This window comes from Anabrus simplex, chromosome 5 (assembly GCF_040414725.1).
Source record: "Anabrus simplex isolate iqAnaSimp1 chromosome 5, ASM4041472v1, whole genome shotgun sequence".
Taxonomy (NCBI): domain Eukaryota; kingdom Metazoa; phylum Arthropoda; class Insecta; order Orthoptera; family Tettigoniidae; genus Anabrus; species Anabrus simplex.
Window position 1 is genome coordinate 72,959,955 of NC_090269.1, and position 72,089 is coordinate 73,032,043.

General features: G+C 40.4%; 1 protein-coding gene across 1 annotated transcript; it reads left to right on the plus strand.

Moving 5' to 3' along the window:
- The first annotated feature begins 21,381 nt into the window (after positions 1–21,381).
- Positions 21,382–59,718, plus strand: LOC136874359 (serine protease 27). Its single transcript, XM_067147997.2, has 6 exons — positions 21,382–21,463; positions 26,968–27,267; positions 29,567–29,732; positions 32,701–32,993; positions 44,633–44,787; positions 59,477–59,718. The coding sequence occupies exons 1-6, from the start codon at positions 21,382–21,384 to the stop codon at positions 59,636–59,638; spliced, it is 1,158 nt and encodes a 385-aa protein (XP_067004098.1). The 3' UTR covers positions 59,639–59,718.
- The last annotated feature ends 12,371 nt before the right edge of the window (positions 59,719–72,089 follow it).

Here is a 72,089-nt window from a genome sequence, read left to right on the forward strand (position 1 = left end):
CAGGTATTTATGACTAAGAAAAACATTTTAACCAGCACTCACGTGAATATAGATGTCAGAAAATCTTGTGCAAAATCATTTGTATGGAGTACACTTCAGTATGGAAGTAAGAGTTGTACTCTGAGTTAACTTGAAGCTGCTGAAATGTGGCTATGGGGGCAAATGACCAGAACTAGCTGGATAGAAAGAAAAGGCAACCTGGAAGTCTTAAGGGAAGTTAAAGAAGAGATAAGATTATTAAAAGAAATGGAAAACAGGAAATTAAAATTTATTGGACATGTCATCGGACACAACACTTTGATCGCTAACATTCTTGAAGGGAAATTGCTGGGAAAGAAAGTAAGAGGAACACCTTGGATGAAGTATTTGGATGACATCAAGAAGAGGTGAAGAGGTTAGGTTGTGACGATTATATGGAACTGAAACGAACAGCCAATGAAAGAAGAGTGGTTGCATTTACAAGGCATTAGCCTTTAGAATATTGATTGATTGATTAATTTATTATTATTATTATTATTATTATTATTATTATTATTATTATTATTATTATTATTATTATTATTGTACCGGGCGGTACACCTCTACACCGTTTATTTAAAAGTTGCGCCAGTTGAAACTCCTCTTCTGGAGGAAGGTTGAACTTTATCTATTCTATTAATTCTCTACTTTCTCAGAAGATGTCACCACGTGGAAAATTTTGAGTTTTTGAACTGTGTCACTTTTGATGTGTTTTTGTTTCGCTTGAAGTAAGAAGTGTGAACTTTCTCTTCTAGAGGACACTACTGAAGAATTACAATAGTGCAACCTAGTGCGAAATCAAAGAACTATTTTGTTGGAGAAATTTTTATTTCAAGAGTTTGTTCTTTGTTAAATTTCTTTCTGTCATGGTTTAAGTTGGCTGTATACCCCTCTTTTTCCCCTTATTTTGGATCTAGCCAATCCCGAATTTCTTTAATTAATTTCCCACCAATAATGTGTTTCTTCTTCCTCTATGTAGGGGTTTCTTTTCCCTAGCCAATAAAGAGTTTGTGGGAGGGTGTTTTCTTTCCCCTAACGCCTAGAAACTTCCGCGAGAGTATTTAAACTGCTGATTTTTGGGTCTCTAGGCCACTTCTGTTCCATCTTTCAGTGTATTAAGTACATAGCAGGAGGCGGGAAGCGCCTCTTTCTTCTTCAGCCGTTCAACACCAGGTAATGGCCTATTAATAACTTCTTTTCTTGCTAGGTCGGCAGTTTAACACTCGCGGCGGGTTCGAAGCATTTCCATCATGTAACCTTTTCCTAAAATGTAATTACTCTTTTCATCTTTTTCTTGTAAAGCTACATATTGGGATAGAGAGTGCTAACCCTCTCGAGCTCCCACTCACATTTGTTTTGAGGTGAACTTATTTTCTCAAACTATTCTTCGTTTATGTAATGTAAAGTGTTCTTCTCTAAGTCACCTCTGTAGTATGGGATTAGCCCTTGCGTTAGCGGCCCAGAGCCAGATTAGGTTTTAAAAAAAACAAAGTGTATTAGGAGTGCAAGATCGCCTCCTCTCAAATTGTTAGTTTAGAGGTCATGTAATCAACCTTCTTTTCATGTAATAGACCTCTGTAGGTTGGGTATTTTACCCCTGTGAATACGTCCTTAGAGGACAGCTTGAAGGTAGAGTTTGGTGTGGCCTTTGAGAGACTTAAATTTTAAGAGCGGATCGCTCTTTTGGAAAATGGAGTGTCATATGCCTCGTGGAGGCTTTTCTGTGTAATTCGGAGCCAGGGGCTCCTAGGGATGAATGGGGTTTTCTGCCCCTCTGTTAAAACTTGTGTTTGTGGTAAAACTGAGCTGATCGCAGAAGTCAGGGCGTGAAGCCCAAAACCTGTAAATATTGTATCTCCCCTTGTTTTGCTACATTGTACCTGCCATGTCTGTTATTGCTTTGTTTTTGAAAAGAAAATATAACCTAGTTAAATTTTTAATTACTTTTACATTAACTTTGATTCCGTAGTTTGAAACCCATTCACGCCCGCACCTTCTTACGCCTCTACCTACCGCTAAAACACGGTAACAAGTGGTAGCAGAGCGTGGTTGAATGGGTCTCAATTTAGCCCCTTTTGACGGCTAAACATTGCTTTGATTCGAACTCTAACAATTGTCTCAGTTGCTGGAATTTTTGAGTTTTTCAAAATTGTTCTGTCATCATGCCCGGCCCTCGCGATGTTCTCCTCCTTAACTAATTGCGCAAAGAGGAGTTGATATACGAGTTAACTATCAGAAATGTGCAATCTGGAGGCACGGTTGCAATCGACACCAACAAGCTTAGAGAGTCCCTTGATTTGCCCATTTCCATCCCCAATTTGGGAGAGAAAGAAATTGATGACTCTCTTTCCACGATCGTCGAGAATATTACTGGGCTAGCATCTGTAGTCAGCTTTTTTGATGAAAACGATCCGTCTCCTAATCAAATTAAGCGTGTGCAAGGCAGGCTGTATCACTTTGCAAATAGAGTTAATGATCTGTTGTCTCTAAAGGTGAATGACGTTCAGAGGAAGGACGCTAATACGCTCCTTGAAACTATTTCTGAATTGTCTAATAAGGTCACTCAATTGCTAACCGGCGAAGTTCCTCCCAAAACTGATCAACCCGCCACAGTGAACGTAGGTAGTGATGAAGAGCCTCCTCAGGGAGAAGTCAATAGGATAACCGTTGCTGCTCAAACTATTTCTGCCCCATCGAACAACGAATCTGAACGCCGTGCGTCATTGGGTAACATCCGCTCTGAATTAACTTCTTTGCCATTGAAACCTTTAACGACTATGTCACCTGGGTTCAGTAGCTTGCCTCATCCATTGGCAATGTTGCTTAGAGGTATCTCTAAGTTTTCCGTCAACACCACCAGTGATGTAATTTCATTTTTAAGATTTCTAGTGGAATTTCAGGATCATGCTCTTGTTTTTTCTCTTTCGCCATGTCAAATTTTGCAAATTATCTATCCGTATGCTATTGGTATTCTCTCTGATAAAATCGTAAGAGCCATTGCCGAGCAATCATCTATTGAGGATTTCCATGCCCATTTGCTAGCTAACTTCATCCCGGCTAGGGCCAGGTCCTCCCTGATTCAGAAGTACTATTACCGTGTACAGCGCTTGGATGAAAACTTGGCTGATTTCATTCAAGATATCAAATTCTACACTAGGGTGTTTGCTCTGCACTTTCCTGAAGATCAGATTGTGCAGGCTATTGTAGAAGGTATTTCGCCATCCTACAGGTCATATTTGTGTTTCGCGGCGTGTCCGCAAACCTTCTCTGAACTTGAAGCATTGGCCGTCTCAGCGGAAGGAGTTAGATACGCCGATTCTTTGCGTGTCGCGAAAGAACCCCCGCCTTCCTTTAGTAACACTCGGCCTCCACCTCGCCGACCAGTCAATCCCCGTAAATGTTATGCTTGCGGGTCGCCTGAACATCTGCGGAATAAGTGTCCTCTGATCAAGTCAAGTGGGACAAGGAATGGAGTAGGGTCATCACAAGGCTGTTTTAAGTGTGGGGCCTTCTCACATATCGCCAAGAATTGCCCAAACTCAAATAGCACCCCCTCCTGCTCAACTTCTGGTGCAAATTCCAGCTATTCCAATAATAAAAAGTGACTAGTGGCGTCGGCTGAGCCGACTAATCCATCTTCCCGACACTTAGCCCCTAGTAAACAGGTTGTAAATGCAGAGAACGACCAGCCTTCAAATTCATCTTTTGAATGCCCTAAAGAGTGTCTTAGGATTGCGGCGGATACCCCCGCACCTGTTCCTTTTCTTAAGATTGAGTTAAATAACGAGCCTATAACAGCTCTCTTAGATTCAGGCAGTGTTTGTTCCATTATTTCGGCTGATTGGTATTCTAAATTGAAATCTGTTTGTAAACTCCCTGACTATGACTCATCTCCTGTTAAATATGTTTCGGCTAATTCATCTCCATTAGAAATTCTAGGTTCCTTACATGTCAAAATTCGGGTTTTTAAATTTACATGGAAGATCAAATTGTTTGTGGCCAAGCGTTTGTCTTGCCCCATCATATTGGGAGCGGACTTCATTTCTCACACTGGTCTTGTGCTCGATCTCCAGAGTAGGTCGTGCACATTCAAATTTGCGTCCAATTGTAGAATTCCCTTGTTAAAGTGTAATTCTGTATCATGTTCATCTATTTCGCCTACCCAGGATGAGATGTTGTTAGACCTTAGACATCTACCTGAGGAGCAGGCTGATAGTATTCGGAAACTGTGTCAGTCGTTTCCCGAGGTGTTCTCTGATACTCTTGGTGTTACTGACCTTATTGAATACAAAATTGAGGTCACGGATTCAATTCCTGTCCGTTTTCCACCGTATAGGCTATCTCCACCTAAAATGAAGGCTCTGAAAGAAATCATCGATCAGATGTTGAAGGATGGTATTATTAGGCCCTCTAAGTCAGCGTATTCTTCGCCTATTTTTCTAGTCCCGAAACCCCAAGGAGGCTTCAGGCCTGTCATTGATTACAGGGCTCTCAATCGGAAGGTGGTGTTGCAATCTGTGCCCCTTCCCGACCTTCATTCTTGCTTTTCATGGTTTCGTAAGGCCAAGTTCTTCACCATCTTGGACTTGAATCAGGCCTATAATCAAATTCCCCTTGCCGAAGAGTCTAAACATCTTACAGCGTTTGCCACGGACTGGAATTTATATGAATACAACCGCGTGCCTTTCGGGCTCCCCACGGGGGCAGCTGTGCTCACTAGGCTACTAGATAGGGTCTTTTCCGACATCAAATTTGAGTACTTATATCACTACTTGGATGATGTCGTCGTATTTTCCGAAACCTTTGAAGAACATCTAGATCATTTGCGAGAAGTTCTCAATCGCCTTCGTAAGGCTGGGTTAACTGTTAAGTTGTCCAAGGTTGCCTTTGCTAAGCCCTCTATGTCATTCCTAGGGCATATTGTGTCACCTGATGGTGTAGCAGTCGATCATTCTAGAACACAGGCCATCCGTGATTTTAAACCTCCCAAGGACATTAAAGGTATCGCCAGGTTCATTGGCATGGTGAATTTCTTCAGGAAGTTCATTCCTAATTTTGCTAATAGAGCGGCGCCCTTAAACCTTCTTCGTAGGAAAGGCATCAAATTCGAGTGGGGACCTTCTCAACAAGCCGCTTTTGAAGATCTGAAATTAGCTCTCTGTAATGCCCCTGTACTTGCTATGCCTGATTTCTCGAAGAAATTCATCGTCCAAACCGACGCATCGTCGTCAGCAGTAGCCGCAGTTCTTCTTCAAGAGACTGAACTAGGGAGGCGACCCATCGCCTATGCGTCTAGGACATTGTCAGCTCAAGAAGCAAAGTACTCCATATATGAGCTTGAAGGTTTGGCAGTCTTATTCGCCTTAGAAAAGTTCCGTCTCTATCTGGAACACGTCAAATTCGATCTGGAGACAGATAATCAAGCCTTAAGCTGGGTCTTAGGTAGGCCGCGTCGTACAGGTCGTATAGCCCGTTGGGCCATCCGTATTTCTGCCTTCCAATTCGATGTACGGCATATCAGAGGTACTGAAAATGTTGTTGCCGATGGACTCAGCCGTATGTTTCATAACGACGTAGAGACCCACGAACCGGTCGACAGTTCATCACCTTCCGAGTCCATACTATCTGGTGTTAATGCCATCTTAACAGATGCTCCCATGCTTTTTAGGGATATTGAGAAATACCAACGTGAAGATCCGACGCTGGCTCCGATAATGGAAACCCTTTCTTCTGGGGAACATGCTGTCCCTTATGTTCTGAGGAATGGTGTTTTATGTTGCCCATCGAGGCATGATAAGATGATGAAGGTTGTCGTGCCAGCGGTTCTTGTGCCTATGATCTTCAAGTATTATCATGAGACCCCATTAGGAGGGCATCTTGGAATCTTTAAAACCCGTGAAAAAATTCGTGAAATGTTCATTTGGAAAGGTATGGACGGTGAAATTCGGGAACTTGTAAAAGCTTGTAAATCTTGTTTGATCAGTAAACCCACCATGTCCACTAAAGTAGGCCTTTTGTCTTCTCATCAAGCGTCGCGCCCCATGGAACGCCTGTATATCGATTATGTGGGACCCTTCCCCCAGTCAAAGGGTAATGCCAACAAGTTCATCTTTGTGTGTGTAGATGGTTTTACAAGATTTTCCTGGTTATTTCCGACTAAGCTGGCTACCGCTCAGTCCACCATTACTTGCCTAAATTCTATTTTTGCTTCTTTTGGTCCGTGCCAATACATTGTATCTGATAATGCTAAAGCTTTTACATCAAATCTGTTTCGTAAATTCTGTTTTGACTTGTCCATCTCTCATGTAACTACATCTGCTTATTACCCTCAACCATCTCTGGCTGAACGGGTTAACCGTAATCTCAGGTCCGCACTTATTGCCTATCATCATGAAGATCATTCTAGGTGGGACACGTCCCTGCATTGGTTAGCTTTTGCTTTGAATTCGGCGGTTCATGAATCTCACAAATTTACTCCAGCTTCTTTGATGTTTAAGTTCGTTCCCAACACGCCGCTCTCTAACCTCTGGTCTCTGAATGACATTCTGCCCGAGACAATAGATCCGGACAACATTAAAGATCTTTGGAAGAAGGCTAAAGCTAATCTTAAAGTATCTCATGAAAAGGTTAGGGAAAGGTATGATCGTGGACGGAGACCCACCACCTTGAAGGTAGGTGACCAGGTTATGGTCAAAAATTTTGTTCCCGCGGGCAAGCTTGCCCCCAGATTTCATGGGCCTTGTATCATTCTCGATTTTCTTACGCCGGTTACCTTATTGCTAAGTAATCCAGCCACCGAGAGGATATTTAGAGTTCACCTGTCCCAGGTGAAACCGGTGTAATTTCTGTGTTAACTTGCTTCATATTATTTTGAAAGGATATGAAGGTTATATTTTTTTTTTGAGTTTCACTTTAAGGCATTCTGCCCCTTCTGTAATATTTTGGTTTTAGATGTAAGCCTTGTGTAAAACCTGCCCCGACCCGTTAAACTGCCATCCTGTTCTTGCCACGGCCATTACCACGCTCCCGTCTCCTGCTCCACCTTACACTGTGGCTTCATAATAGTAAATGCCATGGATATCTACACGCCGCTGGCCCCTCAACCTCTCCACAAGCCTGTACCCTCAAAGAAAATGATTGTCCAACACAATTCTGCCGCCTAGCTTTAATGTTTCAGCGCCCCCGCAGCCGCGCAGCGCCGTGCAGCGACTGGGGAGGGGGATGGGCCCCCTCCTCTCCAGCGAGGACGACATGTGCACGGCGAGCCGGAGCTCACCTCCCGGCCAAGGCTGATGTGCGGCGCACGACCTGCTACATGCCCGCAGCCTGTATCTGTTCACCGCGGGCGCGGCGTACTTCAACACCTCTGCTCCCCTCATAGTGCGGGCGAGCGGTATCTCAGGGTACTTGAGGGGTCCGAGCGGCCTCCGTTGGACGCAAGCTGCAACGGCCGGTCCGGCCATTCGACTCAATCTACATCAACTACATGGACAGTCACCATAAGCAATAACTACATTTGGGAATTCAACAGCAATATTTGGTGGACCGTGCAAAAAATCTTTCTTCACTTCTAAGTATTAAAAGTTTATCTTCAGAAATTCAAATTCTACAAACATAAAGACTTTCATTCACCTGCAACAACAACATTTTGAAACTGAATTAAGAAATCTTGTAAATGCTTCTGCTATCTATCTTCGTATCAACATCATTACTTGGACTTTGGTTCAAACTGATTTCATGTGTCACCCCTGGAGGAACTTTTGGGGGGGGAGGTCTGTACCGGGCGGTACACCTCTACACCGTTTATTTAAAAGTTGCGCCAGTTGAAACTCCTCTTCTGGAGGAAGGTTGAACTTTATCTATTCTATTAATTCTCTACTTTCTCAGAAGATGTCACCACGTGGAAAATTTTGAGTTTTTGAACTGTGTCACTTTTGATGTGTTTTTGTTTCGCTTGAAGTAAGAAGTGTGAACTTTCTCTTCTAGAGGACACTACTGAAGAATTACAATAGTGCAACCTAGTGCGAAATCAAAGAACTATTTTGTTGGAGAAATTTTTATTTCAAGAGTTTGTTCTTTGTTAAATTTCTTTCTGTCATGGTTTAAGTTGGCTGTATACCCCTCTTTTTCCCCTTATTTTGGATCTAGCCAATCCCGAATTTCTTTAATTAATTTCCCACCAATAATGTGTTTCTTCTTCCTCTATGTAGGGGTTTCTTTTCCCTAGCCAATAAAGAGTTTGTGGGAGGGTGTTTTCTTTCCCCTAACGCCTAGAAACTTCCGCGAGAGTATTTAAACTGCTGATTTTTGGGTCTCTAGGCCACTTCTGTTCCATCTTTCAGTGTATTAAGTACATAGCAGGAGGCGGGAAGCGCCTCTTTCTTCTTCAGCCGTTCAACACCAGGTAATGGCCTATTAATAACTTCTTTTCTTGCTAGGTCGGCAGTTTAACACTCGCGGCGGGTTCGAAGCATTTCCATCATGTAACCTTTTCCTAAAATGTAATTACTCTTTTCATCTTTTTCTTGTAAAGCTACATATTGGGATAGAGAGTGCTAACCCTCTCGAGCTCCCACTCACATTTGTTTTGAGGTGAACTTATTTTCTCAAACTATTCTTCGTTTATGTAATGTAAAGTGTTCTTCTCTAAGTCACCTCTGTAGTATGGGATTAGCCCTTGCGTTAGCGGCCCAGAGCCAGATTAGGTTTTAAAAAAAACAAAGTGTATTAGGAGTGCAAGATCGCCTCCTCTCAAATTGTTAGTTTAGAGGTCATGTAATCAACCTTCTTTTCATGTAATAGACCTCTGTAGGTTGGGTATTTTACCCCTGTGAATACGTCCTTAGAGGACAGCTTGAAGGTAGAGTTTGGTGTGGCCTTTGAGAGGCTTAAATTTTAAGAGCGGATCGCTCTTTTGGAAAATGGAGTGTCATATGCCTCGTGGAGGCTTTTCTGTGTAATTCGGAGCCAGGGGCTCCTAGGGATGAATGGGGTTTTCTGCCCCTCTGTTAAAACTTGTGTTTGTGGTAAAACTGAGCTGATCGCAGAAGTCAGGGCGTGAAGCCCAAAACCTGTAAATATTGTATCTCCCCTTGTTTTGCTACATTGTACCTGCCATGTCTGTTATTGCTTTGTTTTTGAAAAGAAAATATAACCTAGTTAAATTTTTAATTACTTTTACATTAACTTTGATTCCGTAGTTTGAAACCCATTCACGCCCGCACCTTCTTACGCCTCTACCTACCGCTAAAACACGGTAACAATTATTATTATTATTATTATTATTATTATTATTATTATTATTATTATTATTATTATTAACGATGGCACTTGTTAATTGTAATCACTGCATAACGAGTAAAATGTAACGTGGACGATGTATATATTTACAATTTTGGAAAATGTATATTTCGGGCCAGTTTCTCGCACGTTATAAGTCAGTTATTTTAGGATTTTTAGATCCTTTCATTTGCCATTTTTCGCCATTTATTAGATCAGCACAGTCCTGGTCCTGTTCTATCGTCGCTAACATAGCAATATATTGAAACTCTTTCTTTCTTAAACTGTTTACCTTCCAGGGTTGGTTTTTCCCTCCGACTCAGTGAGGGATCCAACCTCTACCGCCTCAAGGGCAGTGTCCTTGAGAATGAGACTTTGGGTCAGGGGATACAACTGGGGAGGATGACAAGTACTCGCCCAGGACACCTCACCTGCTATGCTGAACAGGGGCCTTGTGGGGGGATGGGGGGATTGGAAGGGATAGACAAGGAAGAGGGAAGGAAGCGGCCGTGGCCTTAAGTTAGGGACCATCCCGGTATTTGCCTGGAGGAGAAGTGGGAAATCACGGACAACTACTTCCAGGATGGCCGAGATAGGAATCGGACCCACCCCTACTTAGTTGACCTTCTGAGGCTATGTGGACCCCGTTCCAGCCCTTGCACCATGTTTAAAAGTTCGTGGCAGAGCCGGGAATCGAACCCGGGCTAATCACGCTAACCACTACACCACAGAGGCGGACAGGTAGAAACTCGTTCCATGAAATATGTGAGTTTCGAAATAATAACAACAATTTCGTGTGGCTATTTTAGCCGTGTACAGCCCTATAAGGCAGACCCTCCGATGAGGGTGGGTGTCATCTGCCACGTGTAAGTAACTGCGTGTTATTGTGGTGGAGGATATTGTTGTGTGTGGTGCGCGAGTTGCAGGGATGTTGGGGACAGCACAAATACCCAGTCCTCGAGCCATTGGAATTAACCAATGAAGGTTAAAATCCCCGACCCGGCGGAGAATCGAACGTGGGACACTCTGAACCGAAGGCTAGTAAGCAGACCGTTCGGTAGTCGCGTAAGACAATTTGGAAATGAAAGGGTATGGCAAAGTGGCAGTGGGTCCACGTAATGCAGTCGGTCGTGTGACGTTTTATTACTGTGTCAACAGTATCGTTTATTTTCTTTGTCTTAGAACCACGATACGGAAATGTTCCCGGCCCAGTGACTGTGACACTACATCATAGTTGGGCGCCGCAGAACTCTTAACGACCTCCTTTCTGTATTTCCTTATAACAGGCCCTGCAGAAGAAAGTAAGTGTATTATTGGTCGGAACAGTATTGACCAGAATAGTAGGCTACTCCACTGAGACACATACCGTTAATGAGGGTGCATAGGTCACTCCCACACTTAACGTATTGTGTCCCAGTCGACCCACATGTTCTGACTTACGAGTGTCGGCCTGCCTGTTTGCACCTATGACGTCGATGGTACTGTCGCTTCCGAAAAGAACGGAACGATGTCTTCTTTTAATTGGAAAGCATGTCAGTATTATGATGTATTCATGATTGATATCAGTTACCATGGATGTGAAACATAATATGGACCTGCCACATTGAGAATTATCTTCAGGGTGGCCTGTTCAGTAGGCCTGTGGCCTGTTAGGCGGTCGCATCCTGTGATAGAAATGTTATATGTTACAGGTCTAACGCCTGTTATAACTAGAGACCGGAATATTATGCACTAATAGGTTAGAATGCAAGCGAGAAGCAAGTATAGTCTACCTTCACAACGATTATGCTATGGGGTTTGCATAAATTGGGGGTACAGCCCATCAGAACCCCTATAATTTATGTTACTCCTTCTACACTATGGAAGAGCGGGTGGCCGGCATTTCCTACTAACCAAATTAGTTTGCAGTGTAACCTATTACCGCATGAAAATCCGGGCTTCAGTTATAACAGACGATTGAAAGTCGGCATAATGTCCTGTCGGAAGTTAGCCACATGGAGTAGTCGTATTCAATTAATCCGAAATGCTATCGACCTCATCCAGTTATCTTGGGAACAGAACGTGAACGACTAACAATCTGCCAAAGATTTTGAGATCGAATTCCGGCACGAATATTTGGAATTTAAGGCGTCCTAAATTAAAGTGTCCTGTGGCACATTTTTATGGAAGGTAGGAAAGTAGTTTTCAAGTCAAAATGTCTGTGTTCATGTGACTTAATAGTGATAGTGTTTAAGAACACAATATTACACTGAGTTACAGGATTTGACTTTCCTGAAAAAATAGGCATTCCTGAAAGCATTTTTCCTGTGAATTCGAAAATGAAATTTATTTTTTTCCTTCAGCCTCCAATTTTAAGAAAAACCAGGAAATTTCGGTTAAAGTGGTACACAAGGCACTGTTGTTTCTTATGCGAATGGGATAATAGGGTGAAGTAATAGCATTACATTGAACTCTCAATTTGATGGAGTGTTAGTGGCTAAGGGTCGTTCGTAAAACAGCAAGTCCGTTAAATCGCGAATATTTGGAACTGTGTTGACAATAAAAAACGTTCAGCGGTATTCTCCTTCTTCCTGACCTTTCCCCAGTTAACTGCGGTAGGCACTTTGAATGGATTCAGCCTAGTTTTTCAGCTTAATATATTTCCTAACACCAACCATATGTGGAGGGATGCATTCACTATTGTGTATCTGTGGGAGTTTATCATTCGATGTGTTCTATGCTTTTGAAGATGTGTATTAAGACGAGTCTTGGGGACTAAATTCAGAGGTACTAAGAATTATTTATGATATTGTGTTTGTACGTCTGTTATTGTATTGTGTTTCCTCTTTTCGAATGACACTTGAGAAGAAATGGGCTCAGCATAAATTGATGCAAATTCAAAGAGAATTTGTACTTCGTATTTCCCGTGCTTACCGCACCGCCTCTACTGACGCAGCTCTTCTTATTGCAGGCATTGAGCCACTATTTCTGACGGCGATAGCAAAAGCTGAACTCACATTTTTGAAGAAAAACAAAGTATGTATCACCAATGCCCATTCTGAATACCACTCTAGAGCAACCGTGTCATCTTCTACAGTCTGATCACCCAAGTCTCTTCAAAAACTTCATTTGTGAAAATTGTTCAATTATCCATTACTGATTTATTCACACAGATGGATCTAGCATACCAAGCACAGATGAACAGGACAAAGTTGGATGCGCCTTCGTTGTTCATGAAAACTATTCTGAGGTGTTCTCATCGCAGTACAAACTCTCTTCCACTTGCTCTATTTTCCAGGCTGAACTGTGGGCTATCAAATCTGCGATCTAATGGTGCAAATTTAACAACAAGAAATCTCGGTTATTAAGTGATTCGGAAGCTGCGTTGAATGCGGTAAATACAATATGAATCCAATAGCTATAGCTATTAGAACCACAGCTCAACAACGTCCGCACATGTGTTTTGACTGGATTCACGGTCATTGTGGACTATCTGGAAACGAGAAAGCTGATCTTCTGGCACAATGAGGGGCTACATTTAATTTGGAAATTACTTATAACAAAACGTCACCTAGCTAGTCTAAAAACATCACTAAGAAGCAAGTAATCCATCAATAGAACAACGTTTGTACTTCTTCCACTAGAGGCCAAGTCACCAGAGAAATATTCTTTCCTGAGGTTTTCAACCGCCTGCAAAGTAACGTGTTGGTTCCAAGCTTTGAAATAACTCAATTTTTGACTGGTCATGGCAAATTCGGTTATTATTTTCATCGATTTGGAATCAATCGCCCTGATGACTACATGTATGTCTGTGGATCCTCAAACACAGTGGACCACTTACTGTTTGAATGTGCTGGAATTAAAAGAAGAAAGTTTGACTTGAACTTTCATTTAAATTATTGCAACATTGAATTATCAAAACCCCTGTATCATGTGTTTAAGAAGCCGTGCTGTTACAAATATTAACTTCATCCACTTCATTATCCGCCGATTAGACACATGAATTCATTTTCATTGTAAAATTGAATATGAATTTTAACTATAACCCTAGTAAACTATTAAAACAGGGTTCCAAACTGATTTGGATATTCAATAATAATAATAATAATAATAATAATAATAATAATAATAATAATAATAATAATAATAATAATAATAATAATAATAATAATAATAATAATCATAATAATAATAATAATAATAATAATAATAATTCGAGGAAAAGCACACAGAGCTTGAGTTACAAAAATTAACTAGACGCTCGGGAGTCTGTTTCGATAAGGTATGGCATCAAGGCCTCATTTACAAACGAAATTTACTAGGAATCCCTCCATACGTGCCGTGTCTCCTTACTAGCTATCTTTCGAATCGTAAATCTCCGGTAGTTGTCAACAAGACCTTGTCGGACCACCACCCCGTCCTGTCGGGAGTCCCTCAGGGTGGACTTATGTCTTCTAAACTCTTCAACCTTTACATGGCAGACTTACCTAAGCCTCCGTCCGCGGAAATGTATATGTACGCAGATGACACGGCCATGACTTCGAAAGTGGAGAATAAAAATTAATGTCAACAAAAGTAGTGCTAATTTATTTTCCAAACGTCTAAGAACTGACACCCACTTCCACTCCTCCACTAATATTTTACGGCGAAGTGATTCGATGTCAAACAAAATTAAATATGTGGGTGTTTGGATAGAAGACTGACCTTTAAAGATCACATAGATTCCATTTCAGCACAAGCGTCTCTCAGTAATTATTCCACATATGAAAGCTTACAGTATAAAGGACTTAATATATAAAACATACTCAAGTTGTATAAGTCCTCTTTCAGGCCAGTCCTCGAATATGCCAGTCTGGTCCCGAAATGTTTGTCAAACCCCGTTTAGATAAGGTTCAGGACATCCAAAATCACGCACTGTGCTTCATCTCAGGACTCCCTCGTTTCAACAAAACCGCGACATCCACACTAAACTCAGGATTGATGAGATTAGTATCAGAATCAAGAAGACATCCCACAAATTCTCTTCTCGTCTAAATTCAAGACCTAACGTCCTTATATCATCGTCGGGGAATTATGAAGCCGAAGGCCTCCGATATAAGAGGCCTAATGTTATCTTAGATTAGTTACCAAAAGCGGGTACAGCCGCTAGAGTTATTTCAGTAAAATGTCTACAGTATACTGTGATTGGAAATAATACAGAAACCAAACCCTATGGCACTATAGCCCTGAAGGACCTCGGTCTACCAAGCGACCGCTGCTCAGCCCGAAGGCCTGCAAATTGCGAGATGGTGCATGGTCAATGCGACGAATCCTCCCCGCGATATTCTCGGTTAACCGGGGTCGCCATCTCACTGTCAGATAACTCCTCAACTGCAATCACGTAGGCTGAGTAGACTTCGAGCCAACCCTCACCTCGAGGTAAAAGTCCCTGACCTGGCCGGGAATCAATCCCGCGGTTTCCGCATGAGAGGCAGGCACGTTACTCCCAGACCGCAGGGCCGGCTGGAAATAATAATCAAGTTGATATTTTCACATAATTTTATTATTCATTTAAATTTTCTTTTTTATTTTGTTTAGCAATAGTCAGAATTTTATTGAATTGTAGTGAATCATGTCAGAATTAAGAGATGTCTTTACTTCGTAAGGAACATCTTGTCCACTACAATGCCATTCGTCTCTTACAGTACTTATCATCGGCCAAGTGTAAATAAAATTGTATTTAATTGGATAACTAAGGTGTCTTTCTTTTCACCTTAAGTTTGAAATACTTCGTTTGATGTTGTCATAAAAGCCAGGCCTGACAGTCCCTTACTTGTCTTCATCCGTATTTTTTTTATAGCAGTATACAGTCCACTCTGAGGAACCCTGTATTTGGCTTTCTTCTGCCCTCCTTGTACGAGTTTCCCTTCCCCATACCCACATCATTAAAACATCCATTCATTTTTGTTCTACCTCTCCGTTGTCTAAATGCACTTGTCACTACGTTCGGCAGACCACAGACTATCAATATGTCGGATATCTGCTTCATTAGTAATCTCTAATATGGGGCTTTACTCACTACACAATCACAATTCAAGCTGTATTGGTATATGGACAGAGCACTGTTATAACACAAATAATAAGAACGAATGTATATAAATAAAGTTGTAGGGGTTCCACTGTCTGTAATTTCGTTTGTTTTGCCAATGCTTCAGATATTTATCCGTTTTAGGTCAACTCAAGACAGTATCTTTCTTTATTTGTCGTGTCTGTCTGTTTGTTCAACCATCACGGCGAAACGGCTGGCTAGATCTCAACCAATCTTCATATTTAGAGTATACTCATCCCGGGAAAGGTTTTGGTATGCATATGGCTTAAACATCTCTGAATAGACGAAGGTTTATAGGAAAACCAGAACAGTTTTCTTCCATTTTCTATTATACTATTGATTTTCTGTAAAATCCGCAGACTATTTGTGAAACGTCTCTTCATTATAAACAACTTTTTTATGTAGATAATTTCGCTTACTCTTCAAATGACGGAGAAAATTACTGTTTTCTGCGCTTCTCATGCTCTGTTTTGAGTGCCCGACAGACCGACAACGAACCTACAGGTTACCATGGCAACGTCTCTGACTGCTTGCCACCAGGGAAGTAACGTATTGCCATTTTCGTCATCATTCCTGTAAATTCGTGATTGTTCCTTGGGTAGAAAGCAAGAAAGACGTCAATCGGCCATTCTGCGGTATATTGGCGGAATACCGTTGGAGGTTACAATCATCCTCGAATAGCACTAAAGGGCGTTGTTAATATTTGAACAGTACAGCGGAGTGCAGCCCATTATATCGCACCGTAAGGTGCTCTCTGGTATTTGATATAATTTTTACTGTATTTCTGTTCTACTTCTGTTTTCCGCTTTAAGTTCTTTAGGCTTAAGTAATAACACCATAAGTCATCTTCTTATCTGTTTACCTAAGAATTCATACGCCTAAATTTATCTTCTGTTGCCTCCTTCTTATATCCGAGCTCGATTGTGATTGGCAGGAGAAAATGTGACTTGCCGTTATCAACAAAACTTCCCCAATTTCTACCTTACATCGGAAACAACTTATAGAATCCTCCCTGTTTTGTTTCCCGGATAGCGCTAAGAGACATGCAATTTAATATAACCTTACTCACTGCCTTTACAGTAATTTACGGAGAAATCCGTATACAATGTAGAATACCGTAGCGAAGCACCGGTATATTTGCTAGTACGAAATAAAACCCCAGTAAAGAATGTAACGAAGTCTCCAATCTCTTTGTCGTACGAACAGCTACGAACAAACAGAACGCAACCATGATAGGAACATAACATCCTGTGGGTGCGGGCAGCAGACTACATCCACGATATCCCCTGCTTGTCGTAAAAGATGACTGAAAGGCGGCTGATGACTACGGGTTCCCTAGCTGAGTCTGGCATTGCTACAGTTACTAGTGTCAGACTCCTGACCTTCAGAGGATGGTTGGCAAGTTGTACTTCCTCTTAAAACAGTAATCACCACCACCACCACCACCACCATCCTGACCTTCATCTTTCCCGTACAGCCTCACTTGGTCAACTCTTGTTCCCTTCCGACCCCTTTTTTTGCTAGTTGCTTTACGTCGCACCGACACGGATAGGTCTTATGGCGACGATGGGACAGGGAAGGGCTAGGAGTGGGAAGAAAGCGGCCGTGGCCTTAATTAAGGTACAGCCCCAGCATTTGCCTGGTGTGAAAATGGGAAACCACGGAAAACCATTTTCAGGGCTGCCGACAGTGGGGTTCGAACCTACTATCTCCCGAATACTGGATACTGGCCGCACTTAAGCGACTGCAGCTACCGAGCTCGGTCTTCCGACTCCGACAGTGTGCAAGGCCCAGGGGGTCTTTCATGTTCACACCCCTCGTGGTTCTTCTCTTTCTTTGGACGATACCTTCATTAATCGAAGTGTCAGACCTCATCCATTTTTTCCCTCTGATTAATGTTAATAGAGGATGGTTCCTCTTCATACAATAAACACCGCAACTGGTAGGAAAACAAGCAGTTAGCAGGACAATGTCGTAAGTTTATTTACAAGAACCTGATAATCGATATGTTGGTTTACGCGGTTCGCTGAGGGTGAGGGCAAATTAGTCGGCCAGTGCAGAGGTTTCCTAGATTACTATAAAGCAAAGGTTTCTGAAAAATCTAAAATTCCCAGCTCCATATCCATGTGCTTGCTGGTCAAGTAGCTCCTGTTATTTGAAAACTCTTTCCTTGCTAGTGTAATTCTCCTTTCCATTTCGGTAAATAATACAAGAATAGGAATTGTTTAACATAAACTATTCGTATTTTAAGTCGGCTGAATGGTCAACCTCCTGACCTTCCATTCAGAGTGTCTCTGTTTCGATTCCAGCGGCCTATGGTTAATTCATTTGGCTCGGAGATTTGTGATTTGTGTTCAATTTAATACAATTCTCTTCCTATATTCTAAACACAGTACATTCCTTCATATAGCGCTGGGGTCAGGAATCCTCCAACCGTAAAACAGAGCAAATTTCACATCAAGAGCCGACCTCAATAACTTGTCAAAAAGTGCAGGAAGAAGAGTCATGTTTCAAGCTTTCTGGCACCGTAACTACACGCTGCGCTGTTCTCTCTCTGTGAGGCTTGATAAAGGTTTCCTGATGTAAATTAGGAAGGCGACGGAAGCGCTTCTCTACCATCGAGCTATCTAATTCGCACACACACAGCAGTGAGGTAAAAGGTCAGTGACTTGACGAGTAGAGCAGAAGTGTGAGGCGTTGCAGATGCTACAACATGGAAACAAGGAGCAGCGTGACCAAGTAATTTACTTTTCGTGGGTAGCGATTATTAATTAATGACCTAGTACCAAGTCTCTCTCAGTGTGAATTAAAACGTCTTTAGAAACACGAGTAGAACACTTCCGTTGACGGGTGTTTCAGAAGCTTCTCCGTGCTGTGTTTCTTTTTCAGCGAGTGAGTTGGCCGTGCAGTTAGGGCCGTAGAGCTGTGAGCTTGCATTCGGGGATAGTGGGCTCAAGCAGCACTAGAAATGTTTTTCCATGGTTTCCCATTTTCACACCAGGCAAATGCTGGGGCTGTACCTTAATTAAGGCCACGGCCGCTTGCTTCCCACTCCTATCCCTTCCCCGTCCCATCGTCGCCATATGACCCTACCTGTGTCGGTGAGACGTAAAGCAACTAGCAAAAAAAGAAAGAAAGAAAGAATTCCGGAAGAAAACATCTTCATATATCTTATTTCTCACATTATCAATATTTAGAATTTGTTTTCATTTCAAAGGTAAGTGAATAACACTAATGATATTTTCCCATGTGAAGTAATATTGATGATATATTATAAATGAAAAAATGCCCATAGGCTGTCCGTACTGCGATAATAACTGGAAGACGCAGATATGTCACTGCCGGAACGAGCTTTAACATGAGACAAGCAATTGTGATTGAGGGGTGAGCGAATCACACGAGCCACTTCATGTTGGAGTTCACATAAACCTAAAAAAGGAGGATGATCTCCTCATTCTGTCGTTGAAGTTTTAATAACAAGTTCTATTAATAATAATGGCATTAATTTTATATACAGTAAATTATTTGAAGAGACCTTAGTTTAAATCTAAAAATTAGACTTCTGAGATGTTACGTCTTCTCCACTTTGTTCTATGGATTTGAGACCAGGACCATAAAGAAAAGAAAAATTGACAGATTAGAGGCATTTGAGCTATGGACGTATGAAAGGATACTGCGTTTGAGTTGGGCAGATAAGGTCACAAACGATGAGGTAATGAGGCGAGTGGAGGAAGAGAAAGGGAAATAATATTAAATACTGCCAAAGTCAGAAAGCTGCAGTATCTCGCTCATGTAATGCGAGGAGAGAAATATCATCTACTGCAGCTGGTCATTCATGGGAAGATACAAGGCAAAATAAGACCAGGAAGAAGACGCATTTCTTGGAATGATAATCTGAAATATTGGTTCAACTGTTCCACTGAAAATGAAATGAAATTGCGTATGGCTTTTAGTGCCGGGAGTGTCCGAGGAGAAGTTCGGCTCGCCAGATGCAGGTCTTTTGATCTGACTCCCGTAGGCGACCTGCGTGTCGTGATGAGGATGAAATGATGATGAAGACGACACATACACCCAGCCCCCGTGCCAGCGAAATTAACCAATGATGGTTAAAATTCCCGACCCTGCCGGGAATCGAACCCGGGACCGCTGTGCCGTGGAGCCGGACAACTGTTCCACTATTGAACTGATTCGGGCTGCTTCATCTAAAACAAAAATCTCCATCATGGTAACTGACCTTCTAAGAAGGAGATGGCACTTGAAGAAGAATTCATTTCACTGGTTTCGGAGACGCCGAGGAGCCGCAATGTTGTCCCACGGCAGTTCTTTTACGTGCCAGTAAATCTACCGACACCAGGCTGGCTTATTTGATTACCTTCATATACATCGGACTGAGCGTGCGTCGAACCTTGCAACTTGAGCTCCGAAGGCCAGCGCTCTGCCGTCTTCTCATCTTAGCATGGCACCCAGTTAATCGCTGTCTGAAACATTGCAGTTCCCTAGTATTTAAATCCCTTTTCGAGGAAGGAAGCTGTCTTTGGGTTCGTCACTCAGCACTTCGTGTGCTAACTTATTCATTCAGAGCCATCTGTAGGCATATTTTTTAAAATTATCTTCGAGCCAAGAACATACTCCATTTTAACAGTTTTTTTTTAATTTTCCTTATTAAATTATAATACTGATTCTTCAATTTATCTGTCAAATTATTAGTAGAGGAATAATCTCTCTGTCTTTTGTCGGCCCTGTGGTCCAGGGGCAGCGAGCCTAAGTCTTATTCGAAGGAGTTTAGTTCGATTCCTGACCAGGTTAGGGAATATTACCTCGTTTTGACGGCTAGTTCGAGGCCCACTCAGTCTACATGAGAACTATTGAGGAGATATCTGTAGCTGATATAGCGGCTCTCAAGAAATTATGTCGCAGGGGATATGTCGTGGTGACCACGTACCGTCTCGTAATGTCTAAGCCTTCGGATTGAGCAGTGGTCCTTTGGCAAGCCAAGGCCCATCAGGGCTGTAGGTTTGGTTTCGTTGCTGCCTTATAACTGGTGTCCCTAGATTCTATTTCCGATTCACCTAGCATTATATTATTCACGGTGTTATTTTTCATGGTTCTTTAATAATAATGTTATTGGTTTTCCGTCCCACTAACTACTTTTATGGCTTTTGGAGACGACGAGAGGCCGGAATTTTATCCCGCAGCAAAGAAAAGATTAGAAATGAAACAAACAGGAAGGAGGCTGACATCAAAATAACCGTTACCGAGCTTTTAGGAAGACGCAGGCTATTATGGTTTGGACATGTTATATGATGGACAGAATGAGAACAGGAAGGAATTACTTTGACACAGAAGTGAAAGGGGGGAGAGGCCGGTAGGGAGGCCAAGGAATCGAAGGGCAGACACAGTGAAATCGGAGGTCAGCGAGAGGAATGTCAAGTGGGAGGACATAAAGGAACGGAAACTATCATTTGACAGGAAGAAGTGGCGAGCGCTTGTACACCACACCCGAGAAAGTGGATCTGGTAAATGATGATGAGGAGGAGGAGTTATTTTTGTTGCCGGTAAACCTACCGGCACGGGGCTGACATATTTGAGCACCTTCAAATGCCACCGGACTGAATCAACATCGCACCTACCAACTTCAACTCAGAAACCGTCTGAGAAACTCAGCCCAGCTCGTGGTTCTTTAATGGATTAATATTTAAGACACTTCAACGCAGTCAATCAATCAATCAATCAATCAATCAATCAATCAATCAATCAATCAATCAATCAATCAATCAATCAATCAATCAATCAATCAATCAATCAATCAATCAATCAATCAATCAATCAATCAATCAATCAATCAATCAATCAATCAATCAATCAATCAATCAATCAATCAATCAATCAATCAATCAATCAATCAATCAATCAATCGTAGTGTCCATTTCCTCTGAGTTGCTATAATGTATGTTTTGCTTTCACTTCACTCTAACGAGGTTTGTGCTTTCTTCTTTCCAGGGCTGCCAACCTGTGCCATGACGCTGGGGCGTGCTGCCCTGACGTTCATGGCCATCCTGCACCTCTCCAGTGCGGCCACTTTGGCTGCCAACAAACATGGTGAGTTGGTGATCATCTTTCTAGAAGTAATTTTGTCAGTAAAGTATTAGTGATTATATTTAATTTTTAACGTCTGTAACGTCTATACTCTGAATTAATAATATACAATACTCGACAAAACTTCTACTCTTCTTAATGTTCGCCATCGAACGTAACAAATATCACAGGTTTTAAAAATATCTGTATAGTAGAACAAAAAGGTATTGATTAAAATATTTAACAAAAAACTCACACCAGCTTCGACTTAATTTCTTCAATTCCTTAAATTTGTTCTGAGGACAGATAACAAACTTGTGACTCGTACAGTACACTGAATCATTGTATTTAACAACTACTGCATTTTAGTTCTAAGTAGAGGAAGTGGAATTGTGAACTCCATTAACTCTTCGTAAGTATGGACAATAAATTATTCTTGCAGACGACGAAGTTCTACACAAGTTTCCAAACTTCCGAAAGATTATCTGTAAATTTATTTCAGGTCTTGTTCACAAATACTAAACTGAAGATGAATAGTTACGGGTGTCTTAATATAAATGATGTAGTAATAACTTACTTCTGGGAATCTGAAACAATCTCCACTAAGACTGAGTGACAGAGGAGAGTCGTATAATATAGAATACCATTTACTTTTGGCAGTATAACTTCTTACCAAAATCAGTTATGAAATATAAATAAATATGGTTTGAAAATTCAAATAATTAGCCAAGATTCTCTATATTTTTAAATTGTAAATTGTTAATATCTTCACGTCAAAATTATTCCTTTCAAAAAGTTGCACTTGGTGGGTAATACGGAATAGTCGGCTAATATGGACTAGTAGGGTAAATAATATGTAAATTAAAATACAGCTTCAATAAATTCTTTCAGTTATGTTTAAGGAACGTTCTTACAGGTGGACGTACAGAAATTTTAAAAAATCGAAAGAATAAAATTGGTAATTAACTTAAACGATAATCTGTATACACTAATTATTCAGAGTTTTCTTTTTACAGTCCCTTCTTCATTCAGTGACAAAAGTCACAGATACAGAAACTGAGATCTATAGGTAGTGACATGTTATAATATACCAGGATTAATGCAATTAATTTTAATTAATTTTAAACGTCATTTAACTTTGAAACTAAAACAGTATTCCACATATCCCGACACACCATGTTTGAATTAAAGGATTCGTCATGCCATAAACTTTGCACAACAAGGAAGTTACACTGGTGTAGCAATATAAGCAACTCTTGTACAATATATAACATTGGATTTCCCAGGACTAAACTCAGTGTTGGTAATTAATACAAGCTTTAAAAGAATTATGTGCAAAAGCTTTTCAAATATGAAAAACAAATATTCTTGCTCCACGCACTAACCTCACTCACTAGCATGTCGAAACTGAATACAAAGCATCATGAGAACATTTATCGTAATTCGACGAGTTTCCACCTGAGAGGAGTACCTTACAGGCAAGATATTGTGGTATTCCATATTGCCCGACTATTCCATATTACCCGATTCTCCTCTACTATTACGGATTAGTTTCATCTGATAACAAAATGAAAAGATAAAAGTGACGATAAGAAGCAAGCATAACAAACAAATTTACAGAAAATTTATAAATGGTGATGACAGAACTATTTTGAACTTTCCTATACACCACAACTTCTGGTATTGTTCTAAAACAATTGAGTGCTAACATATCTACACGCACAATTAGTTATTACATGATACAGAGGGGAACTCAAGACAGAAAAGCAAGACGAATAAATAAATAAATAAATAAATAAATAAATAAATAAATAAATAAATAAATAAATAAATAAATAAATAAATAAATAAATAAAACTGACAAAGAATTACACCAAGGAACAGAAGGAGTGGATGAATTGATGAGGAAGAGAAGATTACGGTTCTAAGGACACTTGTTGAGGAAGGACAATAACAGACTAACGAAGAGAATCTTTGAATTCTTTACGAAGAGGAATACAGAGCTGAAAATGTTTCGAGAAGTGAGCTTGGACGTGGCGAAGACGGGAGTTCCGGAAGATTATATCATGGACAGAAATCGATTTAGACAACTTGTCAGAAAGTTCCACGGTTTCCAGGAGACTGGGGAAACACTAGCGAGAAAATGGGGATCGTATACAGAAGTAGAGATGAAAGAAATAGGAGAAAGAATGAAAAGGTGCTGGCAGAGAGAAAAGGCAGAGAAGGCAAAAATTGCCAAACGAGGTCCATAGACGGCCGAAACGAAAGAGAGAAAATAATAAAAAACAAATAGTAAAAGAATATAAAAATTATTCTGGATGTCCTCGAAACTCTTACGGTATGAGTTGGGATCTATGGGTAGAGCTGTTATTCATAATCGGTCTTCATTGTTTGGTTACTTATTCTGTATATTATACTGTATATTGAATTGGGAAAGTGCAAGGGCCATGGAAGATGGGAAAACAAGTCCTTGAAATGGTGATGGTATTTATTATAATGGTCTGTGCTTTAATAGGTAAACATAATTTCTTCTATTATGAAGTGAAATATTATTATGAGGATATTGAATACGAATGAAGGAATAAGAATACCTTAAGACAAGGAAAGTTCTTCGCCAACGAGGAGTTACTGCCTTGGGAATTTAGATAGGTCTAGGAAAAATAGAAAGTGGATAGACAGTTAAGGTCAATACTTGAGTTTGGCAGGAGAAAATAATGAATTCAGGTTAGTCGTTAAGGTCTCGATCAGTATTGCCACTTCCTGATTTTATTAGTGATAAATACTTGTCTGGATACTTGGTTGAATGTTCAGCGTAGTGTTTGTCGGTTCAGAGGGCCCCGGACTCATTTCCCGGAGGAGCCTGGGATATCGAGTGCGTTTGGTTAATTCCTTTAGCTCAGGGACCGGGTGTTTGTGTTTGCCCTGATACACATATCAGTCTTCACAAAAGACAAAGTCACCTCCATACAGGCCATGAAGGCCCTTGGAGGAGTGGAAGGTAAAGGCTTCCACCATTGTTAACCGCGGCACTTGATGATGTAGAGTGGTTAGCTCTACGCCCGGCCGCCTTTGCCCGCAGGAATTAACCTGGTACTCATGTTTGGTGTAGGCTGAGTGAACCTCAGGGTCATCTCAGTCTCCACAGTAAAATGAAATATTGAAGACATCCCTCCATGTAGAGTTGGCGTCAGGAATGGTAAAACTAGTCCGAATCTACAGGAAGTTTCGAGCGCAAGATATTGGGATAATAAAATAGGAAGAAGAAGAAGACTGGTAGTAAACCCTTGTATGAGGGTTCCAGTTCTTACAACTAGCAGATAACTACCTTAATGTACTCAAACGGTATCTACACGAGGAGGAAGGAAAGAGTAGGAAGAATATAATTGTATTGGTGGTGGTGTTTATTGTTTTAAGAAGAAGTACAATTTAAAACTCATAAGAAATGGAAAAGGACGTGGTCCAACCTTTCTAAAACATAAGGTGTTAGCAAAAGAGAGGGAAGAGGCATAAAGATGTAGAAAATGAAAGACTCCCTACGCGTCGCCAACATAATACTATCGGGGACGTAAAATAATAAGAATTGGCCAAGTCAGCCTGTAGAGGAAGATGAAATTGAGGAGCCTGACGTAATTAAGTGAGTGTGAATAAATAAATAAATAAATAAATAAATAAATAAATAAATAAATAAATAAATAAATAAATAAATAAATAAATAAATAAATAATAATAACAACAATCATAATTAAGCGGGAGCAATGTCAGGCTCAACTAGAGGAACCGTGTATCCAAACTCCTGGTCCCCATTTAAGTTACTTCTTATTACAGGCAGTTGAAATGAAATGGCGTATGGCTTTTAGTGCCGGGAGTGTCCGAGGACAAGTTCGGCTCGCCAGATGCAGATCTTTTCATTTGACTCCCGTAGGCGACCTGCGCGTCGTGATGAGGATGAAATGATGATGAAGACGACACATACACCCAGCCCCAGTGCCAGCGAAATTAACCAACTATGGTTAAAATTCCCGACCCAGCTGGGAATCGAACCCGGGACCCCTGGGACTAAAGACGAGCACGCTAACCATTTAGCCATAGAGCCGAACACAGGTAGGTGATACTGTGAAAGAAGGAAGGGTGGAAAGGGGAAAGGGAGAAAAATGAAGAAGAAGAAGAAGAAGAAGAAAAAGAAAAGGAAGAAAAATAAGTAGAATAATAATAATAATAATAATAAAAGGTCGGGCGGTGTAGGTCAGACGATTGAGGCGCTTGCCTTCTGGCCAAAAACTTGGCAGATTCGATCCTGGCTCAGCCCGGTGGTATTTGAAGGTGCTCAAATACGTCAGCCTCGGGTCGGTAGATTTACTGGCATGTAAAATAACTCCTGCGGGATTAAATTTCGGCACCTCTTGCGTCTCCGAAAAACCGTAAAAGTAGGACCTAAAGCCAACAACATTATTATTATTATTATTATTATTATTATTATTATTATTATTATTATTATTATTATTATTGAAAAGAAGAAGGGAAGGAATTAAGAATGGTAGACTCAGTGCAGTGAAAGAGGAATGAAAGTATAGACAAAAATAAAGGAAGGTAGACAGAAAGAAATAAAAAATGGCGTATGGCTTTCAGTGCAGGGAGATCCCAGAATGGGTTCGACTTGCCAGGTGCAGGTCTTTTGATTTGACTCCCGTAGGCGACCTGCGCGTCGTGATGAGGATGAAATGATGTTGAAGACAATACATACACCCAGCCCCCGTGCCAGGGAAATTAACCAATGATGGTTAAAATTCCCGTCCCTGCCGGGAATCGAACCCGGGACCCCTGGGACCAAACGCCAGCACGCTAACCATGTAGCCATGGAGCTGGAATACAGAAAGAAATAAAAGAGCTGAATAATGATATTTTGTCCCCGTTCTCTTTCAAAGAATTGTAGACATTGGAGAAGGGCTGTAGTTGGCTGAAAAAAGTTCGACGCTCCAAAGAACTTGATCATGTCAGAATAAAGGAATCCGTCGCTAGTAATTAAACTATTATAGGACTTCACTTGTATAATTTTTCAACGCATTATAATATTCATTACGAAGTGAGTTGGTCGTGCGATTAGAATCAAGCAGTTGTGAGCTAGCATTCGGGAGATAGTGCGTTCAAACTCCACTGTCATCAGCCCTGAAGATGGTATTCCGTTGTTTCACATTTTCACACCAGGTAAATGCTGGGGCTCTACTGTTATTAAGCCCACTGCCGCCTTCTTCCCACTCCTAGCCCTTTCCTATTCCATCATCCTCATAAGACCTATGCATATCGGTGTGACTTAAAGCAAATTGTAATAATTCAAAAATATCATTAGATCCTGAAGAAGGTGTCAGAAACTGGACTTAACCAATAGTGATTCGACAGAAGTACAAGAAGAAGCAATGTTTCTATCATCTCAAGGTTTTTTGAGCACTAATCATATCCAGTCATTTGTGAGTTTTGGAGTGTGGGTTGTTGATACAAAAGCTATCTTTTCTAAATTATGTTTCTTGTTCTAGGCGCTCGTCTACTGCCATCTCTTCTAGGCTACCCAACACAGTGTCGTCACAACGACGCCCCCTATCGCTGCACCCTGACGTTCACGTGCTGGTTGGTAGGAGGGACATTAACCAGAGGATGCAGTCGAGGTGGCGCGATGGATTTTGTTGCGGACCTACTATTTACATGCTGCGTGCCGGCACAGCAGCCTACACATCACCCAATCACATTGCCAGTACCTGTTCCCGTACCTGCACCTATCCGCCGAGAAGACATCGACCATAGAAGGACAGAAATTCTTGACCAGGACCACAGAATAGGTAAACACTTCAATCCAACTATGCTCAAGGTAAGATTGTAAAAAACCATAGCTACCATTATTCGTTGGCGAGTGCAATAAAGTACGCTCTGCAGTAAAATTTGAAATATTTATCGCCTCATGATTTGAGGTTTGAATCTTGGCACTAACAGCTAATAAGCTGAGAATTCACATGCACTTTTTCTTAGATGTTTTCTCTTACTCCAGGCCAGTGCAGGTATAGTTAGGTTAGTCCTAGGCTTAATTACTTACTGCGCATAGTACCTTACCTTCCACAGTAACGCAGATGAACAGTTTGCAATAAAATAATAGGCCTAGTAATAAAATAACATTTATTTATTTATTTATTTATTTATTTATTTATTTATTTATTTATTTATTTATTTATTTATTTATTTATTTATTTATTTCACTGAATAAATAATTGCCCTCATCAGTGGTTGCCGCTAAGGCGAAGTATAACAAGATCAGTGATATGATATATGATGAAAATTATGACTGTGGGAATAGGTGAGAGCTTAATATGGTTACTGGTCCTCGAATAGCAGCGATTACTACCTTCTCAGTGTTCTTCATAGGTAGAAGATATTCCTTCCAGAACTTCATAAAGAAGGCTGGTATGTTATCGTAAGGGCTCAGCTTTTGTGTGCACGCATTTTGATTTGACATTATTTAGCTTACCTTAGTTTAATTTAAATATACGGGAATAAAGGAACTAATAAAATGGTGCAATTTATAGCGAGTTCCTAAGGATCTCTATCTATATATTTTTAACTTCATGAAATGGAAGTTATGAACTTTTCAATAGAGCTCCAAACTCTAACTATCCACTGTTCAAGAGTAGACAAATTCAGCGCAGTGAGTGGTTCGAAAAATAGCCTCCACGCCTCGAATTATAGGGCTCGATCTTGGTGAGGGCGATGGATTTACAAAGACAGGAAGATATATAATTAACATTTTCACGATGATTAAAGAAATATTAATTTACAAAATAGACATAATTCCATATTTCTACACTAATCTATTTATATGCAGGGTTGTAAAAAATTATATTACACATTATTTGAGTCTGTAAATGAGTCTAAAAAGGTGGAATACTGATTAGAAACCCATGTCTTGAAAAGGATCGCTTCCGTACAACAAGAAAAACTAAGAATTTACAAAAAGTGATAAGTCCACTTTCTCGAGGACAAACGAATGTAGTTTTCTTAATTGGAATTTAAAAAATGGAATAGTTAACATTTGACTGTATTTAAACAGCCCATAGTCATAAGGAGTGAGATGACATGTAATGGTAATTTAGGATCAAGTCCATTTTCAAGTATGACACCCTAATTAACTCTTTATCACCTCAAATCAAGAGTTTGAAATAGGACTTACGTAGATCCTCATACGCTTTTGAGTACTTTCTGCCATTTATGATGGTCAACGGTGTCGTGGTTTTGGGTTCCCCATTCGATGCATACAGACATTTGGAGGTTAACAAGTTCTCCGTTCTCAGCTAGTCTGTTCTTTCAGCTTTGATTCTGCTACTGGTCTGCAAGGCGGGTTTTGTACACAGAATCACATAATAATAATAATAATAATAATAATAATAATAATAATAATAATAATAATAATAATAATAATAATAATAATAATAATAATAATAATAATTTTTCAGCTTATTCCAATTATTTCTGGGATCGCTGTAGCCACCTAGGTTCATTGTGGTTTTGGCCGGGGACTTAAGATCGGATGCCGTTCCTAACACCACATGCTTCTTGAGATTAAAATATCGACCCAGGATCGACCGTGGTTCGAACCTCAACCTTCCGGGTGGGAAGACAGCAGCTAAGTCTCCTGAGCTAATCACGGCCCCCATTATTATTATTATTATTATTATTATTATTATTATTATTATTATTATTATTATTATTATTATTATTCAATTTATTGCTAATCAACTCCAGAGGCTCAAAATTCCAGCACCCTGACGCGTTTTAAATCTACAGCACTCGAATGGACATTAACAAATAGAAGTAGTAATATGCCAATCTGAAAAACAATAAATAAATAAATAAATAAATAGTTTTTCTGAATGAACTGATGTAATTTCTCGAGCTTCTCAGATCTTTGGTAAAGAAAATTAATGTATTTGTTAATGTATTTATGTCCAAAACACTAATAGTAAAAGTAGTGCAGTGGGCTAAGAACTTCTTTGAATAGCTCATTCTTCACGGACTACAATTATTACATTAGTTTATTTCCAGAACAATATTTTACAAACAGTACTTTAATGAAGGTCATAAATTTTTCAGAATGTGGAGTGCCGCGGATGGGGATCCAGAAGAGAATTATCGGAGGAGACGAAGCGCTTTTCGGCGAGTTTCCCTGGCAGGCGCACCTCAGGATATCAGGCTACCAATGTGGCGGTGTGCTACTCAGTAGATGGTTTGTCGCCACGGCAGCGCACTGTATACACAGGTAAGAGAGTGATGTAGAACCCTGCTTTAAAACTATCATTGTAAATTGTTTGTGACACGTAACAAGCAATATTTAGCAGTACTTTCTATTCTGACAGGGGTAGTCAACTTTTTTTAAAACTTGCATTTGGTTAATTTCTCTAGCTTTAAGGCAGAATGTTTGTGTTCGTTTCCACATACGGTTGGCGTCAGGAAATTCTTCCAGCCGTAAAACTGTGCTCAATATACATATATATTGCCAACCTCAAGTAATTGATAAAAGTTCAGGGAAAAAAAAGAAGATACATATCCTCAGAATCATCTATCCGTTCCAATGATGACGCTGCACACGCCCATGCTTACTCGAATACGGCTTTTACTCGCCTTTCCTGGTCCGATAAGAATTGTCTGAGGTTGGGAGCAAAGGGAGCTGTATCATATGACAAGTATGCAGGTATGCGGACATTCGGTGGACAGGATGAATGAACTACACGCTATATTTTATTTAGAAACCCCAAGCTGTCTGACGTGTGTCTGTTCACTTTTTTTATACAACTTTTTATTGATAAAAATACATGCTTACAAGTTTTACAGTTGGTAGGTTTACATAGTTCATGTCTCCTGGTCTACAGTAAGTCCTTTCCACTTCCACTACCTTGGTGGTTCTTGTTAGTTCTTGAACAATCTTACATTGCTATGACAATAATTGATTACCATTAACGACCTGGTCTTGGGTAAAAACAATCAACAGTTCTTGTGACTAATCCTTCAACACAGTTGGTACCGTTGGTACACATATAGAATACAACACCAATAATTACATACAATTAGCAAACAATGACTTAGTACAATATACAGATTGAAAAATTTAAAGGTCCCTTTTCGTCTTGATAATTTGGCACTATTGAAATTTGTTAGGAAGCATTACTATGTAAGCGTAAATAATGAAAATAAATACAAATAGTAAAATAAAAATAAATAAAAATGGCAACACACTCTTTTTGGCTTTGCCGAGCTGGAACAGTAGCATAAGTTTCGGAGAATGGCAAAAGATATTAAAAACAAATATGTTTCTTAATTATTCACGTTGTTTTCAGTATAGAAGTCTCCCATTATCGAGTACAATAACGGACTATATCCCCCCCATATATTTAGCCTTTGGTGACGATGAAACTTGACCAAGACCATCTTGAATATCTGGACACAAACTATGGTGTCGAGAGTTCCAAGTTCCATGAGTCTTTAACACTGTATTCACGTACACTGCAATTACTAACACGAGCACAGATGTAAATAGTGTGGCGGACACGATTTAGTCCAATTCTTGCGAAAGCTGCATGGAGACAAAATCAATACCTATATGCAAATTATCTCCAATGAGCTTAAAAAATTATCTCAAGTGAGCTTTAATTTTTGAGACTATAGCGTTTTTTTCGAACATCACTTATACGCCGTTATATAAGGCAGTATTCAAAGAATAGTTCAAATAGCATAGTGGTGAGACTGCTGACTGCTTAATGTAATGTGTACAGGTTCGGCAGTAGAACGTTCTTTCTCTTACCCCGTTTTCTCGCTTCTCTGCATTTCCCTAAAATATATCTTAAAATGCAGCTTATGTGTAATACGATACGGTGTATAATACAATTAAAATCATGCATTTTAAGGGGTTCCGGAAATGTTAAATAGTGAAAGACGTGTAGTTTAAAACAACAACAGGAAGAAACGTATGTTTAAAACAAAAGAATGGGGAGTCGTACGGAGGAAGCCAGCTGCGATGATGCTACTCTAAATGCTGGTTTATGTAATGGCTTTTAACTAGTGTTTTAAAATCGAAACGCTAAGATCTCGATATCATTTCCGAACAGGTGTTGATTTTGTATCCAGATAGACTAACATAGTGAAAGGTCTATAAAATCGGTGTTCACCTCACCTCACTTTCCTCGTAAGTGCAGCTTGATTGATCCCTCATACTAGGATTTAAACACTATGACAGAACTAGGATCGAGTCCATGATGACCACACGGGTAGCATGTATCAGATGAATTAAATAAAACTCAGCGAATATTTTCCGAAACAAGATGTGCAATTCATGTGGTGTTTTCACATTAGGGAAGTGCTGACTGGGGCTCAGAAAATGAACCTATACAAAGTTTTCAACAATGAATAGGAAGTGTTCTAGCACTAAGTTTAGGTTTTTGACACTAGAGCAATAAATGTAGATAAAATTGGGATTACACAGGTATTTCTTGCACGGTTCCAGTGAAAAATGGTTAATAAAATATCGTCTTTGAATCATTGAGTGTATTCTGCTTCAATTGAGCTATACTTCTATGGTATGTATGCTACATCGCCCGCACTAGTTTGCGCGTAATATTTTAGTTTTATTTTACTTTGTACGGTAACCTACACTCTGAAGTACTGGAAACAGACAGTTCTCTTGGATTCCAAATTGTATGTATAATACACCATATTGTCTGACAATCTGTGTCATAGTTATTTCTGACCGTATGGAGATATAATTATTTCAAGAGTAGGTATAAACGTCATTCCGGACACTCCAAATTATACCCCATGAGTCAAATAATTTGGAGAAGAATCACACTGAAGTTAGCCATGAAAATATTTTTTGACATACTTTCAACCCACCAAACAATGACTTATCGAATTCACTAATTAAATGTGTCGTATTGTACATACCTATGGAGTTCGGATTTATATTACAGAAGGTGCCAATTACTGCTGCAATTTGAACATTTTTTCCGCATATAAGACTCAAGAGATTTGTTGTGAAGGAAAGCGACGCCATGGAAAGAGGGGATCAACATTCAGTCCATGGTGCAGAGGAAAAGGATGTGCTAGTCCTTTTCTGTTTAGGTGAAGACAAAAGATCTAACCGCCTTGTAAACCTTCTACAAACCCTCTTACATCTTAAGATAGACTGAAGGAAAATAACTAGTTCCACTGATAAGCCTGTTATTTCTGTTGAATAGAGCTCGTGCGGCAGACATCACCGTACTCCTGGGAGAACACGACACTCACGACACTGGTGCTGTACAGGAACCATACCCCGCAGAATCGTACGCTGTTCGACGGAAGATCGTCCATCCCGCCTTCCAGTTTCGAGCCACGCAGCCGGACCGCTTCGACGTGGCGCTACTTCGGCTGGCGAGACCTGTGGCATTTCGCGATCACATCCTTCCCATATGTCTTCCTCGAGCTGGAGCGGCGTTTAAGGGCCGGATGGGGGTCGTCGCCGGCTGGGGCAAGACGGATACTGCCTATGGTAATGGAAGTTGAAAACATCCTAACAGAAATTTTAGAGTAATTCATTGTAAGTAAAATTAACCATAGGCTGGTTGAAAGGGATCGTGTTATTTCCAACCTAGTGTACATTTGAACATTTCTGACGTAATGATGTTCTGTCTTGAGAGACTTAAATGCGTTAACAGGATGGCAAAGACAACGTGCAAAATACTGAATTTTTACGTTTTTATAAAGCGAACTTCCTGAAAGACCACGACATATTTCTTAAAATTTTCTTTTTCAGCCTGCATTACATTGCACCGACACAGATAGGTATTATGATGAGGATGGGATAGGAAAGGACTAGGAGAGGGAAGGAGGCAGCTTTGGCCTTAATTAAGGTACAGACCCAGTATTTGGGTGGTATGAAAATGGGTAAGCACGGGAAACCATCTTCAGGGCTGTCGACAGTGGGGTTCGAACCCACTATCTCCCCAATGCAAGCTCACAGCTTCGTGGCCCTAACCACACGGCCACTTTCAGGGTATATAATATTTTAGGGAAATGGGATAAGTTATGTGAAGCTGCTGTATATGTAACTTGCAGTAAATCCCAGATCAATCTCTGATGAGATACGGAGTGAATCGAAAATCAACGGCAAAATTCCTTGAATGGATTCCTTACATAGAGAGAAGAACGAAAGGGCAAGACCGGGAAAGTATAAATGTCATGTTATCCGACTAAATCAGTAGAATCTCCCATACTTTCTAAACATTCAAAATGTTTGGTTAGCATTTGCACCTTTAAATTATGATCGCTACTTCACTAAATAACTCAAACAAATTATATAAATGTTAGCGTACCCGTTGCCTGACTCTCTTGAAGAAATCAGGTATATGAGACTCGAACGAGTCCAGTCGCAGGTGCTGAACCTTATACCTCTTTTGCAAGATACATAAAACCATCCTTCACTCAACCAGCATTAGGTCGACTTTCAATGGAAAAGCTATACGGTACAACTCACACTTGTTTTGTGACTTCAATAATTTCAGCCTCATACGCCCAAGGCAACACACGATAACGCATAGCAGCAGCAGCAATAATAATAATAATAATAATAATAATAATAATAATAATAATAATAATAATAATAATAATAATAATAATAATAATCTTTCTTTCCTAATCCGTTTAACCCCGGCAGGGTCGGGAATTTTAACCATAATTGGTTAATTCTCCTGGCACGGAGACTGGGTGTATATACCATCTTAATTATCATTTCATCCTCATTATGACGCGCAGGTTGCCTACGGGAGTCAAATGAAAAGACCTGCACCAGGCCTCTCCAGAGGCCACATGGCATTTATTTATCATCTTCATCAATAATGCTATGTTTTCTTGAAGAGTGGCTTTCGTGTTACAGCGTTCGCTTTCTGAGCCCGCGGCGAAGGGCTCGAGCTTGTCTCTGTCCGGTGGTGTTTGAAGGTGCTCAAATACGATGCTTCGTACTATTAGATTTACAAGCTCGTAAATGAGAATCTATTAACAGAGATCTCTGCGCAGTTTACCAAAACAAAGCGTTTTCCGTACAAGTTTCGGAAGGCTCGCCCTCATTAGGGAAGACAAACCGGTCGGCTCTGCACCTTTGTACCCAGTAATTTACCTGTTTTTCATTATTGGAGTACGTTGAGTGAACCTCAGGGCCATGCAGAAGTGGAAATTTAAAATATACATTTTTTGACTTCCTGAAGGTGAACTGAACCCACGTCCTTCCATGTGACTGTGCAGGCTTTAAACCACTTCGGCAAGGCAGACCTTTTTATGCATTTAATTGTCTGAAATTGCCATCTCACCGAATCTAGATTTGATCCCGGTGATGAGCGCCCACTGCTTCACACAGTTGTAATTTATCCTCAGATAAATTCATATTTAATAATAATTCGTTCATTTTCGTGTCCGAATCAAAGAACATTTTGCAAGTGAGTAGCAACCGTTACAGATTTAGTACTTGCCGATATATTTAAGGTCTTCTTTGAAACATTTATCCTACATCAATGGGGAGACCAGCAAGTAATATGGATCTTTTATATACCGCTTTCCTTTTGCATTCATTGATATTATTCTAATATTATTTATACATTGACAGGTTGATAAGCCTTATTCTCGCACTTCAGTGTCCTGTACTTACATTAATTTACAGTATATACTTAAGCTTCGTAAAAAGTTGTTTATCTATCAATCTTTAGCACTTTTCTTGCACTTCAATATCCTGTGTTTATCCTCTTACACCTATGCACTTACATCAAAATACATTACTGGTACTCAACATAATAGAAGCCATTTTCTTGCACTTCAATGTCCTGTGCTTATCTTCTTACACCTATGCACTTACATCAAAATACATTACTGATACTCAACATAATACAAGCGATTCACAGTCTATGCAATGTTACTTTGCATTAGCCATGGTCTTCACTGTAACACTGCACGTCGCTTTGACACTCACATCACTTTCAAGGACGTTTGTTACATGGAGTTAGTAAAGAAACCATGATACACACGAGATATCGTTGTAAAGTCTTAACACGCTGATACCACAACAACGAAAATATCCCAGCATACTTTGGAGTTCTTTTATGAGTGGACTGGCATCGGGAAATGAAATGGCGTATGGCTTTTTAGAGCTGGGAGTATCCGAGGACAAGTTCGGCTCGCCAGATGCAGGTCTTTTGATTTACGCCCGTAGGCGATCAGCATGTCATGATGAGGATGAAATGATGATGAAGACGACACATACACCCAGCTCCAGTGACAGCGAAATCAACCAATTAAGGTTAAAATTCCCGACCTTGCCGGGAATCAAACCCGCGACCCCTGTGACCAAAGCCAGCACGCTAACCATTTAGCCATGGAACCGGACACTGGCATCGGGAATTCCATCTCATTCGCAGAGTTCACTGTTGTTGTTAAGCATCTTCCACTTCTTCAGGTTGATCTTGCAGCGTGAAACTCCCGTCCTAGGCCTGTTCATCGGTTTTCAAATTCCGTATGGCAAGCTGTAACTTGGTGCCATTCTCTCTGAGAGAGAGGGATGATTGGGTCCTTGACTTCTGCCTTCCGTATCTCCACACAGGCACCTTCTTGTGCACATTTCAGTGCTCCTACTGTCCTCATAAAGCTGCTTCGGGACTTAAGTCTCTGTCGGGCTGGTAGATGGCCAAAATGTGGATGTCTTCTTCGTTCCCGCAGCTGCCATTCTTCGGATGTGAGGTGGAGTGATATTCCTCTAAGGCATCGAAACACAATCCTGGAAATATCATTCAAAGTCACATCTAACTTTTTAAAATAATAATAATAATAATAATAGAAATACAACGCTTGTGGAAACTAGAATCAGCCATCACAATTCCAATAGTAATATGATGTACTGGTAGATATGTTATTGTATAGACTTTTGGGCTTGTGCCGTGTCAAGAAAACAAGGTGAAATTCTTAACGTTTCGCAGAAAACTGTGCTCTGCGTCCTCAGAAGAATTCTCGACTGTCCACGAGAAAGGCTTCTTAAACAATGACACTTTTGAATTAGGAACGTTATAATAGAAGTAGAAGATGAAATGGTACGTTCAATCACCACCAGATGGCCCCTAGAACGTAGCACAACGCTAGCGTTCGAAACGGAAGCTGCTCGAACCATCACAATCAGACTAAGCGGTTCACATGACGTGTTTGCGTAACATATGAACAGGTGTAAGACATAGACACAAGCCTGGAATGAAACATCTGGCGACAAGGAACGTCCATAGTGGACGGATACCTTCCTTTCTTGGATGTTCTAGTAAAAAACCGGACGGCTCCTCAGGACATACCGTCTATCGTAAGCCTACCCACACAAACCGTTATCTTCGTGCAGATTCTCACCACCATCCAGCACAAAAAAAAGGCATCCGAGACGAATTTGTGAGCCATCACATATCCAGATGGAGATGGACACGCTCAAAGTCGCGTTTAAGGGTAATGGTTACAGCGATTTGCAGATTCATAGAGCCCTACATCCCGGAGAAACGACCAAGCAAATCTCGTAGAAAGAAGAAGTGAAGGGAACTGCCTACTTGCCTTACATTCACAACACCACAGATCGAATTGCCAAGGTCCTCCGCAAACACAATATAAAAACCGTATTTGGCACCGCCACTAAAATTGTTCACAGTCTGAGTAAAACCAAGGACAAATTGTCCCCACTTTTACATCCTGGAGTATACGAAATTCCCTGTACGTGCGGTAAAGTATACATCAGCCAAACATGCCGGTCCCTTGGTACCCGTATCAAAGAACATGAACGTAATATTCGTCTCAACCAACCTGACAAATGGGCAATAGCTGAGCACGCTCTATCGTTGGGTCATGATGTCATGTTCTAAGATGCTCGAGCTCTTACCCACACTAGACACTACAGGTCGAGGATTATACGGGAAGCTGTGGAAAAACGTAGTAATCCTAACAATTTCAACAGTGGCACCGGCTATCAATTAAGTAATACCTGGTTGCCAGCTATTAAGAATTTACGTAGGTAGTTCCCTTCCCTGCCCCTTCACTATTGTTATTTCGTCTCGGTGTTTTCCCAATTCGTACGTTCCTTGTCGCCAGATGTTTCATTCCAGGCTTAAGTCTTTGTCTTACACCTGTCATATGTTACGCAAACACGTTATGTGAACCGCTTAGTCTGATTGTGATGGTTCGGGCAGCTTCCGTTTCGAACGCTAGCGTTGTGCTACGTCCTAGGGGCCATCTGGTGGTGATTGAACGTACCATTTCCACTTCTACTTCTATTGTAACGTTCCAAATTCAAAAGTGTAATTGTTTAAGAAGCCTTTCTTGTGGACAGTCGAGAATTCTTCTGAGGACGCAGAGCACAGTTTTCTGCGAAACGTTAAGAATTTCACCTTATTTTCTTGACACGGCATAAGCCCAAAAGCCTATACAGTATCATGTCTATAAGTACGGGCCGTGAAAGCATTAATGGCAACATGATGTACTGGTGTTATTACTAAAATCTTGCACAGCTCTCTGGCCGCATTAAACCTGCATGATCACACCTACGTTGAACTACAGAAAGCCACAATCCTGAGCACCTGCCACACTGTGAGAAAGTTTCTAGGAACAACTTTTTCTCTGAGTAACACCAAACAGCATTAGGTTCCAAGTCGCAGTTACGGTAATATTGTAGGACATTTCCAAAACGGGGAGATAAAAAGCTGTTTAGGGACATCATCTGTGCACATTTATTATAGGCCTATATATGTATGTTTTAATTATTTCAGTTGTAAATATTTCCAGTTGCTTTACGTCGCCACCGACACAGATACGTCTTATGGCGACGATGGGATAGGAAAGACTTAGGGGTTGGAAGGAAGCGGCCGTGGCCTTAATTAAGGTACAGCCCCAGCATTTGCCTGGTGTGAAAATGGGAAACCATGGAAAACCATCTTCAGGGCTGCCGACAGTGGGATTCGAACCCACTATCTCTCGGATGCAAGCTCACAGCCGCGTGCCCACTGACCGCACGGCCAACTCGCCCGGTGTAAAGATAACTAGATAAGTTTCATAAACAAGAGAGTGACTCCTTGCTTAGGCTGAGTCAGCCCATTATGTTACCGGCACAAGCCGAGAATTACTAAATGGATGTTACAATATTAATAATTATTATAATAAAGTGAACTCGTGTCCTCATCCCGAGGTAGTGCAGCTCTTTACAGGCACACCCCCAATGGAGATGAGCTGCATGTACCATCTCAACCACATACCAGTCCTGCCATTCTTAAATTTTTCTGGCAGTACAGGGAATCGAACCCGGACCCCTGAGGACGGCAGCTAATAACACTAACCGTCACGCTACGGAGACAGGAATAATAATAATAATAATAATAATAATAATAATAATAATAATAATAATAATAGTAATAATAATAATAATAATAATAATAATAATAATAATATAACCTACAAACACGATACATTTGTTGTTCGTGTATTTTAAAGTTACCGAGTGAGTGGCTGCGTGGTTTGGGTCACGTAGCTGTCAGCTTGCATTAGGGAGATAGTGGGTTCGAACCACATTGTCGTCAGCCCTGAAGATAGTTTCCCGTGGTTTCCCATTTTCACATTAGGCAAATGCTCGGGCGTTATCTAATTAAAGCGACGGTTTCCTCCTTCCCGCTCCTAGCCCTTTCCTATTCCATTGTCGCCATAAGACGTAAAGTAAATTGTCTTTACAGCAATTGGCAAGTAGGCGCTGAGAAATGCTAACACTAAGAATATAATAAGACTATGAGAGTATTTCCACGCCATGTATTTGCACTGCACGCAATAATTGTTTTACTGAGGCCTTGAAGCACAGATATCTCCCAGCCAGAGTTCTTAATTGAGGTAAGTAGTGTCGTTATCTTAGCAGGAATCTTTTGCAAGAACTAGTTGGTCGGCTGCTCATCGCTGCACCAAGTAAGTGGGTAGTAACGGTGAAGATTGCGACGCACTTGCCTTATGCACTAGCCATAATTTAACTCTTTGCATTTGCACTGTGTTAAATAATGGCGACATATGATCATTACCCGGATGAAGGCCTCTCATAATAAGTTGGTTTATATCTCAACTTTCTAAACGTATGTAGCACTTGAAACAGTGGGAATGACTTACTTGCCACACCGGCAGTGAATGAGCAGGAATATTTAAATTTAGGTTTGACTGTTTTGTTTCATAATAATAATAATAATAATAATAATAATAATAATAATAATAATAATAATAATAATAATAGTCCTATGGGCTCAGTTACCGCCTGCAGGTATCTAAGTTGCCAGCTAGTTAATTTTGGACGTTCCGATTAACTCTATCAGGGGCTGCCTGACCGAAGCTGTAAAAGCGTGCTTGTTTCACCCGGAAGAACATGGGTTCGATTCCCCGTCAGGAAGTAAAAAAATTTAAGAAATTAGATTTCCACTTCCGGATGTGCATATAGTCCTGATATTCACTCAGCCTACAGGAAAAATGCGTACCAGATTAATTCCTGGGGACAAAGGCGGCTGGCCGTAGAACTAACCACTCTAAACCACCAAGTGCCGAAGTTTTGGATAGTGGAAGTATTTACCTTCTATCCCTCCAAGGGTCTTCATGGCCTGTATGGAGATGACTTTGCTCTTCGGTATACTCTGTCGGATAACAAAGAAAACCTGTTACATCGGTAGACCTATATACAAATCTCTCGTGATACAGGCCTACTTGGTGCTTGCACCACAAAATCAACTCATCCATAGTTTGTCCATCGTATGACATGAAGCGATTAATAGACATTTTCTGCCCTTCACAATCCGACTATCTCTGCCGGATTTGAACCCACAATCTTGGGATCCGGAGTTCATTCTAGCACTGACCCACAGTGGGATCTTACTTAGAAGACCGTAGCTAACAGGTTTATGCACTTTGTAAATGTGACGTTTGTTTGTCTTCATGGTGCCTGTATGTCTTTTTATGTTGTACCGACACAGATAGGTCTTATGGCGACGGTGGGATAGGAAAGGCCTAGGAATGGGAGGGAAGCGACCGTGGCCTTAATTAAGGTACAGTCTCAGCATTTCCTTGGTGTGAAAATGGGGAAACCACGGAAAAGCATCTTCAGGGCTGCCGACAGTGGGTTTGGAACCCACTCGGATGCAAGCTCATAGCTGCGCGCTCTAACCGCACGGCCAACTCGCCCGGTGTGTTTGTTTTTCAACATACAGTACGAAATAAGGGATTGATAAATGAACAGTTGTGCCTATGTATTGAACTAGCGACCTCAACCAGCTTTGGACTGTACCCTTTACTGGGATTACGGGGCAGCACGGGAGCAATTTTAATTCATAATCGTTAATGACAATGGGGTATGGCCTCCGGATGCCTTTGCTGGTGAGATGTAGTGTTTACAGTGCACCATGTCTTCTGGTATGGGCTATAATAAATTTGTTACCTTCATTGACCTATCTTAGTCTCATCCTTGGCTTTGACGGTATGGAACTCACCGAGGTTTGAGTGATGCTAATAATACCATTTCTTATGTCCCTGTTATGAATGGTGTGAAAATATCGCTCATAGGGTTGGTTGGTGTATGCATTACAGTGGGCTTGGCAGACTGATACAGTACGCAATAGCAACTTCTGGCCCGTTAAGGAAAGCAACGGAAAACTACCTCACTCCTCATTTCCCTAGTATGTCTCCTCACTGACACCTAGGCTATCTACGGTAGCTGTTTGCGGAGCTGAGGAGGATTAAACCAGCCTTCGGGGTGAATACCCAACATACATACATCCATACATACAAGGCTTCTAGAGATGCCAGGCACAGGTTTTCTACTAGACGGCTTACAGGCAAGCTGCATGTCTGTGAAAATGGGGCCCTACCCAAGGTGATTTCTAATGATGAAGATGGCACACACACCGAGTTCCTGAGCCAGATGAATTAACCAATTAAGGTTAAAATCCTCGACCTGGCTGGAAATCGAACGCGAGACCCTCTGGACCAAAGGCCAGAACGCTAACCATTAAGTCATGGATTTTCCCTCCTAATGTATGAACATAGTTCAGTGTGGTGTTTCTCCAAAGCCAATCCAGCTGCTTCCCTGTTGGCTGGCTTCTTTCTCCTCTTACGATACTCAAATCATGCCTGTGCTTTCACTTTCCTGTTTCCGTTATTTGGCACATGATTTCAGTTAGCTTTGGGTTCGATTGCGTTTTCCTTCATTACTTCAATGAAATCCAAATCCCATGGCACAACAGCCCCGAAGGGCCATGGACTACCAAGCAAAAGCTGCTCAGCTCGAAAGTCTACAGATTTCTAGGTGTCATGTGGTCGTCACGACGAATCTTCGCGGCCGTTATTCTTGGCAATCTAGACCGAGGCCGCCATCTAATCGTCAGATAACTTCTCAATTGTAGTCAGATATGTTGGACATCGAACCAGCCCTCAGATCCAGGCAAAAATGCCTGACCTGACTGGGAATCAAACCTCGGACCTCCAGGTAAAAGGCAGACACGATATCCTTATACCGTGGCGCTGGCAATTGTTTCAACGAAGTACCAGTATTGAAACAGTCGGACTCATTTGAAATTTCAGTATTCTGTTTTCACGTACTTTGGTGCTTGTTTGCTGCAGGTAACGTATTCCGTTCTGTTTAATAATAGTTGGAGACTAACTTTCACTCCTCTTTCCTTTAAGAGTTCGATTTGTTTTTGGGCCGTTGGATTATTATTATTATTATTATTATTATTATTATTATTATTATTATTATTATTATTATCACATCATCTCCTACTTGTTTAACATCGGACCAATACATCGAAGGTTTTCGGTGTCGGAACGATGGAAAATGGTTAGGAATGGTTTGGTAGCGATCGTGGCTTTAATTAAGGCACAGCCTCAGAATTTGGTTGGTGTGAAAATGGCCAACCAAGGAAAACCATCTTCAGGGCTTCAGACGGTAGAATTCGAACCTACTTATCTTCCGAATGTAAGCTTACAGCTGCGCGACCCTAACCGTACGGCTTACTCACTCGATCTATTATTGTTATTGTTGCTTACTAGTTTGTTGTGTAAATTTGGACTCTTTTTCTTTTTCTTCTTCTTCTTATGGATTTTCTTTCACAGAGGGATAGGAAATGCCTGGGTTAAATGACTGGATAAGGGATTCCATAAAGCAACTTATAGCATAACAAATTTGGAAATTTTATCTCTTTCCTTTCTTAAAATTGAGAGATGAACACCTAATAGAATAACATGGAACAATTGCAAGGTTAATAACGAACTCGTCAGCTCCAACCGTATCTTGGACTTAAGAGTCCTAAATTAGGTCGTTAAACTGCATAGAAACAAAGCATAATTGCTCAAGATAGGTACAATGTTTTGAAAGAGCAAGTTTTCTCCGAGTAGGTACACTTCACAGGAGTCTGAGCTTAGAAAATATAAGAGTCAAGCCTCAAAGGGGCGATCAGTTTCTTTTGACACACTAAAATTATACTAGGCAACCCTTCGCGTGACCACACTTTAAAGTGTTCATACGGGGTTGCCCCATGGTGGGCTGATCCATTGCTCAACAATAATATTAGGCTAGTCACTATTCCCAAAGGGAACTGAAACGACGGAAACTGTTATACTAAGAATAATATAGAAAAAACAGGGCCATAATTACCCATACTACACGGCCTTAAGAGTAAAAAGGAAAAGTTGCACATAACCGGCAAGAGGAGAAGTTTCTGGAAACCTAAGTGGGCTTAAGGCCCAGTGTCACAGAGACTAATCCCATGCTAAAACGTGTGACTAAAGGAGGAACATTTAAAGCTGAGACAAGATTTTCAAAATTTAGAGGCTGAAAAATTTAGACACCCAATTGAAGGGTTGAATGGGAGACGACAGAGGGTCACCACTCGCGTTCCCTTATATTATATATTTCCCAGTAGGGAATAGAACTAGATTTGGAAGATTTCGCCAAAATCCTACATTTATACCACCAAATTACAAAATTACATAAAGAAACGGCTGAAACTTTGCCCTCAAACTACCTGCAGGCGCTACAACCTGCATCGCCGGATCTTCTTCAAGCAGGATGCGCCCCTTGCCCCTAGTCCTCCGTCCGTAGGGGAAGCTCCCACATTAAATTGAACTACACTTTGTCGATAGGCTGAATTCCCATACACATCCCCGGGTTTGATCGGCTAGAGGACATATTTGCAAGCATCTGATAGGTAGATTACAATAGAGGAGGAACCAGCTAAAGTGTTGACAACTTCGGTACATAAAAAACACAATCCTCCAAAAAGAAAAGGTTTACCAACTCCCAAAATATATATTACTCTGTCCATTAGTTTGTTTTTAGTCCAGCGGTTGGCATTAATACATAGATGGCAGAGCCATCTCACCATTGAAGAAGTAGGTTTTTGGGAAATTAAAAGTTCAAGTCTGTTGGCATAGACGGCCGTAGAGAAGGCGCGCATTTTAAATATTATTATTATTGTTATTATTATTATTATTATTATTATTATTATTATTATTCTTTTATGACCACATAGGATCACTTTAGTCAGTCCGTCGTTCAGGTCTCTTTGAAGGGATTGTTCGGGCTTTGCGGTCCTCCCAGTACTTCTTCAGACGCTCCGATCTTCGTGCCCTTTCCTCAGTTGAAAATGTGCGTGTTGTTGGTTTGTTTTGTGTAAGGGTAAAGCGGAGGTTTGTATTCTTGAGTTTTGTATTCAATTTTATCTTATTTTTGGTGTCTTCTGTTGTAAGGCCTATTTCCTTCAGATCCTCTCTTACTTCTCTGATCCATTTACATCCTGTTGTGGTATTTTTTGAGACGAGATTGTTGTACTAGTTGTTACTGTAAAATGGCAGTGTTTCTAAACTCAGTGAATTCCACAAATGTCAAATTACAATTAATAAGTGCTCCTAAATATAAAATTATAGGTGTATATTTTAAGAAATACTTCTCATGCTTTACTAAATTATTGTTTATATCAAACGAGATTTAATATTATAGACAATTGGTAACAACATAATTTACATCACGTCTAGTTTATTCCTTTAGTACCAAAGGATATGAACTCAGAATGATTCGACCAACTCTAATACCAATTTAAGTAAATTTTTACCTGTGTGCAGGTAAATCTGGGACGAACATCCTACATAAAGCAGCTGTTCCTATCTTGAACGATCAAGAGTGTCTACAGTGGCATCAACACAAGATGATTCGCTTGGAACTCTTCTCTGAGATGTTCTGTGCTGGACACAGTGATGGACGTATGGACGCCTGTCTTGTAAGTGTATACTATAGTCAGTACCAAAGCTAATTTTGGCGACGTTCCATTATTTATTCATGAGCCTACACACACACACACACACACACACACACATACACACGTGGTAGCTAAGAGACCATGTATGCCTAATTGAATGCGTAGCCAGGTGGCCACAGGTCGTATCCTTGCCAGTGTACATGGGATTTTAAAAATATAATTACAAAATAATTATGACTTAAGACATTAATTTTAATCTGTTTATGTATACTAATTTATTTACTGAATCCACAGGTAGTGAATAGAACAAACAAATGAACGAATATTTGTTCTAGAACAGAGGATTAGCTCTTAATTGTATCACGACAGCAATCTCAGCACATCCAATACCCTGTAATTCGTTCAATACACATGTACATCCTTTTTTAGCAAACAATACACCTAGTCATACATCCATTCACTTCGGTGGCGATTCTGTGTAGATCGTGCAGGTTCAGAGTTCTTTCAGTGTGTCAAAAATGGCTTTTAATAATTGATCGCAGGTGTATTCAATAAGGTTCATATCAAGGAACAATAAGGTTACTCTGGTTAAGTGAAATTGAAATTTGGAAGAGCGACAGTTAGCACACATTACGATGCAGGAAGTTGTATTTCCTCAAAGAAAAGATTGTCCAGGTTTCGGGATTAGCACTCACATACATACGGAGTAATTAGGGAAGAAACTAATACAGCTGAGAAAGTTGGAATTAATAGAAAATAGGATTATAACTGAGGACAGCGGGATGAGTACAAATATGTAAATTCCAAGTGAATGTATTGGAAAAACAAATACCCCTCAATAAATTATGCTGGTATGAGTTATGGATATAAGAAAGCGGTAACAGAGGAGAAATTTAGGCGCAGGGATTCTTAGGTAAACAGATAAGAAGATGAGTAATGGTGTTATTACTTAAGCTATTCGAGGACGGTTATAACCTCCAACAATATTCCGCCAGTATCCCGCAGAATGGCCGATTGACCCCTCTCTTGCTTTCTACTCAAGGAACAACCACGAATTTACAGGAATTATGACGAAAATGGCAATACGTTACTTCCCTGCTGGCATACAGTCAGAGACGTTGTCATGGTAACCTGTAGGTTTGTTGTCGGTCTGTCGGTCACTCAATGCAGAGCATGACACCCGCAGAAAATAGTAAATTTCTCCATCATTTCAAGAGTAAGGTAAATTTTAAACATAAGTTGTTTATAATGAAGGGGCGTTTCACATAAAGTTCACGGAGTTTACAGAAAATTAATAGTATAAAAGAAATTGTGGAAAACCGTTCTAGTTTTCCTCTAAACCCCCGCCTATTGAAAGATTTTAAAACGATATGCATAACAAAACCGTCGCCGGGATGAGTATACACTAAATATGACGTTTGGTCGAGATCTATCCAGCCGTTTGATGGAGGAACAAACAGACAGACAAACAAACAAACACGAAAAATAAAAACCACCGATTCCGTCTTGAGTTGACCTAAAACGGATAAATATCTGAAAAATTGGCAAAACAAACGAAATTACAGACAGCGGACCCCTACAACTTTATTTACATAGATAATAACAGGAAGTGTTTGGCTGTCTGTGTTTTGCGTGTGCGCAATGCCCAGCAAAATTTACAGCACACATAGATCTGAAATTTTGAACATAGGTAGATGGAAGAGGGTCCGAATGAACCTCGAAGCCGGAATTTTCATTTTCGTTTTTGTTGGTGAGTTATGAACTAAAAACCATCGGGAAACGTGTATTGGGATATGACAATCCAACGTGCTGTCACCAAGATTAAATGCATAGAGTCACTGTTGCTAGGCAACGTACATAAGGTAGGTAGAGAATACAATTCAGGGAGCCATTTTACGTCCAGGGCGTAGGAAGCCGTTTTTGGTCTAATATGGTGTGAGGGCATATGACGCAGTTGATTGTGATTTGTCCGTCGGATGGGGACGTGAAGTCTTGAGCTATTCGAGAGTAGTGGGTTATGTGCCGGCGCAGGGTTTCATCCTCTTCATTCTTACTATCATATATCATGTCATTCATTTCATCTCATTAACTCATCAGATTAGGTTGACATCATGAAAGTCATCCGGTCGTAAAAACTCGTTGATGAATGTATTACCGACTGTCCTTCTCAGGGATATGAATTCTACTTCCATCTGCAACGGAACACGACTCCCAATCCAGAAACTGATGCCCAATATTATTGAAGCCACTCTCATGACTGGACATGCCGCGAGCGAAGTAATATCCATTCCCCGGATTCACATAATTCCTTCGAATATATCGATTCTATTTAGATGACTACAGTTCCCCCGTTTGTTTGAGTTTCGCTATATGCATCGACAAGGCACAAGGACGATCGCTTAAAGTTGTAGGACTCCATCTTCGAAAACGGTGCTTTTGCCATTGTCAACTATACGTGGATTGTTTCAAGCCTTCGAAAGGCAAACACAATACAGTATACATCTTACCACCAAATGGAACAACATTAATATAGTTTATACTGAAGCTCTATAAGGAAACAATATATCGTCGCTGCCGGGACAAAACCTCCTATGTGAAATATTTTAGCTTAGAACTTTGACCGGTTAGGTTCTGTCATCCAAGGTGCAATATTGTGTGAATATTGTCAAGGCATTCTCGCTCTTAATAATGTATGTGCTGCGGGTCAGTATATCTCCAAAAATGTTATCACATAGGAGGTTTTGTCCCGGCAATGACGATATTTTGCATTATATAACATGGTATTTTACATTGTTTTAATATTATTTGTACCAACCATCAACCCGGTAACTTAAGCTTTGAAAGTAACAATATAATACAAATAAAATAATGTATTTCATGTAATTCACGTCAAAACGATGTTAGTTAATATACAGTATATAATGTTTTAATTTGCTTTTAAATAAACAGTTTAGAAACATCTCAGGGTTGAATTAATAAACGCGAGCAAAGCCGTGGGCACATGCTAATTATTATTATTATTATTATTATTATTATTATTATTATTATTATTATTATTATTATTATTATTATTATTATTAATATTAGATAGATTTTTCTTTTGACAACTATGAATGTGCATTTTCCCAGCATATCTTTTAAGTGAAAAAAATCACCAACGCAGTTACGATCATTGCTATTATTTTCTTCTTACCAGGAAGTGAGTTTGCACTTACATCACTAGATGTAACAGATATAAGGATGATTTCTGGTATCAGCCAATGGGAGTTATGTCAATAGGCATCATTGATCGTTGTGGGTAGTAATTATCATAAGGAGGGGTTTCTGCGGATGAGTCATGTGGAGTGAAAAGAGGAGAGCTGGTTCCTTAAGAGATAAATGAACTGAGTCGTAAAGTGTCAGAGTATAAGTGGGAGATATAGAAGTAGAAATATATTACATAATACATACATTCATGGTGAGAGGGCACTAGTAGGAAATATGTGGCATGGCAAGCACTTATAAAATTCAGAGTTTGGCAGAATGATCTTTGTAAGGCATGGCCATATATATCCCTGCAGCCCCTGAAGCGGTTCTAAAATATATTTCCTCGATCCCTGAAAATAAATCTCATTCAGTCATTTTGTTTTCGCTTCTTGATTACTACGATACAGATTTTATTGACATAAATAACGAACAAGGCATGAGATTGCAATGTGCCCCAAATGCATGCATCAGGTATGCATTCGACATACGTCCCCATGACCATGTCTGTCCTTTCTATAAACAGTTACTTCGGTTGCGCCTGGACGACGCCGGCTACGTTCGACTTCGGTAGTGAACCAGGTGCTCTTTGAAAATGAGCCTACTTACCTTCCTCCAGATTTCGCCACCTTAGTTCCCTGCACCTGTCCACTACCCGGTTAGTCCATACGCTGTACGTCGAACCATATCATAATACAGATCACTCACGGTCACCGTTATGAACTGGTGGAACTAACTCCCCAGTGATATTAGGAACGTTAAATCTAATAGAAAATTAAAAGCCTCCTGCCAACGTCTTCTTATAAGCACTTCCACTCTAACGTCAATGCGCAAGAAGGGATGCATGAACCAAAGCGAAAATGGAATTAATACCTTGTGTTCTAAAAATGTAAAGAGGTGATAAAGTTAGATCATTTAGGGACTTTAAAAAATTATGTTGTTAGAGCATGCCATATTTTATAACTTATTTTAGCATGAGATCTTGACTTGAATTTAAGTCATTCGTTTTACACATTCGTCGGACTGAGTGGCTCAGACGGTTGCGGTGCTATGACCCCAACTTGGCAGGTTCAATCCTGGCTCAGTCTGGCGGTATATGATGGTGCTCAAATACGTCAGCTTCGTGTCGGTAGATTTACTGGCACTATTATTATTATTATTATTATTATTATTATTATTATTATTATTTTACACACTAATGTTACAGCACTACATACTGCCTAAAATTCTTACTTTATTTTATCTTTCTTATATTATCTGTAGTACTCATATTATATTTGTGTAGGTTTGTATAATAACTGTTTTTATTATTGTTAAATGGAATGGTGGAGTGTATGACAGCGCCGGGAGCCATAACTTCGACACGATCAATTAAGACATCGAATAATAATAGGAGATACATACATACATACATACATACATACATACATACATACATAGATACCTCGTCTTTTACCCTTTTCATTACTTAAAGTAAACCGAGCTCGATAGCTGCAGTCGCTTAAGTGCGGCCAGTATCCAGTATTCGGGAGATAGTAGGGTCGAACCCAACTGTCGGCAGCCCTGAAGATGGTTTTCCGTGGTTTCCAATTTTCACACCAGGCAAATGCTGGAGCTGTACCCTAATTAAGGCCACGGACGCTTCCTTCCCACTCCTAGCCCTTTCCTGTCCCATCGTCGCCATAAGACCTATCTGTGTCGGTGCGACGTAAAGCAACTGGCAAAAACAAAAACAAAAAAAAAACTTAAAGTAAGGCATCTAATACAGATCAACATCACCATTATCATTATCAGTTTCCCTTTTTCAGTTTGATCCAGATCAGGATGTAAATTGTACCTCTCCACTTCCTCTCTCCCACCACCATTGCTGCTGCTCAGTCATGTTCTCATCCGCTATTATCCTTAATCGAGTTCAACCACCTTAGTCTGGGTCTACCTCTTGCTTTCCTTCCTTCAGTCTTAGCCTCCATCTGCCACTTCAGTATCCTTCCCCCTTCCGTCCTCTTAACGTGTCTAACCCATCTTAGTTTATCTCTCTCCATTCTGTCTGAAAGCTTTTCTCCTCTCAATTTCTCACTGACATTCTAATTTCTTACCCTGTCCTTATTTGACTTTAATATTATAATTTTTACAAATGTCATCTCACTGGCCCGTACTTTACTCTGCTGTCATCAGTCTCTGCTCCTCTAATAATGCGATATATTTTTCTCTAAAAGTCTGACAGGAGGCCCTAATACATACAACTAAATCCCCGACATAAACAGGGTTAAACAAAAGCATAGGTGACATTCATGAAGAGATACCCGAGAGATTGTGTTTTGGAAGTGCACTGTTGGCAGACGATGCCGGTGGAGAGGGACAGAATAAGAAACTATAAAGTTCAATGAGGCATGTAAGAAGGATATCAACAAATAAAAGGATGTTTCTGTCTTCGTTGTTGAAGGCAGTGACCTCTGTCTGGATGAGTAATCCACAAATTAGCTTTATATTTCAATTCATTCTACATTAACGAAACTCTGCATAAATGTTACACCTAAAAACTAGATGAGGTAATGAAACTTGAACTCGGGAATGTTTACCTTCCACTTTTCCTTTAGGGATGTATATTTATTTACCTCCTTTCTAGGAGCTAATGGATAGATATTAGGTGCCTACAGCTCGGATATAAATCAGTTCTAAACAGAAAATTGTAATGTAAAAACGAGTTCAGTGATCATACCTAGAAGTTTGATTGTAGGAGGGAAATTCAAAACGTAATTGAATAAATCGTTTAAAGCAAAAATGGAAATGAATTTAAAAAACTGAAATACGTTTGGAATTACATGCATTTCACTACCTTTCGAAGAGACTGCAGGTTTGTGCACTTCGCGCAAGCTGAGAAGCAGTTGTCGAAAATGGCAGACACGCTTAAGAGGTTCGACACATCTAAACTGCCAAGTGTGATTTTTCTGTTCTCTAAAGGAGAGAAACTGCATGGTATTTCGTAATCATATCCTCCTTGCCAACATTACAGATTGGTATTCTTTTAGGAAATTTAGGATGGGTTTAAGAAATCACTTGTTGAGTGCAACCAGCTTCCTTTCGGCGTATTGCTTTCATTATCAGGGATGTCCGACATGCTCAGCTGTCCTGGTAGAGGGCTTCCTATTTGATGCTCATGGGCGACCTGCGCGTCTGGTGTGGGATAATGATGATGATGACAATGAAGTTGGATGGGCACATAGCCTACTTCTGTCGCATAACATATCCTCATCCGATGGAGGAACCACTGTCAATAGCGCCATGCGCCATCACTCCATATGGAAAGTGCGCAGAGGTTTGGCATTGAGAATCCTAGCTTTTGGTAAGCAATCCAGTGTTTAGAAATTATATACGACCGCCTCTCCTACCCTGCCATCCAACATTCTGAATGTGAAATTTGTTTCCACCAACGGGAATTGTACAGGCTAACTACGGTTTCAGAATAACTTGACGCCTAACGAGTATGACCATCAGAGGGGCGTTGTGCGTCCAGCTGACTCGTATGATGAGTTAAGTTTGAAAGAGTAACTGAATGAGCACACTAAATTAATATATATGCTGGTACTGTCATAGGCTTATACCAGAATTTCATGTGTTAATAATTATAACTGTTGTTATTGTAGTAATTGTTATCTTCATTTATGTTGTTCATTCAATATGTAGTAGGTTATAAATATTCCTATAGTAACTTTCACCATTTTAGCTCCTAGATCCTACTACTAAACTAACCCCATGGCATTACAGCCCTAATGGCCTTGGCCTATCAAGCGACCGCAGATCAGCCTGAAGGCCTACAGATTACGAGGTGTCGTGTGGTCAGTACGACGAATCCTCTCGGACGTTATTCTGGGCTTTCAAGACCGGGGCCTCTACCTCAATGTCAGATAGCTCCTCAATTGTAATACTTAGGCTGAGTGGACCTCGAACCAGCCCTCAGATCCAAGTAAAAATCCCTGACCCGGCCGGGAATCGAAACTGGGACCTCCGGGTAAGAGGCAGGCTACCCCTACACTAGCAGATCCTAATTCTAGGCTATATTTAATATTCTCATGGTTTTTTTATTATTTCTGTTTTATATATGTATATGTCATTGTATGTATGTGGGTGGGTGGGTGGGTGCGTGGGTTTGTACCACATCTCCTTCAAAACCATTGGAGCGATTTCAACCAAATTTGATACACTTATGACTTGGTATCAGGAGACAAACCGCGTGGGGATAAGACATCCCAAACACGCCTGGGGGCGAGGGGGCGAGGGGGGTCATATATAAAAATAAATGAAAAAAGTGTCGAATCCATACTTTTCGGGGTCGCTGAGATGAATAGTGACACCCCAATTGTTTTAAAAGTCCAAGTTCAGCCCCCTTTGGTGTGGGGGAGAGGGGGGAGTGATATATACAAATAATCGAAAATATTGTCGAATACATAGTTTTCGGGGTCGCCAAAGTGAATAGCAACACTCCGGATTTTCAGTATCAGGAGACAAACCACGTGGGGGTAAGACACCTCAGGAACCCTTAGGGACGGGGGGCGAGGGGGTTCATATATAAAAATAAACGAAAATAGTGTCGAATCCATACTTTTCGGGGTCGCTGGGATGAATAGTGACACTCCAATTTTTTGTAAATTCCAAGTTCAGCCCCCTTTGGGGTGGGGGCGAGGGGGGAGCGATATATACAAATAATCGAAAATAGTGTCAATACATAGTTTTCGGGGTCGCCAAAGTGAATAGCCACACTCCGGATTTTTAGTATCAGGAGACAAAACACGTGGGGGTAAGACACCCCAGGAACTCTTAGGGGCGGGGGGCGAGGGGGGTCATATTCTAAAAATAAACGAAAATAGTGTCGAATCCATACTTTTCGGGGTCGCTGAGATGAATAGTTACACTCCGAATTTTTTAAAAGTCCAAGTTCAGCCCCCTTTGGGGAGGGGGCGAGGAGGGAGTGATATATATACAAATAATGGAAAATAGTGTCAAATACATAGTTTTCGGGGTCGCCAAAGTGAATAGCCACACTCCGGATTTTTAGTATCAGGAGACAAAACACGTGGACGTAAGATATCCCAGAAACCATCAGGGGCGGGGGGCGAGGGGGGTCATATATAAAAATAACGAAAATAGTGTCTAATACATACTTTTCTGGGTCGCTGAGATGAATAGTGACACTTGGAATTTTTTAAAGTCCAAGTTCAGCCCCCTTTAGGGTGGGGGGCGAGGGGGGAGTGATATATACACATAATCGAAAATAGTGTCGAATCCATGCTTTTCGGGGTCGCTGAGATGAATAGTGACACCCCTATTTTGTTAAAAGTCCAAGTTCAGCCCCCTTTGGAGTGGGGGCGAGGGGGTTATATATACAAATATTCGAAAATATTGTCGAATACATAGTTTTCGAGGTCTCCAAAGTGAATAGCGACACTCCGGATTTTCAGTATCAGGAGACAAACCACGTGGGGATAAGACACCCCAGGAACCCTTAGGGGCGGGAGGCGAGGGGGTTCATACATAAAAATAAACGAAAATGGTGTCGAATCCATACTTTACGGGGTCGCTGGGATAAATAGTGACACTCCGATTTTTTTTAAAAGTCCAAGTTCAGCCCCCTTTGAGGTGGGGGCGAGGGGGGAGTGATATATACAAATAATCGAAAATAGTGTCAAATACATAGTTTTCGGGGTCGCCAAAGTGAATAGCGACACTCCGGGATTTTGGTATCAGGAGACAAACCACGTGGGGGTAAGACACCCCAGGAACCCTTAGGGGCGGGGGGCGAGGGGGTCATATATAAAAATAAACGAAAATAGTGTCGAATCCATACTTTTCGGGGTCGCTGAGATGAATAGTTACACTCCGAATTTTTTAAAAGTCCAAGTTCAGCCCCCTTTGGGGTGGGGGCGAGGAGGGAGTGATATATATACAAATAATGGAAAATAGTGTCGAATACACAGTTTTCGGGGTCGCCAAAGTGAATAGCGACACTCCGGATTTTTAGTATCAGGAGACAAAACACGTGGAGGTAAGACACCCCAGAAACCCTTAGGGGCGGGGGGCGAGGGGGGGCATATATAAAAATAACGAAAATAGTGTCTAATCCATACTTTTCTGGGTCGCTGAGATGAATAGTGACACTCGGAATTTTTTTTAATTCCAAGTTCCGTCCCCTTGGGGTGGGGGGCGAGGGGGGGATATATACACATAATCGAAAATAGTGTCGAGTCCATACTATTCGTGCTCGCTTAGGTGAATAGTGACATCCTGGGAATTTTTAAATTCCAAGTTCAACCCCCTTTAGGGTGAGGGACAAGGGAGGAGTGATATATAAAAATAATCGAAAGGAATGTCGAGTACTCTTCGGGGTCGCTGAGATGAATACTGACACTCCGGATTTCTACTATCAGGAGACAAACCACGTGGGGGTAGGGCGCCCCAGGAACCCATGGGGGCGGGGGGCAAAGGGGTGAGATATAAAAATCATCGAAAGTAGTGCCGAATGTATACTTTCGGGGTCGCTTAGATGAATAGTGACACCCTGGGAGTTTTTTAAGTCCAAGTTCATCCCCCTTTGGGGCGGGGAGCAAGGGGGGTGAGATATAAAAATAATTGTAAACAGTTTTCGGGGTCGTCGAGGTGAATAGTAACACTCCAGAATTTTAGTATCGGGAGACAAGCCACGTGGGGATAGGACACCCCAGGCGCCCTTAGGAGCGGGGTGGGGGGCGAGGGGTTGATATATAAAAATCATCGAATGTATTGTCCAATCTATACTTTTCGGGGCCACTGAAATGAACAGTGTAACTCCGGAATCTTTTAAACCAAGTTCAGCCGCCATCGGGGAAGGGGGAGAGGTATATAAAATTATCGAAAATAGTGTCGAATCCATAGTTTTCCGGGTCGCTGAGATGAATAGTGGCACTCCGGACTTTTAAAGTCCAAATTAAGGCCCCTTTTGTGGTGGGTGGTTGAGAAGGGAGTTAGATATAAAATAATCGAAAATGATGTCACATCCATGGTTTTAGGGGTCGCTTAAACGGGGAGTGACACTCCGGTTATCGTTTAAGTCCAAGTTGATCCCCAATTGCCAGGCGGGTGAGAAGGAGTCAAGAACAGAAAATATGCAAATGACCGAGATTAAGGATGTTTTTTGTACGTTCCAGTATAACTGTCAGCAGAACTTATTACAAATATTACCTACTACCTGAAAAAATACTTAGTTTTTTTTTTGCTAGGGGCTTTATGTCGCACCGACACAGATAGGTCTTATGGCGACGATAGAAGCCTTAGATAAGGGGACGAAATGTAATTATGACTGAAAATGACCGATATTAGTGTCGAATCCATACGTTTCGGGACTACGGGAACAATTTAAAACAAACTTGGTCACTTATGACTTATTATCAGGGACAAACAGCGTGGAGGTGTGACAACCCTAGCACACCTACGACGGGGTGAGATGTAGAAATAATCGAAAATAGTGTCGAATCCATTCTTTTCGCGGTCGCTGAGATGAATAGTAACGCTCCATTTTTTTTAGAAGTCCAATTTCTGCCTCCTTTCGCATAGCGGTGAGAAAAAGTAAAAAACAAAATTTCGAAAATGACCGAGAGAATGGACGCATGTGTGTATACTGGACCTACTGTCTGGAAAAATATACCTTAGGGGTAAGAGACTCCTAGCCTCTAAAGTAGGGGCGAAATGTAAAAATTAACCGAAAACGACCGAAATTTGTGTCTAATCCATAGTTTTCGGGGTCGCTGAGATGAACTGTAACACTCTGGATGCCGTTTAAGATAAAGCTCAGTCCTACTCGGCAGGCGGATGAGAACTGGCAAAAAATTGAAAACGTCCAAAGGGACAGAGTTTAAGGATGTATGTGTGTATGTTTTAGCAAATCTCTCAATCAAACTTGGTATACACATGCCTTCCTATATAGAAAACAATACTGTGGAGGTCAGATACACCTAGCTCCCGCTGGTGTTGGGGAATGAGAGGGGCTGACGTGCAAAAATAAGGAAAATAACCAATATTAATGTCGAAATCCATTGTTTATGTGTCTCTGGTACGAACGGTGACGCTCTGGATCCCGTGTAAGTCCACGATCACCCTCCATCGAGGCAGGAGCTGAGAAGGGCTTAAAAGCAAATAGTATAAAATGACCGAGATTAGTGTTTACTCGATAAGTAAATAATCTAAAACTTGAAGTCAGATACATCTAAATAACTCTAAAACTACATGATAAGTCGTAAAATCAACATCTCAAAAATAATTATATAAGCATTCACTTCACACTTAACTAAGTGGTAATACAAATATTAAAGGTAAACATTCAAAAACTATCCGGGCAACGCCGGGTACTACAGCTAGTACATGTATAAATGTCGTACATCCTAAATGAAGTGATTATGAGTAAGGGATGGCCTTGAGCCTTAACTTTGATATGAATAAAGACGTTATTTAAAACTACCTTAGGGCCGATGACATCGAAGTTAAGTTCCTTAAAATAACAAAGACAATTATCACCCAGACACCCTCAAAATTAGTGTTCATAGTCACTAAAAAGACAACCGGCCTCATGTTCAATTTCCGGGCGGGTCTGGAGCCTTTACTTGTATCCGAGGACTGAATCGGGATTCACTCTGCCAACGTAAGAATAATTCAGGAGCTATATGACGCCGAGATAGGGGCCCCGGTCTAGAAAGCCAAAAATAACGGTCGAGAGGAATCGTAACGCTGACCATGCGTCATCTCGCGATCTACAGGCCTTTGGGCTGAGTAGTGATTACGAATTTTAGGTAAATAAAATATAATAATGTATGAGAATATATTTTTTATTTATTCCTAAAAGTACAATCCTTTACTTAATCATCGTTATCCGGCCGATTAGATTATCAGTTCGCCTTTTTCTACCACTACGAGCGCCAATGTGAGTCAATGCATTGTTTCACTTAAGCACCACTACGAGCGCCAATGTGAGTCAATGCATTGTTTGACTTAAGCACCACTACGAGCGCCAATGTGAGTCAATGCATTGTTTCACTTAAGCACCACTACGAGCGCCAATGTGAGTCAATGCATTGTTTCACTTAAGCACCACTACGAGCGCTAATGTGAGTCAATGCATTGTTTCACTTAAACACCACTACGAGCGCTAATGTGAGTCAATGCATTGTTTCACTTAAGCGCCACTACGCGCGCTAATGTGAGTCAATGCATTGTTTCACTTAAGCACCACTACGAGCGCTAATGTGAGTCAATGCATTGTTTCACTTAAGCGCCACTACGAGCGCTAATGCGAGTCAATGCATTGTTACACTTAAGCACCACTACGAGCGCTAATGTGAGTCAATGCATTGTTTTACTTAAGCACCACTACGAGCGCTAATGTGAGTCAATGCATTGTTTCACTTAAGTACCACTACGAGCGCTAATGTGAGTCATTGCATCATTTTACTTAAGCACCACTACGAGCGCTAATGTGAGTCAATGCATTGTTTCACTTAAGTACCACTACGAGCGCTAATGTGAGTCATTGCATCATTTTACTTAAGCACCACTACGAGCGCTAATATGAGTCAATGTATTGTTTCATTTAAGCACCACTACGAGCGCTAATGTGAGTCATTGCATCGTTTCACTTAAGCACCACGAGGAGAGCTAATGTGAGTCATTGCATCGTTTCACTTAGGCACCACTAAGAGCGCTAATGTGAGTCAATATATTGTTTCATTTAAGCACCACTACGAGCGCTAATGTGAGTCAATGCATTGTTTCACTTAAGCACCACTACGAGCGCTAATGTGAGTCAATGCATTGTTTCACTTAAGCACCGCTACGAGCGCTAATGTGAGTCAATGAATTGTTTCACTTAAGCACCACTACGAGCGCTAATGTGAGTCAACGCAGAGTTGAGTTATAACTCATTCGGTGTGGATATTTTCAATAAATCAGAAAACGCCTTAGGGTATTGAACCAAGGAACACACTACAGATATAATTATGTACGAGTAAATAAGTTAATTTGGGTAGGATTTGAATAAAAAAGAATACGAGCCTCCGGAACTGCTTTTAGGCCGGAAGTGATTTTCGAATATATATTTTTAGTTTGGTTGAGCTATCCAAGACTCAAAATTTGAAACTATTCGGGTCCTTTAGCCCTTCAACTTTCGGCACAAATGATGAAATTGCTTAATTTTACTTTGTTCATAGTATGGGGACTCCTTCTTTGCCCGCTAAGAGATGTTTTCAACATTAACAAATTCTGAGGGCAGTCAGAACTGGGGTTCAAACCCACGCCTTCCCCGAACGCCCAGTTTGGCTCCATAGTCGCAGCGCATTAACACGCGCTGTCACTTCGCTCCGTAATTAACCAATATTTAAATAAATAAATAAATAAATAAATAAATAAATAAATAAATAAATAAATATAAATATATATATATATATATATATATATAAATAAATAAATTAAATAAATTAATTAATTAATTAATTAATTAAATAAGACGAAACTATAGACGGAATGGGAGTTCGGACGATGCACATAATGATGAGTGAGTAACAATTAAAGTAAAAACAAGTGGTGGATGATAACGCGAGGTATTACAGATTTTCATGGGAAGAAATGTCTGGTTCCATGGCTAAATGGTTAGCGTGCTGGATTTTGGTCATAGGGGTCACGGGTTCGATTCCCAGCAGGGTCGGGAATTTTAACCATCATTGGTTAATTCCGCTGACAAGGGGGCTGGGTGTATGTGTCGTCTTCAACATCATTTGATCTTCAACACGACGCGCAGGTCGCCTCATTCTCGTGATAAACTGTAACACTTCGCGTTATCATCCACTTGCTTCAACTTTAGTTTTTACTCACTCATCATTATCTGCATCGTCCGAACTCCCCTTCCGTCCATAGTTTCTTCTTATTAATTAATTAATTAATTAATTAATTTATTTATTTATTTATTTATTTATTTATTTATTTATTTATTTATTTATTTATTTATACAATTCCATTTAATTAAAGGACCTGCATCTGGCGAGCCGAACCTTTCCTCGGACACTACCGGCACTAAAATCCATACGCCATTTCATTTCATTTTTTATGAGAAGAAATGTTTGTTAGGAACATGAGTGGTTTTTGAGGTGGTGACTTCGAAATCAGGCGCCATAAAATAATAATAATAATAATAATAATAATAATAATAATAATAATAATAATAATAATAATAATAATAATAATAATAATAATAATAATTCTACGTCCCAGTAATTACTTTTTCGGTTTACGGAGACGATGTGGCCCGGAATTTCGACCCATAGGAGATACTTTATCTTCCGGTAAATCCACCGACACCGAGATAAATATCATCATCATGATCATCATTTGTTTTAATAAATTTGGAAAAAGGATATTTTAATAAAATAATACGACTGTTGCTTATATGTTCTAGGGAGATTCCGGTGGACCTCTCATCGTCTTCTCGGAGGGTCGCTGGACACTGGCAGGGATAACCAGTGCTGGGTTTGGCTGCGGTGTTGACCACCAGCCAGGCATTTACCACAAGGTGTCGGACACAGCCAAGTGGATAGCATCTCACATCAACGCCAGATAGAATGTGAACTAGCTCTTGGATTCATCAATCGGAGCCTCTTTGCACACTGTTATACATTGAACACGAAATAGAGGCACTCACGGTAGAATAGAATAATCAGTAAACAATGAGCAACATTCATACCCTAACAGATTATAATAAACAGTACCTCGTCAGCAATAGAAAAATGTGTTAGTACCGGTACCAGGTTAAAAGGGAACTTGTAATCACTTTAGCAGAATTATGTAGCTGATTTGTTCAGATTACAGCCCTGTAATTTGAGACTATAACTTGGTGTATTGGCTACGAGTCCCTCCCAAGAAGAAGAAGAAGAAGAAAACTTAAGCAATATATTACAAACTGTTACATTTAGAAAGTAGGAAGGAAATAGAACGTGGACACGGTAAGCGGTTCTCTTTGTGTTTGGAAAAGTAATGGTACGAAACAACGTAAATCCTCTTTCCTCACAATTCATTGCATTGAAAACCAGTCACTTAAGAATGACAACTTATGTTTCAGCTCCGTATTTATGAGTAAGATACACTTGATAGCATTGTGACTCGGATAGGTTTTGATGATAAACTTTCGCATTCAAAATTTACCAGTTATACTCTTAAATACAGTTTACTGTTTAATTAGACATAATAACACTTATTCATCTATTCAGAATGAATACAGGCAAAGTGATGGTTTATCTCCATTCCTGTTCAACTGACTCCTGGATAAAATAGCAATAATTTGGAATGAAACACTGAAAGAACACAAGCTATCACTAATAACATTGAAAAGAAAGAAAGAAAGGAAGAAAGAAAGAAAGGAAGAAAGAAAGAAAGAAAGAAAGAAAGAAAGAAAGAAAGAACAGATTTGTTCAAATAAACTGTCTAGCATTCACCATACTTTCAAAATACCTGACAAATGCAGCAATACAAGTTGGAAGAGATAGCCAATAGAACAGATTTAAGAATTTATTTAGCACAAAAATTAATTTATGGCAAATATTTAAAAAATGCTCCAGAATTGATCGAATAAAGGATGTAAAGTAATTAAAATATTTAGGAGAAACTATTCAAAGAAATGGTTTGGAAAAATCCGCTGTAGAAGAAAGGGTACACCAGATGGAATGAGCGTGCGTTAAAACTAGGAATTTTACCTAAAACCTCAGAATACAACACAGGAGTCAAACCGCAATGCCTATACGCGAGTGATTATGCGGAAAATATTTGGTCCGTTAAGAACTACAGAACTCTGGAAATCAAGAAGAAATGATAAAGTATATCGGAAAATAGGAAAACTAACAGGAACATTACGGAGGTGGCGATTGATTTTTCGGATATTTACACAGAACTGATGACAAAACAGATCTTCAAATATCTTTGGAACAAGAAGTCAGCAACCTGGATTCATGAAGTCAAGAAGGAGAAAAACAATATAAGGGAAGAAGAAGCAACAGAGAGAGATATTTTAGAAATAAAGTGTTAAAAACAGAAGGACTCCAAGGTCGGAAGGGAAAGAAATCAGCCTCAAAATGGTCTGAGGAGACGAAAAGGAGATACAGTGAGAAAATGAAGGATTATTGGAGGAAGGAGAAGCAACAACAAAAGATGCTATTTCGCTTTACGTCGCACCGACACAGATAGGTCTTACGGCGACGATGGGACGGGAAAGGCCTAGGAGTGTGAATGAAGCGGTCGTGACCTTAATTAAGGTACAGCCCCAGGATTTGCCTGGTGTGAAAACGGGAAACCACGGAAAACCATGTTCAGGGCTGCCGACAGTGGGATTCGAACTCACTATCTCCCGGATGCGAGCTCACAGCTGTGCGCCTCTAACCGCACAGCCAACTTGCTCGTTCAGCAAAGGATGAAGCATTGAAATTGGCATGTAGTCCCTAAAAGACCCCAACGGAGAAAAAAAGAAAGAAAGAAAGAAAAAATAAAGAAGAAGAATACATGTATTCATCTTGAGAGTCACCAAGGTGTTGGAATGTTGGCCCTGGAAACGTTTTCTCACATTAAAACTATATTAAATGTCGACCTATCATATCTTAATTTGATTTCTGAGAAGAACACACGATGCAAGTACCGAAGTGATCTTATCTGATGCCTCCTATTCGGCATTCCGAGATACCTGACCTCTTTCCGCACCATCTCTTTTCCACAGTGGATAATGATTCATTAATTCTCCTCAAGTGCTGAATTTAATTTTCTAATTTTTCGGTTTTAATGCAGTTCTTCATTGAAACTTTTCACGGAGAGCAACATTTCTTCGTAGCAAAGAGCTGTTAAGAAAATCTGAAGAAATGCGGAAACTGTATAGTCCTACGTTGAGATACTAGAGGGTGCAGAGAAAAAGTTCCGTATAACTGCCAGAATAAAACAGAAATATTGTTTTTGAGTTCTTCCCTACCTTTTCTCCAATTTGTTCAATTAGGCGCGTGACTGGATTTGGCCCAGTTTTACGGTCGGATGCCCTTCCTAACGCCAAAGTGATGTAATCGCCATTATGTGTTTATGTGGTGGTTTGCAGTGTGATGTTTGCAGATGTGTATTGAGACGAAAACAATGAGTCCCGAATCACAGGAATTAATGATGGAAAATTGAATTACCCAACCAGGTCGCGAATCGAACCCAGGGCTCTCTGAACCGAAGGCCACTACGCTGACCATTCAGTCAAATAGCTGGACCAAACCAAAACAGGAATACGTTTTCAAAATAGTTACACCCAGTGGGGGTTTACATTCTTCAAAATTAACTCTTTACGTACTGTACGTTTCACCATCAGTATGTTACCAGGGATAATGATACTATCTGTAATGAGATACAGGGACTCACAGGCAGTAATAAAGGAGAGAATAGTCACATTCCCGACTTTTTCTTCAAGCATCAACCTTCACTGTTTAAAGACCTTGTGCTACTTCACTAAAAGTCATACGCTATTTTTTTTTTTTTTTTCATCGTTCGTCATGCATATTTTCGACTCTCCATTAAGATTTCTGATCCAACTCCTTACCATTGACTCACTCTTGCCATTTTACTAACAAATGTCTCAAAATCGTTGATGGATTGATGTCAGTTACGTTTCTTGCGTTACAGAAATGGACAATAGACTCGATGCGTTACCCTACAGAACTTAATTTTTCTGTAATTTCAGTCCTATCTGCATGAACTTTCGGCCGTTCATTACTATGGCTCTGATTAGAAAATGTTAAAATTTTACATAAATAATACAACCATTTCCTGAATTACAGTAGACTTTTCAAAAGTTGGTAAATTTTCAAAATATATCAACTACAGTAAGTTGACGTTTATTGAAACTTATCATGCATATTTAATTAAGAAACGTTAGATGAATAAATTTTATTATTGTTTCTGTTTTCCCTATATTATTTATATTTTGATAACAGTTTGTATTAATATGTGCTATAGCATCATAAAAGTTTGATTTGTTCATAATTTTAACACAAAATTTATCTGAAAGTTGGCAGTTATTATTAACATAACTTATATATTAGAAATTATGAATACAATGTGAATACACATTTATATCAAATTTGAAGACATTCACAGTATAACTGTTGCATAGGGAACTTTTTGAATTCTAGAAAGAGTCGCTTTCCTGTAACTTTGCCTGGAGGAAGGCCCCGCGTTGACATTATTTTTGTACTCAAAATTAAGATTACTGATGATAGTTGCCTCATCTTACCGTTTTTTAATATCTAAACAAACCTATTCATTTCTGCTTTCTCTGCACTTAGATGAAATATGGCGTATGACTTTTAGTGCCGGGAGTGTCCGAGGACATGTTTGGCTCACCAGGTGCAGGTCTTTCGATTTGACTCCCGTAGGCGACCTGCGCGTCATGATGAGTGTGAAATGATGGTGAAGACAACACATACACTCAGCCCCCGTGACAACGAAATTAACCAATGATGGTTAAAATTCCCGACCCTGCCGGGAATCGAACCCGGAACCCCTCTGACCAAAGGCCAGCAGGCTAACCATTTAGCCATGGAGGCGCACTTCACTTACATATTCTCCAGCAATTATGAATAAAATGCATGTTACTTAAGTTATAAACTACGAAATTATGACTACTAATATTTGAAAACTACAGGTGTGATCTGAACATCTCTGCGGGATCTTTAAAAATGGTCACACATGAAAAAGAAATATATCGCCACGTGACTCAAGTTTTGAAGCATCTATTTGCACCAAAATCTCGTTTTCGGTTTTTGAGACATTTTTGGGTTATTATTTCAGAAGGTTCACCTGTGCCTCTGTGGCACAGGCTGCAGCGTGCAGCCTCTCACCATTGAGTTCCTTGGTTCAACTCCCGGTCACTCCATATGAGATTTGTGCTGGACAAAGCGGAGGTGAGACAGGTTTCTCTCCAGGTACTCCGGTTTTCAGCAACTCTCTCTAGTGTCATTTCATTTCATCAGTTAGTCATTAAATCATTGCCCCAGAGGAGTGCGAGGCTTCGGCAGCAGGAGCAGTTCCCATCCTCGCCGCTAGATGGTGTTTCATTCATTCCATTCCTGACCCGTTGAAACTAGAAACAGGCTGTGGATTGTCATTTTCATTTCAGTAGGATCACCGCATAATACAGATGGTCACGTTGGTGAATATACAAAACAACCTCGTTTATCCGGCCCTCATTAATCCGGATCTCCGGTTTATCCGGATCGAAAATTAAAAAAAAAAATTTTTTACTTGAACAGTACCTCTTTTACAGGGACTACCTGGGCGAGGTGGTAAAGACGTGCTCGGTTCGCCCGGATGGACGTGGGTTCGAATGCCCGTCAGAAAGTTGTAAAATTTAAGAAACGAAATTTCCACTTCCGGAGGCTCATATGGCCCTGAGGTTCGCTCAGCCTACACCAAAAATGAGTACCAGATTAATTCCTGGGAGCAAAGGCGGCCGGACGTGGAGCTAACCACTCTACCCCATCAAGTGCCAAGGTTAAGGATAGTAGAAGCCTTTACCTTCCACTCCTCCAAGGGCCTTCATGGCCTGTACGGGGATGACTTTGCTTTTTTTGCTTTGCTTTACTACTTTTTTACGGCTTCAACTCTTCTTGAATGTCCTTTCCGTCAAGGATAGTTAAGGAGAGGAATTGCAAGTAACTTAATTTGGCCACGGTCTATCAAAAGTACCGTCCCGGCGTTCGCCTGAAATTGAGAAAGGGAAACCGTCGGAAACCATTCCCAGAACGGCCGAAGTAGGATTTGAATCCACGTTCTTCTGAATGCAATTCACTATTAATTCACTGATGGTGAATTCGAAAATGAAACCAGCGCTCCATCAGAAGAAGCAATGCAACCGAACAAACTGATGGGCTATTTAGAATCCTTGACTGAAACCACACCGGCAGAACTGTTGTTAGTAAAACGTCTTCGTGATCGTGCTGCGCGCAAACACTATACAGATGTAAAACAGAAAAACTCACATTATTTTAGCGCATAAAGCAGACTCTTAAATGTACGAAAAGTGTTCTGGTATTTTTTGTAGTATTGGAAAAAGGTATTGTCCACCTCTGTAGTGTAGTGGTTAGTGTGATTAACTGCCACCCCCGGAGGCCCGGGTTCGATTCCCGATCTGCCACGAAATTTGAAAAGTGGTACGAGGGCTGGAACGGGGTCCACTCAGCCTCGGGAGGTCAACTGAGTAGAGGAAGGTTCGATTCCCACCTCAACCATCCTTGAAGTGGTTTTCCACTTCTCCTCCAGGCAAATGCCGGGATGGTACCTAATTTAAGACCACGGCTGCTTCCTTCCCTCTCCCTTGTCTATCCCTTCCAGTCTTCCCATCCCCCGCAAGGCCCCTGTTCAGCATAGCAAGTGAGGACGCCTGGGCGAGGTACTGGTCATCCTCCCCAGCTGTATCCCCCGACCAAGAGTCTGAAGCTCCAGGACACTGCCCTTGAGGCGGTAGAGGTGCGATCCCTCGCTGAGTCCGACGGAAAAGCCGACTCTGGAGGGTAAGCAGATTAAGAAAGAAAGAAAAGAAAAAAATATATTACTGTACAACTTATGTTAATAGATTATACAGTATAACATGTACTGTATTTGATTTTTAGTTTTTTCCGGATTATCCGGATTTTCGATAATCCGGATCAGTTCCGGTCCCACTTAATCCAAATAAACGAGGTTCTAGTGAACTGTAGTTTTTCAGTGGCAATGGAACTTCTTCTCTGAACACCTAACGTATCACGGAGGGAACTGTTGCGGATTATACGTTGAGTTTCTTAAGTGGTTGCATACATTGTAATGAAGAGGAGCATACACCATATTCATTATGATGGAGATACTCTTAAATCAAGATGAATGTTACCTCGTCAGGATGGCGGGGTTACCAACCTACCGAACATAGCTTTAACATGAACTCCCCCTATAGAGGCTCGGGAACTCTTACCAATGAGAGTACCTAGTAGTGCTTGATAACAAATGATCTCTTTGTAGTTTTAAGTTGTAGGTGGTGCTTGGGAATTCTTTGGTAAGGTAAATATATATTTCTGAATCTGTCTGTCAAGTTAGCAATGCCTGTATTATATGTATTCGACCACAGTGAAAAGAAGGGCGCTGCTGGAATTCTTAACATGTGTCAAACAGAGTGTTCTTTCATTTATAGATCATCTGGACATTAGGTTTCTTATACAACGTACGGCTCACAAGGCAGACTTTTTCAAACTTTACATGTTTATGGACTGACATTGATAATGGAACGAATATGTCACGTAAATTCATACGATAACGAATAAAACTGAGGAGTTATCTTCAGAAACTTGCAAACCCCAAAAATATAAAATAGGGATATTGACGGTTAATGAAGTCAAATAAAAAACATGTTATACAGAGACATGCTAAAACTATTCAAACATAAACAAAGTAACAGAGAAGAAATGACACAGATTAATTGTTTTCTCTTTCCAGTTCTAAAATACACCAATGAATTACGAAGAGAGAGTTAAGGTTCTTGTATATCATCTATAGAAATCAATTAATCATCCTAAGAATGTTTTAAATTAGAGTTTTATTGGACTTAACAGTTTTAATATAGTATTTCTTGCATTTAATTTAATGTTTAAAGAAAGTTTAAAAATATTTCCACGCTAAATCAGTTAATATTTTTAAAACGCAATATTAATTTTATATTTGAAGTAAATTAAATAATTCCAAGCTAATTAGGACAACTTTTTTCACGCTGCTCCTTAACTAAGTTGACGTAAGACAGCACATCACCTCGTGCCATGATTTCAAAGGAATCCAATCAGCTCTTTCCGGCCACGAGGACCAGGAATGTATACATGCCACTTACTCTCCCAAACCCAAAAATGTTGCGTCACTAAAGAAAACATACAAAGTGATGCTGATATAAAATTCTCAGTAATGTTCCCAAGAGAAGCGAATACAGATAAAAGAAGATTTCGTTAGAGCTCAAATGGATTCATATTTAACTGTGTCGCGCGCTGTAACTTCGTTCTCCATCACTAGTAGGCAAACGTATGACATCCCCAGTTGAGAAAGTCTTAGTTGCAATATTTTATTCTCAAGTTGGTGGGCGCACTGTCAACATGCCCTTGAAGAAGAGGGTGGAGTTGAATCACGGCTCTATAGTTATAGCCGGGTTGTGCTGAATGTGACAACGGCGCAGCTCGTCCATTCATCTGACCAGAGTGCCGTACTAAGCTCTCCACGCCTGTGTACTTGTTCCAGTTTTTCCATTATTGTAGTGTATGTAGTAATGTGAACAATTTTTAATCATTCCAGATAGATGGTCAGTGTACCGGTGCGTAAGCAACCTGTGATATAGGATTTGCAAGTTATTTTCGATTGCTTAATGATTCTGATCTTCGTAGTAAATGGATTAGTTCCATCCTAAGCACAGACTAAACTCAATTAACAGATCCGCAGTGCGTATGAAATATTTTCAAGACGGTGGCTTGAGCTTTTTTAGAAATATATCGATTAGGACAGAATGAAATGTTTCTATAAATATCACCCAGTTTTGTGCGAATTAGTATGAAGTTTTTACGAGACGAAACTTCGAAACTTCAAACTTGATGGTCTGTAGAAATTGCTTAGTATTGGAATTGATTCAACTTTCGTTTCTGATAGATTCTTGTGATAGTTATGTTTTACCAAATGATATCTAACAGGAGCTCTCTTGTATCGTAAATTGATGCCTCTTTACAAGTTGAAATTGTTTTTGGAAGACGCTGAGAATTGTGATGATAGTTGTCTATAAAAGTTGGGTACTTTATGTAACCAGGTTGGTCCCATATTTATGAAAAAGAAACCGAAGAGTGGTTTGTCAACATCTACGCGCCTTCGATATTTGAGAAAATTATCCATTTCTTATGAAGTATTTCCTTTTTCAGAAAATGGGAATGTTCATTTCTTTAAGCATATTTTTCAACTTTATGAGAGCGAAAAAAATCGTGAATTTTGATGAAATTCATGTAAAAAGTAAATGTGGACTGTAAAAATGTTTGTTTAGGGCTGTCGGGAATTAAATAACGTTTCTATTTCCCTCTGCCTTTGGTCATTTCAAAGAGGTAATAAGACTTAATCCGGTTAATCTGTACACGCTATCACGCCGTTTTGTGCGAATTAGAATTAACTGTGATTTCAGCGTGCAAGTGTATGTGAACTGTGTCTACCGAATTAAGTTTTTACGAGATAAAACTTCTAACATCATAAGTAGTCTGTAGAAATTCTTTACTTACGGAATGGATTCAGCTGTCGTTTCTGATAGATTTTTGTGATAGTTACATTTTACCAAATGATATCAAACAGGAGCTCACTTGTATCCCAAACTGATACAGTGTCAGATTTAGCAACAATGTGTAAAGATGTATTGCGAAAAATACATTTATGTGAATAGGAAACTTTGTGCTTGATAATAGACAAAAATACGGTGAATCATGTAATGCTTCATGAACTCACTGAAAATTCAGAAAGTAGTTACTCTTTTCAAATTCAAAGAAATCCCATAAAAACGTTTGTTCTTATGGCAGTGTGTACGGATTTAAAACATTCGTTAGGAAATAATTTTTAGACGAGAGTAAAACCAAAAGGAAGTTACAGATAATCTCATCGCCATATGGTCATCAGGCCAAGTAATATGGTTCGCGCAGTTGGCGTAACAATTCACGCACTGCAGTTGGCTGCGTGTGGTCTAACGTCGTCATGCAGTAATACGACACATGTTGAAATGAATCCAGTTCATTTCCTGCCAATTGCTACCAGCAAACTCACTGTTTCTCCCCTGGTGAGGAAATCGACCATGTGGACCATCCTCCCTACAGCCCGGACGTGGCACCCAGTGGTTTAGAAGAACCTGGGTGGTAAGCAATCAATAGCGATACGGCCGCTCAGCGTACTGTCATACTGGACACCGATTTCTTCCATGCTGGCATTGAAGCCTTAGTGTACCACTGAAACAAGCTACTGAACAAGAATAGAAAAGCAAATCAGTGCGCCAACACTGTGTATCCTTAGCGTGTAAAATAACATTTCTCCTTGCAAACTCTTGTTACTTAATTTGTTGAACCTACTTTGTTTACTGTTCTATCTCACGGTCTGTATTAATAATATAATTGTATGATTTTATACGCATATTTTGGAGAATAAGAGGGCGTCGAGGATAAAGGAACTCCTCAACCATTTTCAATGATGTGGTGATAGAACAGTTTCCAAATTTACAGTCACTGGGAGTCATCACCGCTAAGATTCTTCTCTTACTAGAGGCAAGGGATTTATTATTATCATCAAATAAAATAATAATAATAATAAGAAAATAAGATAATAATAATAAAAACATTATTTTAAGCCGGGCTGAGGGGCAGGTTCGATCCTGGCTCCGTCCGGTGTTATTTGAAGGTGCTCAAATACGTCAGCCTCGTGTCGGTAGATTTACTGGCACGTAAAATAACTTTTGTGGGACAAAATTCTGGCACCTCGACGTCTCAGGAAACCGTCTAATGTACTTGGTGGGACCTAAAACCAATAACATTGTTATTTATTCTAGATTATGTTAGGAGGAAAGGTAGACAAAAATTTAAATTGTCATATAAGATTCTCTTTTGAAGGCAGTTAATTCATAGCAAAACATTTGAAATTACTGTCGACCCAATGTAAAAACCAAGTAGATGTTGGGTGCACGACACAGACAAAGTCATTCAAACACGATGTATGACGTAAAGCCGAATAGGTTTGTAAATGAAGTAATTTTTATACATGAGAGAAAACATTTCACAATGGAAGGCAAACGTATGAAAGAGGGAGCCCAATTTTATCGTTCTCCGCATCCAGTCGCAAGGTAAATGATCAATATTTTCAGAACCCTTCGACTGGGATCCAAATACTCAAGATGTACAGTCATATCACTAACTGATACACCTTAGCAAAATGTGGTTCTATTGTAAGGAAGTGGAACGATACTGTTATTTGCACTGTGTGTGTGTGTATCATACAATACGAGGCATTGCTACTGGACTCGAAACGATCACCTCTGTCTTCAATAAAGCTTTCATCTTGAGGTTCAGGTTTCGAGTTCTAGAGAGTCAAACTACTGATCTCAGCATTTATCTGTCCAATTATTTATTTATTTATTTATTTATAACTATACGATACTCTGTTTATTGTTGTTGTATTTATTTGTAGAAAATTTGCTAGACTGAAATAAAGAAATTTATATCAGAACAGTAACAAAAATCATTCGTCAGTGTTGTTCATTATTCACCCAAATTTTATTATTTTCATTTTTTTAACATTTTAGACGAGAACATGACTTCAGGTCCGCCTCTGTGGTGTAGTGGTTAGCGTGATTAGCTGCCACCCCCGGAGGTCCGGGTTCGATTCACGGCTCTGCCACGAAATTTGAAAAGTGGTATGAGGGCTGGAACGGGGTCCACTCAGCCTCGGGAGGTCAACTGAGTAGAGGTGGGTTCGATTCCCACCTCCGCCATCCTGGAAGTGGTTTTCCGTGGTTTCCCACTTCTCCTCCAGGCAAATGCCGAGATGGTACCTCACTTAAGGCCACGGCCGCTTCCTTCCCTCTTCCTTGTCTATCCCTTCCAATCTTCCCATCCCTCCACAAGGCCCCTGTTCAGCATAGCAGGTGACGCCGCCTGGGCGAGGTACTGGTCATTCTCCCCAGTTGTATCCCCGACCCAAAGTCTGACACTCCAGGACACTGCCCTTGAGGCGGTAGAGGTGGGATCCCTCGCCGAGTCCGAGGGAAAAGCCAACCCTGGAGGGTAAACAGATTAAGATAGAAGACATGACTTCAGAAAGTGAGTATTTTCCACTAATTGTTTTATGATAATTTGGTTTGAAAGTAGATAGCTTTCGAGTTCACCTGAAACGTCTGTTATGTGATGGTGTTTCTGGTTTATTTTAGTTCCATAGAGAAAAATACAATGCGATATCAACAGTTTGTGGTTTCACTGTTGTCTGGTATCTGTGTTATCATGTCAATTCAAACTAACCAAATCTATCTTTAAGATAGGAACCGTTTATTTGAATATTTTCTGTTATGAGTATAAAACCACACAGGAAGAAAAGTTTAGGGCTTCCCATTTCTGAATGGCACAATTTCTTACTTCGAACTTTGAGTGCCACTTCACTGTGCTCAGCTAAAGAAATAAGTACTATAAGAGGAAGTAATTTGATGAAGACGCAAAGCTATTATCTAGTATGAACCGAAATTCACGCACTCGGGCGTCGCAGCGCAACTCCTCACATGCCAGCAATAAAAAAAAGTCTCTCACAGAAGTTCGTCCTCGGAGAAAAAGGACGTTGAATGTGGCAATCTGGCAACACTGTAACCATATGTCGAGTAACTACCTCTGTCAGCATACATTGGTCATGCTGTACACTTGGTGCAGTGGATGGAGTTTTGGGTTACCATGCAGGAGGTTGAGGGATCGATCCTGGGTTGAGGAGGTTTTTTTTAGTTCATAAATGTAGTCCAGGTGCTATGGTATCTGGCATCTTAATCGTCAACACCGAATAAATTCACGCCCACGACGTGGGCGTCTTTCAAAGCTGACCAATGAAAACGAATGTTCGTCCATTTCTAGGATCGTAGTATGTAAGTGCAAATGGTTTCTAGAGGACCCGCTGCAATCGCTACTGACTGTTATGATGCCAGATCTCTGTGGTGTAGTGGTTAGTGTGATTAGCTGCCACCCCTGGAGGCCCGGGTTCGATTCCCGGCTCTGCCACGAAATTTGAAAAGTGGTGCGAGGGCTGGAACGGGGTCCACTCAGCCTCGGGAGGTCAAATTAGTAGAGGTGGGTTTGATTCCCACCTCAGCAATCCTGGAAGGGGTTTTTCGTAGTTTCCCACTACTCCTCCAGGCAAATGCCGGGATAGTACCTAACTTAAGGCCACGGCCGCTTCCTTCCCTCTTCCTTGTCTATCACTTTCAATCTTCCCATCCCCCCGCAAGGCCCCTGTTCACC

Bases quoted from the DNA above. Each gene is read 5' to 3' on its own strand.
- LOC136874359 (XM_067147997.2), top strand. From the start codon at position 21,382: ATGACGCTGGGGCGTGCTGCCCTGACGTTCATGGCCATCCTGCACCTC. The intron at 29,733-32,700 runs GTAAGAGAGTGA...TCTGTTGAATAG, and splicing joins GCAGCGCACTGTATACACAG to AGCTCGTGCGGCAGACATCA. The intron at 32,994-44,632 runs GTAATGGAAGTT...ACCTGTGTGCAG, and splicing joins CAAGACGGATACTGCCTATG to GTAAATCTGGGACGAACATC.